The 53211-nt window shown below is 50.5% G+C and overlaps 2 protein-coding genes across 3 annotated transcripts; both read left to right on the forward strand.

Moving 5' to 3' along the window:
* Positions 1 to 260: 260 nt before the first annotated feature.
* Positions 261 to 36116, forward strand: BAHD1 (bromo adjacent homology domain containing 1). 2 transcript variants are annotated; one of them, XM_069016651.1, is made up of 7 exons: positions 261 to 463; positions 20290 to 21933; positions 25030 to 25391; positions 26989 to 27148; positions 28520 to 28596; positions 30653 to 30744; positions 32977 to 36116. In XM_069016651.1, the coding sequence occupies exons 2-7, from the start codon at positions 20307 to 20309 to the stop codon at positions 33164 to 33166; spliced, it is 2508 nt and encodes an 835-aa protein (XP_068872752.1). In that variant the 5' UTR covers positions 261 to 463; positions 20290 to 20306; the 3' UTR covers positions 33167 to 36116. The 2 variants fall into 2 exon arrangements, with proteins under 2 accessions (XP_068872752.1, XP_068872753.1); XM_069016652.1 differs by having other exon boundaries at positions 25033 to 25391.
* An 11182-nt stretch (positions 36117 to 47298) lies between these two features.
* CHST14 (carbohydrate sulfotransferase 14) lies at positions 47299 to 48534 on the forward strand. The gene has a single exon (XM_069015909.1). The coding sequence runs from the start codon at positions 47299 to 47301 to the stop codon at positions 48373 to 48375; it is 1077 nt and encodes a 358-aa protein (XP_068872010.1). The 3' UTR covers positions 48376 to 48534.
* The last annotated feature ends 4677 nt before the right edge of the window (positions 48535 to 53211 follow it).

Below are 53211 nucleotides of genomic sequence, written 5' to 3' on the forward strand. Positions count from 1 at the left end.
GGGGGGGGCGCCGGGGGGGGCTCGGGCCGGGGGCGGGCGCGGCGGCGATTGGCCGGCGGCGGCGGGGAGAGGCGGCCGTGATTGGCCGGCGCGGCGGGGCGAGCGGCGGGCGGCGCGCGGCGATTGGCTACGGACGAGGAAGCAGGAAGGAGGCCGGAGGCGCTCGCGGCTTGCGGGGAGTTCGCGGCAGCGGCGGCGGCGGCGCCCCCGGTCCCTCCTCCGGTCCCTCCTCCGCCCCCTCCTCCGCCCCTCCCGGCCCCTCCGCCGCCCGCTCCGGCCTCCGCCCGCCCGCCCGCTCCGCGACGCCCCGCGGCCAGGGGCGGGCGGCGGCGGTGGTGGCGCCTCGTCCCCATCCCGCAGCCGAGGAGGCGGTGGCGCTGACGCAGCAGCAGCGCGGAGCTCGGGACTCGCGGCGCTCCCGCCGCTGGATTTCTCCCCCCCCGGGGCCTGCGGCAGCCTCCCGGTGAGTCCACACGCGGTCCCCACGGCGCCGGCTCGTCCCTCCGCCCTCGGGAATTCCGCCGGGCCGGGAGCAGGTGCCGCCGCCCCGGGATTTGGGGGGGCGGGGGTACTCGGGGCCACCGGGAACTTCCCGCGGCGGCGGGGGAGCGCCGGGAGGGCACGGCGGACTCGGCTGCGGGTGGGCCGGGCCGGGCCGGGCCGTCGTTACCCCGCGCGGTCCCACCGGTGCGAGGCCGGATCGGCCCCGCCGAACCCCCTCGGGCTCCTCCGCCCCGGCCGCTCGGGCAGCACAAAGGCGGCGGGGCCGGGCCGGGGGGCCCGGGGGAGTTGCGGGGCTCGTGGCCCCGGGGGGCTCCTTGCCCCAGGGGCTGCTCGCCTCGGCATCGCCGGATCGCGGGCGATTCCCAGGGAAAGCCGCCGCTGTCCTCGGCCGCTCCGGATCTCGGAGCTGAACCGGCGCTGCCCGGCCGGGAGTTGGCACAGGACGGGCTGGCGGGGGGTTGGTGTTTTGGGGCTCCCCACGCCCGAACGGGGCGATGAGCCCCTCCTCTGAGGGTAGAGCGGGCGAGTCCGTCGAGTTCCTGATGGTTTGCAGGATGTGATGCCGGGCGGGCTTTGAGCCCTGTGTCCCTGTCAGGCAGGTGCCACCGAGCCTCTTTGGGGGACAGCACCGCAGTTTTCATTTCCATCGTGATTTTCCCCACTTGCCGTGCGCTCCCCGTGGCTCTGGACATCTCTTCTTTCCTGCCGGCTGCTCCGGTGGCCGACGGCTTGTTTCCTCTTCTCCTTTTGTGTAGCGGTGGCTCCTAATGGAGGCAGCTCCGCTGGCTCCCTCTTTTCCAGCTGCTTCTACGAGGCGCAGGAGCCAGCACATGTGACTGGGCAGATCTCGGGAAGACTAGCAAGTGCTCCCCGGGCTCCTGCTCGACAGCCAGCCCCAACACGGGGATACCCACACCCCGATGTCCCTTTCCCTGCCCCGGCACACGGAGACACAGGAACCTCCTCTCTTTCACAAGAGCAGCCGTGAAAACTTAAAAAATACGAGCATTTGGGATCTATTCTGTTTGCCTCTCCCCCTCCCCTCTCTCTTTCCACGAAATGCTTATCTGAAAGAGGTTCTGGTTGTGTTTTGTTTTAAAGAATCCAGCTGCCCCTCGTGCTCGCTCTCCATCTGAAGTCATCATTGTCAGAAGCAGGCGAACCTCAAAGCGAGAGGCTTTGCCGGGCTTTTGCTCGCCTGGTTAATTGATCTGTCCATCAGTTTGCCACAATTAGCGAGTGCTTGCTCCACGCTGAGGGGCTCTGCGGTGTTCTGGGGGACTCGGGGTTGTATTTTAAGGCTTCTGGTCCTTGTGGTTGTGAGAAAGAGTGACACGAGCTGCGTGATAGACTGATGCTTTTGAAATCTTAATGTGATTTAAATACCAGCACGCTGCTGATTGCTTTAGCAGAAATATCCTGCTCACATATTCATCCCGAGCCATCCTTCATGTTTGTCATGTCCTGGCTACCTGAATCGTTCCCGAGCTTCAGCTGGAACTGTCTAAATGTTTGCTGGCCATAGGAAATCTTGTGTTAGTATGATTTACCAGGACATTTTGGATTTAAACATTGATTTCAGTTTGTTTTCCTCATGAACTCAGTGCAGCATTTCCAACTGCTTTCCAGCTGCTCTTCTCAAGCAGAGCAGGAAAGTGTAGCACTACTGATAGGTGTAAAATCAGCTGGAAAATGCCAAACCTGCGGGGGAAAATAATTCCCTGAACTTTGTGTGAGTGGATCCTTTCTGGATGCTTTGTTTGCTGGGGTTGATGGTGACAGTTGCACAGAACAATAAAATGCAACTTAGAAATGTGGGGTTTGGGGGAAAAACAGTCACACCCTTGTGTCTTGAGGCAGAAGTGTTATTTTGGAGGCCACTGACGTGTTCTCATCCAACTGAATCATTCAGTTAAATGTCGGTGTTCTGTCCTTCTTGCCAGTTCATCACCTTTCTGTCACCACTCTGGAAGCCTTAGAGTTTATTTGGTTTTTTAACCAATATCACAGGACAGGTAGGGTTGGAAGGGCCTCTGGAGACCATCCCCACCTAGAGCAGGTGACACAGAAGTGCATCCAGGTGGGTTTGGAATGTCTCCAGAGAGGGAGACAGCCTGAGCAGCCTGTTCCAGTGCTCTGCTACCTTCAATGGAAAGTTCTTCCTCCTGTTGAGGTGCAACTTGTTGTGTTTTAGGTGATGCAAGTTAAATTAGTTTGCTGTGATGGTGTTAATCGCTCTTGTGTGACTTGGAGGCTCTGTGGGACACATGTGCTGGTCCAGTCTGTGCAGATCCGATTTAGGGAGCACCTGGCCATGATTTGGGGGGAAATCCACCCTTCAGCTAAAGCTTTTCTAATGCTGCTGCAGCACTGAAAATAAGCCCTTAGCAGCAAATCTGTCCAAAGTAAACAATTGAAAAATAATTAGGAATGGTAGGCAAAGGCACGCTCACTGCTTGGCATCATGTTTGTATCACAAGCAAATGAATGAATGATGAGATCTGGCTCTGCAAAAACAGGAAGGTGTGCTCAGATGTGCAAATATCGCATCCAAAAGGAGCTATGTGGGGCTTTTTTTGCCCCATCTCCCAGTTAGTTGTCCCCATTTGGACATCAGGAGGGATTTCTTCATGTAAAGGGTTGTCAGGCATCGGAAGGGGCTGCCCGGGGAGGTGGTGGAGTGTCCCTCCCTGCAGGTGTTCAAGGAAGGACTGGATGTGGCATTCAGTGCTCTGGGCTGGGTGACAAGGTGGTGGTTGGTCACAGGTTGGACTCGATGATCTTGGAGGTCTTTTCCATGCTCTCATTGATTCTGGGATCTCAGTTAACCACAGGGATACACCTTCTGGAAGCAGCAGCGGCGGAACAACCCCCACATCCCACCCAGCCAGCCGAACTAAGTCACAACTGTTGTGTTGATAATAATAAATGAAGCAACATTTCAGATGACTGGGAAATACAAAAAAAAAAAACTCGCTAAAAATAAGCAGCCCAAAGAAGTCATAAAGCTGAAAATAGCTTCAAACACAAGCTGTGAGCTGGTAGGGGCTGGGGTGGCTGGGCTGTGACAGAGAGGGATGTGCTGCAATCCCAGTGGATTTCCCCATCTAAGGGCTCCGACTCTCTGGTTTGCTCTCCTGCTTGAACTCACGATGTATTTATGTGCCTGTTTCCAGCAGCTCATAGGTGAGCTGGTTGTATTCCCAGCTGCAGATTTGGGCTGTCGTGAGCTATTCTCCAAGTGTGAAGGCTGGAAGATGTTGCAGTTTTGGTTGCAGACATTGTTTAAAGGGAAGAACAGGATGTTTTGTGGAAGATGCTCAGAAGGAATTGTTCCTTGTGCTTCAGCATGAGGACTGGAGGTTTTGGGTCCTTCAGCAATGGTCACAGCTGTCCAGCATGGCAGCTCCTCTTTTATTGGGACCAAAGACATGGATTTAATGGCAGAAAATACTCAAATTCATGGCCAGATTGTTGCTCTGAGTGAATGAGTTACCTGTAAGAAGACCATCACGATTTAACTCTCTGTGCTTTCACACTTGTACTGGCACCTGATATCCTTGAAATGGGGAAAACACACTTAAATTTAAAACTACTGGGTTTATTTCTTAAAGACAGAAAGAAACGAGATTGTCCAGTTATTGCCCAGATTTGCTACTTTAGCATGGACCTTTTTTATAAATAAAGTAGAATAAAGTAGAGTCACAGTAATTTTTCATGTGAATAAAAAAAACCCCTGCCATTAGAAGAACAAGACACTAGAAAACTTTATCATGCTCACTTTTATCAAAACTTTATCATTCAATGAAGTGAAATGAAGGACTGAAGTTACTAAAAAGAGAAACCAAGGGTACCATTAAGGAAAATAAATATAAATCTGATTTAAAATCAACTCATTTGGCCCCTGTTCTCTTGCCATGTCAATATTTGTGCCATTGGAGTTTAATTGATCTGTTCCATGTTATTTTTTTCTCTGGCCATGTGGGTGAAACCCATATAAAATTAGAGTATGGAGAGCTGGCAGGATGTAAGAAGTGCAGTCAGCTGAGGGAACTGAACCTGAACCTCTTTGTGAAATCTCTGGTCTCTCAAAATTACAATTGTATAATTTCCAAAGAATAATTTGAGCTAAATCATAGTGGAAGCCCCTCAGTGGGGATGGCAGTGATGCTCTGCTTCTGAAGAGAAGTAGTTGAAAATGAGTATGGCTGCTCTGGAGGAGCAGTTATTTTCCCTTCAATCTCCTGATTATTGATATACATTAAATTTCAGGACATCTTCCATAGAGGGTGGGTGGTTATTAACTCCACATGGGTCAAAAATAATTCAAGGGATGCTGTTGATTTTGGCCTGATTTGTGATGCTCACATTTGGCAGTGCTGGGTTCTTGCTGCTTGGTGATGGGCAAACGCATGAATGTGTCTTTCCTTAAATTAAAAAATGTGGGAATGAGCAATGTAACACCCTGCGAGCCTGGTGGCACTGGGCAGTTCCCCCTGGGGTCTGAGCTGTGCCGGTAGCGTGCAGCTAAATAAACACTATTAAATGGGGAGGGAATGTGTGTCACTCCCCGGGAGCACGGTGTGCTCAGGGCCGTGCCGTTGCGCTTTTCCCACGTGGCACGGCCGGGAATGCCGCTTTTATCACCTCTTACAGAAGCTCTGACTTAGATCTGAGGTGCATTTTCAGTAGAGGTGTCTGGCTGGACCTTGTCTGAGGGCTGCTTGGAATCCCTCGGTTTGCCATTCTTCTTCCTTTGCCGTTTAAAATTCCCAGTGCTTTTGGAGACTGGCAGCACAGGATTTTCAGGGGTGCTTGCTGTTACACGTGTAGCCAGGCACCGTGACAGGAGTCTGGTGGCATCGGCAGGGTGTCATCTTATCCCAGGGGGTGGCACAGCCGGCACGGTGGTGCTGGGAGCAGGGAGCCTTTGGGATCCATGTGCCTTGGGGCTCCCTCCTTCCGCTGCCGAGAGAAGGGGGATGCAGCCCGGATGGGATATTTCTCCTGCTGTATTCCCTGGGCACTGCCCTGTTGTGGATGGAAGCGCTCCGGGAAAAGGCACGTGGAGCGGGTGGGATTTGTGTTAAACGTGTGGTGCTCAGGAATAAGATGATGCTTGGGCTCCGAGCTGCCGGGTAGCTGCATTCCTCGTGTCCCAGTTCTCCTAAACAAAGGTATGACTAAAGAAAATGATGATTTTTAGGCTTTCCCCCTTTGTAAGGCACATCACAGGAGCGCTCACTGGCACCCATTGTTCTTCCAGCAGTTTTTGAAGGGCTTTCTCATGCTCAGCTTTGAAACTCTGCAGCTCGGCAGCCTTGATTTTTTTTTTTTTTTTTAATGAAAGATCTTGGCTTTTAGAGGCTGCCTGCATCTCAGTGTTTCAAATTATTTACGAGGCTCTGAGAAATAAAAAACAGGCGTTTTCTTTGCATTGATTTGAATAAAACTGCTTTGCTGGCAGCTGATTTTTCAGTGTCTGAATTATCATCCTTGAAATAAAATTCCAGTGCTAGGGAAGCATCGAGATCCCAGGCATTGCTTCCTACTCACACCGTGCCTGGCCTTCTATTGTTCCTTGCCTGTGGCCTGTGGGAAGCACGGAAAATCGGGAGCTTCAGCCAGCCTTCCCGCAGCACGGCATTATCCGGTGCTTGTCTTCATTGTGTCTCCGAGTGCCTGCGGAATACCTGGAATAGGCTTAAATAGACAGTGGAGGAGAGAAATGGGGAGTTCCGGGATGCGAGGAAAGGATGGCTGAGCTGAGTTTTGGAGGCAGGAGGGAGCAGGCGCCGCGGGGAGCGTGGCCAGGCGGATGCAGCTGGAGCTGGGAGCACCCTCGCACTCCCAGCCCTCGCATCCTCGCCGGGCAAGTCCGGTGAACTAAGGAGCATCTCACCTGGAAATGGATCGAGGGCCACATCCCTGAAATCCCTTCGGGAGCGCTCGTTCTGTTAGGGCACTTGGCAGGTTGAGCGTGTTGTCGCTGGCTCAGGGCTGAGAATTCTGTGAAAAAGAGCAGGATTTGAGACGGGGTGGAGAGGAGTATCGAGGTCTCTGCTGAGGGAGGATGGGGAGGCACCGGGGGGAATGCAGGCAATGAGGATTAAGCTGCAATAATCACATATTGATAAATATGGATGGTTTGGAAGGAGGAGAAAGCAGGAAAGTGCAGGCTTGTGGAGGGAACTAGTAGGCAGTAGGAGGTTTATTTTTAATTAATAAAAAACTCCTAAGAAACAGATGCAGGAGGCATGTTTGGGTTTGTTCCTTTGTTCACCTCAGCCAAAGTCAGTGGAAGGATTCAAGGTTGGAGATGGCTCAGAGTAAGGAGACAGAGCAGCTCTCTCCAAGGTGAGCAGGATAGTAAAGAAAAAGGATTTGGCAGCTATAATTACATGTAGAGAGAGGAAAAAAGAGATTTTATTTAAAATTCTGGCTAAATGCCAGGTGTCAGGATAGCTATGGAAATCCTGACTTGCACAGGTAAATCCCAGCCTGGGAATTCCTTAGGTTTCAGCAAATGGCACAAGCAACAGAAGCAAACCAGGCATTTTGGGGATTTGTTCCTTAAAAATTCCTTGGTAACCCTGACGCTGTGGCATGTCCCTAATTCCTGGAGGTGGTGATTACCTGGAGGTGGCCCTGGCAGTAGTTAAGCATGTGATGGGCAGAGCACCTGGTAAGGGGGAATATGCAATGACTGCTGGCTGCCCCCCCTTTTCCTTCCCAAGAGCTCTGTCATCTTGTCCTTCCTAGATGCTGGATTTTATCAGGGATCTCTAGGGATGTAGTTATTGGGGATTTTTACTGTCCACCTTGTGTTTTGGTTGGAAAGAGGTGAATCCTTTCTGTTAGGACAGGTGGTGTGGTTGGGAAGCACTGTTTAGCCAACCTTCAAAAAAAAGAAAAAGCCATTTTCATTTCTTCCCGGTTCTGTTTCTTCCCATATAGTGGAAGAGGACCCAGGAAATAATTCCCACTTGAGAATAAATTGCCAGCTTTGCTGAAAGTGCAGTCCTGACACCTCTGGGGCTGTAAAGAAGTGATACAAATCCTGTCCCTCTCGGTGTCTGTGGGTCAGCATCATTTACCAGGAAGAACTTCAGCCTAGGGATGAAGTTTTGGATGCAAGTGACTTAATTACAGTGTGGATGGAGCATCGCTCAGCCCACGTGTGATCTGCAGCAGTTCTCCTGCCTGAAACCACTAATGAGCTTAAGAACTCCCCTGTTTTCTCAGCGCTTAACAAAAATTAAATCCTTCCCTCCCAACAAAACGGGTCGCGTGCTCGGCCCGCTGCTTTCATCAGGAACAATGGGTGAGCGCTGACCTTCCTGAGATGCCACCTCAGAGCTCGTTACTGAATAATTAGGGGATCCTTACCCTTCCCACAAAGCTCGGGGGTTGTTTTTTGTATTGATAACGTGACATATCCCAAGGCTCGGCCTTGAATTTCAGGCGCTGGGCTGTTCCAAACTCCATCTGTCCACTAAGTGAATGTCAATCCAATTTAAGCTTGCATATGTTTCCAAGGAAACCATGGGAGGCAGTGGGGAGAAATGGATCATGGAGGGGCAGGGAGGCGAGCGCAGCAGCAGCGCTTTGACTTTTCGCTATTTAAATATAATTAAACCCCAGTTCACTGTAATAACCTTACATAGAGCAGTGTCTGGAGGCCTTGAGGGTTGGATGGTTGCTCTTGGAGCAGCCTGTGTTGTGTGTAAAACAAACACAGTGAATTTAAAAATAAAAAGGAAAGTGGCTTTAGGTGCTTCTGTGAGGCCTCAGTCCAGCTCACAGAGCTGGATCCCAGAATAATTTAGGTTGGAAAAGACCTCCAAGATCATGGAGTTCTACCTGTGGCTGATCACCACCTTGTCAACCAGACCAGAGCACTGAGTGCCACATCCAGTCATTCCTTAAACATCTCTAGGAATGGTGACTCCACCGCTGTCCTGGGCAGCCACTTCCAATGTTTGAAGTCATGGGTTTGGGTAGTGAGGTCCTAATTTTCTTGCTCTCAGGCTGGAAAGCTCATGCAGCCATGTAAACACCTATCCAGCCCTCAGCTGAACAAAGCAAGCTGTGAATGGACCCAAAGGAGTCTTCATAGGCGTATTTAGACCCCCACAAAAATATAAATGGAAACTGTTTAGATAAATTAAGATCAGTGTCCTGGTCATGTTAAAAGAGCCAGGTTGGACAAGACTTGGAGCAGCCTGGGTTAGTGGAAGGTGTCCCTGCCCATGGGGGTTTGTTAATGGGATGATTGTTAAGGTCCCTGCCAACCCAAACCATTCCAGGATAAAACATCTTAATGCTGCATGCTGGTGTACTTGTGTTTGGAGGGCAGTAACAGTGACAGGCCTTGCCTGGGGAGCAGGAAAGCCGCTGAATATTTAGATATTTGTTCCTGATCCCTCAGATCAGCTGCAGGTACTGAGGCTCCCCAAGGGCTCATCCTTCACCAGAGGTGTGAGAACTTCCAGGCACATCCCAGCTCGAGCAGAGGCGTGGAAGGAAAGCTGTGAGGTGTCACTGAGCAGGAGGCCCCAAAGGTAGTTTGGGGTCTGTTCCTTTTGCAGACCCCATGTTGACCACAGCAGAGACCTGACAGAAGTTGTGGCATCCTCTGGGAAAGCATCACTCAGCTCTGCTGGTGCTCCCACATGTGTGGGCAAAGTTGTAAGCAGGGTGGGACGCAGCAGAGCTGGAGACTCAAACACAGACTTTGTGCTTGGTTTCTGTTCAGAAGAAATGAGAGTTTCTCCCTCCCCCCCACCCCCCCCCTCATTTCCAGGAATTCATCTTGAACTGAGAATTAAAATCCTGCAGAAGCCAGGGCTGTAAGTCTGCCTGGCTTTCTGCAGCAAAGTGTGTTTCTGCCTGTTAATACAGCTGTTAAATAAAATGTTTATCTAAGTTATTGAAATGAGGAGCAAGGAGCTAGCTTTGGAGCTCTAAAATGGGATATTATCTGTCATTTTAGTTTGAAGAATGCTGCTGCCTTAAAATGTTTTACTGTGACAAATAGCTGGAGCTGAAATTCTGGTGTCTGGGGATATCCTGCATAGATACATCTCTCCTTGTGCACTGTAACTGCAGTCTGAGGCAGAAACTCCTCAGCTCTGAGCTCTTTGCAGCTGTTGTCCAGCATGAGATCCTCTTTGGATCAAACCTCCCAAGATTTGGACTGCCAACAGCAGAACTGGCCAAGGGGAGGTGTGTGCTGGGCACAGGCACTGGGTATTGTCCTTGGGCCGAGCTGTAGGATAGCAGGGGAGTTCTGGCTGCTTGGGGGGGCTTTGCAGCACATTCCTCCTTATCAGCTGTTTACCCTTCCATGCTGGGCACAGCCTGGGAAAGCAGAGCTTGCTGCAGCTTGCTTGGATCTTCCAGCAGCTCCTGGAAACTTCCTACCAGTTCTCCCGACATTCGACCGGTAGCTGCGAGCGTCTCCCGCTGCCACTTTGGCTCTGCTTCAGCTGGCAGCTCGTGCAGCTCAGGAATCCCTCTGGGATCGCCTCTCCAGTTGCATTTCCCGTGGTCTGGCTTCCCACGTTGTCTCCTTGTACCCCACTCCTTGGAGCCTGTCACTTCTGAACCATGTGCATCTTTTACCCTTGTGCTCCTGTGCTGGTGACTGGGATGAATGAGGGTGGTTTTCCCTTCCCCATCCCTCTGATCCACGTGTTGAACACCTCAATGTGCAGTCAGTGTTCTCAAATCCTATTGCTGATAATGAAGGGGTTAATTCTGATTATTTTTTTGTTTCTTCACTTGTCAATGCTAGGAGTTCCTCAAAAGTTTTGCTGTTTTCTTCCCTATTACAAATATTCTCCTCAAGGTTGGAGGAAGCACGGGGGGGGGGGGGTGGGGGGGGTGGTGGTTTGCAGTACCGGAGCATCCTTTGGCAGAACAGCTTCTGTAGCACTCTTCTCCCCACTACTCAGCACACCTGGATGTTTTGAAGCCACAGCCTGACTTCAAGGGACCTTCCTGAAAATCAGTCGGAGGCACCTGTGGCATTTCCATAAAACTAGGCTGCACTGCTTAAAAAGCTTTGTGGGTCCCCAGAGGAAGTTATAATTAGGCTCTTTTGCCAGAGAGCTGATGGTTTATCCTCTGGAGTTCCCACTGGCTCCATGGTGACCTGCCCTGGTGGAAGAACAGAAGTGTTCAACATCCCCTGAGAATTCAACCTGGAACTCTTGGGACCAAGGGTGTAACTTAGTCATTGTTCTTGACCGTTCCTGATGTTCTTTAGTCTGTTTTCCCTCCTGGCTGTGCAAGGGGCAGTGCAATCCAAGTAATATTTTGGTGTGATGGAGTTTATACGGCCCCCCTTATTGAAAAAGTCTCATCCTAGCCCTGGCTTGGAGAGCTGGGTGTGTTTAATTGCTGTCTTTCCGAACGGCCAAGAGGCGTCACGCACGTGTGGGTCGATAAATGCACCTTAAATGAGTGCATATAAACCAGGTCACTCCCAGCACGGGCTGCAAACCCTGTCCAGTCTATTTAAAGGTGGTATTTGTTGCCTTGACTGATCAAACCTGGGACACAAGCAAAGGTGTGTGTTTAAATACACCTCTAATGATGTGGGTAAGGGATGAAAGAGCTGGGGCAGCTCTTAATGGGAGTTAAATAGGCTCTCACGGAAGCAGTGTTCCAGTGAGCTGGGCTTCTCCTTGTCTAAAGTGGCTGAATTGCCTGTGTTTGCCTTGTGGTTCCTGGGATTTTAACATGTTACAGCATCCAGCTCCTGCTTGAGTTTTCTCTCACCAGATTTCTGATCTGTGCCAGCTGCTGTTTCCTAGAAATGCTCCTCTGGCTGTTCTCGGGACCTTTGTCAACACAGAGTCCCTCTGCTTCCTGGGCTTAAATGATACAATTTGATATAAATTTAAATGATTCCTCTGCTAACACCCTAGGAATTAAGGAACTTGTTCTCCTTGGAGGTGTCAGGTGTTGCAGCACCATTCAGCAGCGCTGCATTTCCTCAGACTGACCTAATATATGAAACCAGTTGAGTTGTGAAATTTTAAGTGGAACTTCTTCTCTTACCTTGTGGGTTACTGATTTGTAAATACTGTCTCAGGCACTAATGGGAGGGAGGAAAGGTTTAAAGCTGGTTTAGGTAGGCTTGGCAGTTCTGCCTTGGCTAAAACCATCTCACCAGAAGATGTGTCAATATACACCTGTATTTGTGGTGATGATTGGTCCTGTATTTTGTGAGGGAAAAAAAAAATTGTGTATTTTAAAGCCACATCTGGACTTTTATTCCAGAAGTTCCCAAACTGTTCTGGGATTCATGGGATGCCAGAATCGTTTGGGTGGGAAGGGACTTTAAAGCTCATCCATTTCCACCCCCTGCCATGGGCAGGGACACCTTCCGCCAACCTGTGCAAGGGCCTCACCACCCTCACGGGGAAGAATTAGATTCTCTGATTCTAGTTCAAATCCAGCAAAGTTGGCTCCAGATTTAAGCTCTGCTCAGCATTCAGTGCAGCACTGTGGTTTACAAGACTTCAGAGAAGGAAAGGGTTTGGTTCCAAGGATTGCAGTGGGAATGCAAAAGTTCTGTAAAGTCTTTCTTTGACTTGTGTTTTGGGTTGGGACTGAAATTCTCAAATGGAAAAGTGCTCAGCATAACTCATCCTCTGTCACCTTTGTCCTCAGCTGGGAACGTGTGGGGTTAATGCTGGTGTTTCAAGTGATGATCAGAAAGTGAGAATAAAGAAGTAGAAAGTCTGTTTTCTTTTGAAATGTCTGTTAAACTGTGAATAGAAAGAGGAATTAAAACCTTTGATGGAGGAAATCCCAGAGAGCTGTTCTGCTGTATGGACAACTTGCAGCCCAGCTGAGGGTGAAGTGGCGTGCTACTACTTTTTAAACCATATAGAAACTAAAAAGGTGTTTCCAAATGCAAGATGATACTGTCTGAAGTACTTATTCTAGAACTGAAAATAATTCAGGTAGCAGTTTTAGTCTGAAGAGGTAGTTCTGGTCAGTGTATTTCAACTGGAGATGAGTCAGAAGACAATCCTCGAAAATACTACATGAACTTGTTCCTTAACAGAGCTTTGTTTTGCCTGCTTGGGTTTAAAGCTTCTGTAAATTTAAGTCGAGGTTATAAACATGCGTGTCTGTTAAATTTTCAAATTCAGGCTGTCTTCTGCACTCTCAGAGATTATAACTCCTAGAGTCCATACCTGGAGCCACAGAGCCAAGGATTTGGACACTGAGGTGGGGCACAGGCAGTTTTGAGGGCCACTGAAGTGAGGAAAAGAAGATGAAGATTATTTAAAGGAAAAAAAATGTTTAAATAAAACGTTTAGTTAAATGTCACATTGAAGGAATACCTTGCCCTTCCCTGAATTCCCTGCATTGCTTTTTTCTCCCCTAAAGCCAATTTTGAGCTTGTTGAGTAGGAACGTGTTGTCTTTGGATCCTGAGGGTGCTGTGCTGACAGTTCCCAGTCAGGAGAGAGTGAATGGAGATCTTTGTGGGAGAGATGTACCGGAGGGAGGAGAAGGGAAATCCGGATCCAGAGATAGGATGGCAGTGACAGCTCCGTGACATGGAGAGGAGCTGGCAGGGATGCACCTGCCCTTGAAATTCCCACAGGCAGCACAGTTTGCAGCCACACGTGTAGAACACGGAATCACGGCGCAGCTTGAATTGTTTAAGCTCAGCAGCTTGAAGGAAGCTCCTAAAGCAGTCGTGGAAGGGTGTGATTATAATATATAGAAGAGCTTTAATATTTACTGTAGAAAAACCTTACACCTTGTTCTTCAAAATAAAGCCTTGGGAATAATTTGTTATTCCATTTTGTCCGTGGAACAGGAAGGGTGCCAGAGCTATCTGAGCAAAGTGACATATGATTGATATTTTACCAGACTCAGCCTTCTGCCACGAAGGAATCGAGTTTGCATTTTGCATATATGAAAAATCAGATGAGCAGGGCTTGTGTGGGTTATTTTTTTTTTTTAAACCTTGATTGGCAAAGCTTGTGCTCCTTCTATAAACATGACTGTGAAAGCTGTCCTGGAATATTTTTGACTTGGTTTTTCAAACTACTTATAGGCATGTTTTAGGGTGTTGTTGGCATAGCTGTCACATGGCAGCTTTGTACAGAACCTATTTAAAGTTGTAACAGGCAATTCTGTGTAAATGGGTGATATTTAATAGATCTGGTATTTTATAGAGTCACAGAATCCCAGAATGATTTGGGTTGGAAGAGACCTTAAGGATCATCTCGTTCCACACCCTGCTACAGGCAGAGACGCCTTCCACTAGCCCAGGTTGCTCCAAGCTCTGTCCAGCCTGGCTTTGGACACTTCCAGGGATGGGGCAGCCACAGCTTCGCTGGGCAACCTGTGCTGGGGCCTCACCACCCCAACAGAAGAATTTCCTCCTGATATCCCATCTAACCCTGCTCTCTGTCAGGGTGGAGCCATTCCCCCTTATCTTGACACTACCTGCTCTTTTTAAAATTCCCTTTCCTTCTTGCTGCTGCTGTTCCCTGGGATATTTCAGGATTGCAATATCTGTGTAAGCTTCAGCCTTCCCGTTTTTTCCAGGTGGTCTAGTGTGCACCTCCCATCCTTTCCTGTGTTCCTCTTGCCTAATCTCTGGACTCTGAATGCCATCATCAAAAGGAAACCTTAGAAACTAGTTCACTGGGGAGTGATGGCAGCAAAAGCCAACTGTCAAAGCATCTCTTTCCATCAAATTGTCAGCCTGGAGACAAGCTCAGCCTCATTTCCACCCCCACATCCTTGGATTCACCTGCAAATGCCAGGGAATTCCTTTGCCCTACCTGGGCTTTCCTTGCAGCAGCATGCTTGAGGCTGCTTATCCATGGTTCTCCATGGGTTGCTGCTGCTGCTACAGCTGGGAGGGTCCTATGGGAAGCACAAGTGATGGATGCTGTTTGGGAATTGCCATATGCTCCATCACACTCTAGAAACCATTAATTCCAAGTTGCCTTCTCATCCTGGTGCATCCCTCCCTAAATTGTTGAGAGGCAAAGAAAATACGTTCCCTCTGAGATAAGGAAGGTATTCGTGTTATCCATCTCTGAGCAAACTAAGGGGACAGAAACAAATCCTGGTCTCTGCTTCCAGTTTTTCCTGGCTTTGGAGTGGGTTTGGAGTTTTGGGGAGTCAAGGGTGGCTTTGCCTGTGGTTAAGCACAGGGTTTGCATCTCTTCTGCAGGGAATGAGTATGAAACTGTGGCTGTGCCATTGCCTCTCAAGCTCTGACCCCACTTGTGCCTATTTCAGTGGGGTTTGGAAGGCTGTGAAGAGCAGCAGAGGCACCAGAGCTTCCTACAGACACACAGAACAACGCTGCTTTATGTTGGAGTCACAAGCAAAAGGCTTGTGACAACTCTTGGGGTAGAAATCTGCAGGTCTTCAAGGCCGTAGGAAGTGGTTTTGCCGGTGTTGATCACGAGTGTGCAGTGAAGGCTTTGCTTTCAGAAACTTGGGGTTTGCTTTAATGCAAATATGTACCAGACCCCAAAGGTTTGGGGCTCCAAACTTGATCAGGGTTTGGTGCCTGATGTTGGAGTCGCTGAGGTCACTTATCAGTCCCCACATTTGTTTTTCACTTCATCATTTCCTGTCTATTCTGCTCGGTGGCAGCCTGTCACTGGCAACGTGACACAGTGTTACAGCTTCTTACCATCGGTAAAGGGGGAAGGAAAGCCGGTGCTTAACGCAAAGGAATGTGCTTTTCCAGGTGTCACATTAATTATCCAAACAACCTGCCTTGTTGTTGATTTTGAGGAAATATCCTCTGACTCTCCTCCATGCTTGCACATTGTTCACTTCCACTGGTGTTTTCCATCTTGTCCCCTTTTTTCCTCCCCTCTTTTCCCCCCCCCATTTCCCCCTCCTTTCTTCCCTTCCCCCCACTTTTTCCCTTTTTCCCCTACTTTTTCACTGTCCTTTCCCCTCCTTTTCTTTTTCCCCTCCTTTTCCTTTTCCCCTTTTTTTCCCCCTTTCCTCTTCCCTGAGAATGCTGCTTGCTGAGGCTGCAGAGAGTGTGAGAACAGCCAGCGAAACGTAATTTTGGCTTCCCCAGACAGAGCACTGCCACTAGGCAAGATCTGAAACCAGATAAGGAAGGCTGAGCCAGACCTTCCCAAGGAATCAGCCGGGGAGCTCCTCGGGGGTGTTCCCAGCTCTGGCTCCGGGTAGTGCAGGTCGGGCCTGCGCCCGGCCGGATTCGCTCCCTGTGCCGCTGCTTTTGGACGCATTCGGCACTCGGGGTGTGAAGCCCCGGGCTCTCATTGCAGTTGTCTGTGATTTATCACGGCCACACACAGGCTGCAAAACTCCCAGCTGGGTGGCTGGAGCACACACAGGCTTTCGCAATGGGAGGGGGGGGCGACGATAATTACGGGTGTTGGAGCAGGGAGTGGAGCAGAGCCCAGTCCAGGACAGCTCCCAGAGATCCTCCTGGCTGTGCCAGAGTTGCCCCACATCCCTTTTTACAAGCCTGTTGGAAGCTGTGGAGGCTGTGTGTCCACATGGCTTTCAGAAGCTGCTGGCAGTGAATCATAGAATGCTGGAATGGTTTGACTTGGAAGGGATCTTAAAGATCCATCCCCCTGCCATGGGCAGGGACACCTTCCACTATTCCAGGTTGCTCCAAGCCTCATGCAGCCTGGCCTTGGACACTTGCAGGGATGGGGCAGCCACAGCTTCTCTGGGCACCCTGTGCCAGTGCCTGGATACCCTCACAGGGAAGAATTTCTTCCCAAAATCCCATCTAACCCTGCTGTGGTGCAATGGTCAGAGCTGTGCTGATGAGTGGGAGAAACCAGCCCTTTCTGCAGCCTGATGAGCTCTGTATAAACAGTTCTCTCCAGAGCTTGTGGATGATGGAGCTTTCAATGGGTCTCTGGAGAAAAATCAGGACTGGACCCTGGGAAGACAAATGCAGCCTCCTACAGCTACAGATTTTCTGAATGTTTGAGAGGGAGGCAATGTTTCCACTCATGGGACGTGCATGACATTCAAGGAACTCAGCCTGGGATACCTGATGCTGCTGCAATTTATCTGGATTTCCCAGAGCTCCTGCAAGCCTTCTTCCATGCAACATGTTCCTTAGAGCACCGGGAATTACTTGTCTGCAAAAGCAACAGGGAGAAAGGAGCCAATCCTCCAGATACTCACAGTTGTAGGGCTGTTGTCACAGCATAAGCTGTTGCAATGGAAATGGATAGACAGGATTCAAGTAGATGGGGCTGAGAGTCATCAGAGTGGTGCCGTGCATGGAGAGGAGGATTGGTGTTGTCGTAACTCTTTGTGTGTTATTGAAGTGCCAAATGGATCAGGAGCTTTAAAAGCTTTAATTTCTGTGCTTTTGGCATCGTCTCTTGGAACGTGTGCATCTCTGTAGTGAAGCTCTGGAGAGGAAATGGGGCTTGAAGGGGTAGTCCCAGACTAGTTTCTTCTAATTTCACTTGCAATCAAGTGCTGGAGAGGGAGAGACAGATGCTGCAGCTGCGTGATTACAGAACATGCAGCTGTTATCACACTTGCTTCTTTTCCTGCTAATGAGGCATCAACTCTCTCCTGAGTTTGCTGTTTGGGTAATGGTTTTATTCTGGCACGAAACTAGAAGTGGTTTTAATTTTTCTTTATTCTGATCTGGTTTGGGTTCAGCAGCTGGCAAGATGGTTTTTCAGAACTAGTCTGGTTTGAGGAAGGAGTTGCCCCAGGGGTGTTGCCTGGAGAAGCTGTGGGTGCCTCATTCCTGGAAGTGTCCAAGGCCAGGTTGGACGGGGCTTGGAACAACTTGGGTTAGTGGAAGGTGTCCCTGACCATGGCAGGGGGTTGGAATGGAATCAGCTTTAAGGTCCCTTCCAACCCAAACCATTCTGTGATTATATGATAAGGAGGCAGCAATTCCAACTAGCTTTAAAATGCTTGGTGGGCTCTGGATGCAGCTGGATAGACTGAGCTGCTTGGAACTTTTATTTCCAACACCTCAATGTCTTCTCGCCATTAATCCATTTCCTCAGCCACAGGCAGTACACGGGTGGTTCTGGTTTAAGTATCTTCACTTTCAGTTCTTCACATTTTTTTGCACTTTCTTGGAGACTTCTGGGCACAGGCGGCTTTTCTCTGCTTTGTGAAGCAATACAAAGGTGGAAAGAGGATGAAGAGCTCTGCCACTCTCCCCTCCCAGCTGGCAAGAGCACAATACTCTCTGGAAGGAAGCTCAGCAGGACTCTGATTTTGAGGAATGATGCATTTGCCTGTCAGAGGGCTGAGTTTTAGCATTGTTCAAAAGCTCTATCTCTCTGTTGTGCTGGGGGACGAGGAAGGATTGCTGGATCCCAGGTGAGCTGGGAGCAGGAGCATCCCCCTCACAAAACAATCCATGCAGTGCAGGTGATTGCGGAGGTGTGGAAAAACCTCTGGGTAGTTCAGCATACTAAGGATGGGTTTTGTTCCATAGGTGCTAGCAGTGAATCATAGAATCCTGGAATGGTTTGGGTTGGAAGGGATTTTAAAGCTCAAACAGTCCCACCCCCTGCCATGGGCAGAAACACCTTCCACTATCCCAGGTTGCTCCAAGCCCCACCCAACCTGGCCTTGGACACTGCCAGAGATGAGACAGCCACAGCTTCTCTTGGCAACCTGTGCCAGTGCCTGAGCACCCTCACAGGGTTATTTCTAATATCCCATCTATCCCTGCCCTCTGTCAGGGTGGAGCCATTCCCCCTTGTTCAAAACCCCTCTCCAACTTTCCTGTAGGCCCCTTCAGCCACTGGAAGGGGCAATTAAGTCACCTCAAAGTTTCTCCAGGCTGAACAATCCAAATTCTCATACATCCCTTTCCCTCAGTTTCTTCCAGCCTTTTCCTAACTTTAGAGCAGCTATGGCATGAACAGTCACACCTACAGCACCCAGTTTTTAGCAGATATTCCAACTCATTGGAGCACGAACCCTCCAGGATATGTGGTGCCAGGCCCGGTCAGGCTTCTGCCTGTGGAAACCTGAGGAGAAGAAGATGCCTGGTGCTGGGGTTAAGGCAAACCATGGCTGTTTTTTTTGGGATTTTCACTTCTGCCAGAGGCTCAGTCTCTCAGGAGGGACAGTAGAAAATAGGATAAAAGTTGCAAGGAAACCACTGGTCCATATAGCCTGGGAAGAGTTGTCCTCCCCAGGGCATGTTCTGCAGGATACCTCCTCTGCCAAATCCTGCTCTGCCTGATCAGTTTTTAAAAATTATAGTCCTCTCCCATACTCCAGAGTTTGCATTGTGGTCAGTTTGTGCAAGAAGAATTCGATTTTGGAGGAAATTCTGTCTGACTTGATCCTCCTGATTCCCAGAGCCTGATTTTCTGATAAGAAAAATGTGGACATATATAAATGCTTGTTCCCCACTGAGCTCTCCTGTTGGGGCACCAGCCATGGGATATATCCTATTTAATGGGATGTAGGGACTCAGTCACCCCAAAACACATTGCCAAGAGCATGACATCTAGAAAAGCACCGTGCAAACCCCAGTGGGTTTCGATTCCTGAATTTCCCTTAGTTAATGCATATATAAGTAAGGCAATTAAAACACATCAGGCTTATTTCAAATAGATAATCTAATTATCAGCTTGATTAAACCATATCAAATGAACAGTTCTTGTAATTCGGGAGCTTTGTTCTAATCACTGCCAAAGCAGTAGGAGCTTTAATTAAAAGCCTCAAAAGTGGCAGACCAGTGTCAATTGAGGGGAATTCCAGCTCGAATCCTGATTGCAGGGAAGAGCAAACCCCTCCTAGGTGGATGCTGATACAAAGATCTTTTCTACCAATAAATGGAATTTGACTATTTTGTAAATACCATTAAATGCAAGTAATTGTCCTTTGCTGCTGTTTCTGATGCTCAGAGACAGACTTAATTAAATCTATTTCACTATCACTCATTTACACTGACATTTTTAATGTCTATAGGTTGCTATCACCCAGCCATATCCTTTCTCAGCCTTGGACCTACAGCTTCTTATGCAAAAGTGTGCTCCTTCAGACTGCAGAATTCCTTAATTAAAAATTGGGTGCTGGATAACTCGGGAAGCCCAGGCTTCTTTTTCCTGCCATGAGGGTATTTTTAGGGCCTCTCTGCCCATCGTGATTTGGTGTTCAATGCCCACAACTTTTATAAAACACAACTACAGGGAATGACAAGAGCAGTGGGCAGCCAGGTTTCAACCTGCACAGGGATTTGCATATATTTAATTTATTAATGTTGGCATGTCTCTGCTTAGTAGCCCAAGTTTTCTTTTCACCTGAGTAGGTGGACTTCTTGTTTTTCTTTTGCCTAATTGTCTCAGAAAATGACACTGGAACAGCCTGCTTGTATCAACATGCAGGCAGTCACAGACTGGGGGTTATTTCTGCTCTGTGCCCTGAACCAGCCTTCAGATTTTGGAGATTTGATGGGAATTTGTGAGGTGTTAACAGCATCAGGGTAAGAGGGAGCTGGGTGAACAGCTCTCTGTCTGGACCTAGCTTTTCCCAGCTGCTGTGACATTTGCCATCACCACCTTGCTTTTAATTACTGTTGTGTTCCATGGCTTAATATTAAACCACATCTAATTCCATCCTGTCTCTTAATTGGCTTAACTGGCCATCACCCAAATAGGCTCTGCTGTATAGAAACAAGCTTCTCCAAATATTTCCTAATTGGCACTTGGTGCTTTGTGAGGAGATGGGACCCTCACAGCGATATTAATAGATGTTTTCTCCCGTTCGTTCCCAGGATTGGACATTGATCCTATGACGCATGCCCGGAAAAAACAACTTTTCCTTCTGAAACACCCAGCTGGTTCTGCTGGCCAGGCCTCGTCGCCAACAGGCAGCAGGAGGATGGACAGGGCCAACGCAGAGCAGCGGGACGGAGATGCCTCGGAGGCTCCGAACTGTCCCAGTGGGTTTGTAGGGAACAACAAAAGCAAGAGTTTGCGTGAAGTGCGAAAGACGTACCCGCTGCGGAGGCGGCTGCTCCCCTCAGTGAGCAAAAAGACCTGCAAGGTGCTCCTCACCAGGCTGGAGGATGTGGCCGGCTCTCTGTCCAAACAGACCCCGAGCTGTAAAAAAAAGCACCTTCCCAGCTGGGTGGAGGGTTTGGGATCTGCTTTGTTCTCGGAAAAGGTTCAGCCTGTGGGAGCAGGCAAGAGTGAGTCATCCGGGGAGAAGTGCACAGTAACTTATCCTGGGTCGGAGCAGGACCTTGATCCTGCTCCCTCGGAGCCCAGGAAGCGCCGGCTGGCCTCGCTGAACGCAGAGGCGGTGAACAACCTGCTGTTTGAACGGGACGATGGCTTGTTATCCGGCAGGCGCTTCCGCAGGGACTCCGGGAAGGCTGCTGGGGACTGTACCCTCAAGGGCTTGCAGTGCAAAGCCAGTGACAACTGGTCTGCCCTGGAAAAACCGGCTGTGAAAACAGGGAAAGGAAAGAACCGGCATGAGCCCAGTCAGAAATGCAATAGCTGTGAGCATTCTCTGGATGAGGTCTTTGATGATGGGGCAAAGAGAGAGGATGGTGCCATCTCCTACCATCCCACCCCAAAGAGACTGGCCAGCCTGAACGCTGTGGCCTTCCTGAAGCTGACCCACGAGAAAGACCAACCCCTGAAGCAGAGGAGTAAATCAGATGGAGAGGGCAAGTCTGAGAACCACTGTTTGAAATCTACCCTCAAATGGGCCAAAGCCGGTCGGAAGAACTGTGTCAAATCCAAGAAAGAAGTGGCTGGCTTAAAAATGGATGGGCAGCACGGCTGGCAAGGCCAGACCCTGGGCACCTTTGGGAAGGGGGAGCAACGGGACTCTTCCAGGCTCTACGGGACGACAGAACCTGTCCCCTACGAGTCGCTGTCTGGCTCCTATGCTAGCACAGAGGGCTTCTACCACAGACTGCCTTTGCTCATGGGAGGACAAGCTTCCATGAAGCCAGAGTATGGAAGACCTGGAGAGAAATCCCCAACCCCCAAACAGGAATTTCATCAGCCTTCCTTTCCCGTGCAGCAGTTCCCTCCTTTGCCTGTGCCCGGGAATCACACGGATTGTGGATGTCTCTATGAATCCGCTGATCTGACTCCGTTGAACGGGTTTTATGTTTATTATGGCCAAAGTGGATACAGTGGCTACTCCCCTTGCTCCATTTATCCCAAGGACGAGCTGTCACAGGCTGCGACCTGCGAGGGTCTCCTGGTATCTCCGGGTTCCTTGCCATCAGGTGCTCATTTCCAGCCCCTGCACTGGTGCAGCTCTCCGTACTGCTGCGGAGAGGGAGCGGCCGTGAGCAGCTACAGCGTCTGCGGCGTGGTGCACGTGCCGGAGGGCAGGATCGGCAGCGTGCACGCGGGACGGAACAGCTACCCCTACAAAATGCCTTTTGCAGCAGGTAAGGTGCAAAGTGCACGCAAATCCTGGCCGGCGTTCCTGGGAGAAAAGGGTGACTCGGTGCGGTGCCTGCTTTCTGGGAGGCAGGTTCCCTTTGCAAGCAGTTCTCAGCTCCACAGCCAAGCTGCGGCTCGGAAGGAATCTGCCTCCCACCTCCCCTTCCCCCGTTTTTAGCCCGGAGGGTTTTTCCCACTGAAAGGTCTTGTTGGTGTGGAAGGCAGAGAATCGGTGAAAGGATTTGGGCAGTGAGAAGGTGACTCACGGCTTGTCGTGCTGGAGCTAAGACTGAGCTTTGATCTGTGTAAAATGAGCAGGGTTCAGTTCCTGCACGCCATCCCGCTGTGCCGATCTGAGCGGAGGGTCGGTAGCACACCAGGATGAGTTACTTCTTCCATCCCAAAACCTCGCTCTGGGGGCTGAGGCATCCTCGGAGAGCCTGTGGAGAAGCAGGCATTGCCTCTGCTGTTAGGATCTTGTGGTGCCAGCTGGGGAGTGCAGGCTTTTTGGATTCCATGGATCAGAGCTGGCAGGGCTGCATAGGGAGTTTCACCATGGTGGTCTAAGTGCCAGGCGCACTGTTAGTTTGAGAACTCTTGGTCCCATCTTTGCGCTCCGTGTCTGACAATGAAGCCCTGGAATGAGGAGGGGTGAGGGGGTGTGGAAACATCATTACCTGCCTGGCTCTCGTCTGTCCCCGCCTGCTTTTCAGACTTCCTGCTTTGTCTTGGAGCTTTGCCTCTGCCATTGAAAAATACCTTTTTAAATATTTAAAAGTGGAGCTTTGTGTGGGGGTTATCAGACACCAGCACTGTGTGTAAAGCCATTGGGCTGGACAGTGCAGCAAACAGTCGGTCTGTAGAGGAGGCTGCTCTCCAGCTGCTGGGAGTGCCAACGTGGGATCTTTCCGCTAACCACGTGTTCCAGCCAAGAGCTGGCATGACTTACCCACTGAAAACAGATTTTCAGGTAGGTGGATGGAGTTTTGGTTCAAGCGAGGCTTTGTCATCTTCCGTTATAGGAAGCTGCTGAAACTCGGGAGCGTTTGGTTGAAGTGTAATTTCTGTTTTCCCGAAATATCCCTGCTGTCATGGTGCTGCTTCCTACGGCAGCAGCCAGACAGGGCTTGCTGGTGGCTTCAGAGCTCTTGAAAGTGGAATGCTCACAAGACAACCAGCTCAGCAGTGTGTTCTTGCCTGACAGTTTCTGTGTAGTGCCCCAAGGTCATACCAGTCTGCTTTGTTCCTCAGCTTTTGCACGCTGGTGCCTCTGATTTGTGCAGCCGGAAGGATGCAGGCAGTGCAGATGGAGTATTTTCCAGAGCTCAGCCCTCCCTGTGGATTCAGTGGTTCCTTCTGGTGCTGGCAAGGGCAGCAGCAGTTCCAGGAGTGGGTATTTGCTAGTGTGTCACCCCACTACTGAGATCTCCCTTGCTGTGATTTCCTTCCTGGGAGCAACTTGGATTTAAAATCTATAACACTGCAATCATTGAGATTTTGGTTTGTGGATTGAAGCATATAAGGAGGTCTCAGAGAATATTAGCAGGGCCTTAGGCTTAGGGATTGATTTTTTTAGAATTATGCACCTCTGAAATATTTTCCTTCCCTAGGGTGGGGCATTTGAGTGAACTAAAGGAGCACTTTGGCTGCAAGCAGCAGGCTCTCATCAGAGGGGGATCCAGCTTGACATGCCAAATGCTGTGTGTTACGTCTGTCTGATTTGGTGTCTTCCAAGTGTTCATAGGGGAGTATCAGTGTCTGTGTGGTACAAATCCAGGGACTGGGCTGTGATCTTGGGCGATGGTTGTGGGCAGTGTGGAAGCACAGTGGTTGGGAAGGAGCTGGGACAGGTTGTGAGAGCTACTTTAGTGCCAGTGCCATCGGAGAGGCTGGGAATGTGTGTGACCAAGTGTGTGCCAGCAAGAGCAGCTCTGCACCAGGGCCCTGACGTTCAGTAGAGATTTTTGTGAAGCTTTATCCTGCTGTAGCTCAAGCTTAAAAGCTGCTTTTGTAAGCAAAATACTTGAGAGGTGATTCCTTGCTCCATGTGTCCTGTGCCTGCCAGTGCCTGCATCCTGATGTCCAGGCACTCCAGGGGTTCCTGTGGCATTTGCTACTCAGGGTTGATTTTGATTTAAATGATTGATGATGATGATGGTCTGTGGCATCCCTTGTACTCACAGCTCCACAGTGGCTTGGTTGCAGCCCCTTAGGGAGGGTAAGGTGAGAGGCAGGAGTGAATAACTTCCCATCTCTGCAAGGGGTCCCAGCAGTTTTTTGGCTGGAGCTGAGTGACTTCAGGTGGAATTTTCCCTTCAGATTTGTAAGCTCTGGTCTGAGATATCTCCTGGAGCCTGACTGGAGCTGCCCTTTGGTCACCCCAAAAAGCACACTCTCAGGTTTGGGGAACAGGGATGCATCATGTATTGGTCCAGGAGCTCTTTTCCTGGTGATAGGGGGTAATTGCAACTGCTTCTTCCCTTGACCTGGGTTGAGGCTTGTTTGTGACTCTGAGCAGAGCGAGGTATTTCTGGGATACTCTGAGGCAGCGTCAGCCAAATTCCAGCCTGCTGAGGTTCCTGTGTCTGCTGCAGAGACACGGTTTTGCTGAGGGTGCAGCATCTTGTGGTTGTGTTCCACCTTGTTTCATCTTTCTTGACATAATTTGGAGAATCTTCTCAATTTTCCCTGATTAGTAGAATTTGGCTTTTTGAAAGAAGCTGGCTGGTTTTGGCAGTGTGATTTAATCCTTCCCATTGTTTCGATAAGCCTTTTATTTTTTATACATATTGACAGGCTGGAACTGCTTTGGATACTGGCCAGCCTTGTGTGTATTCCTGGCTGGCATTACTTGGGATTCAGATGGGTTTGTTGTGGTGCAGTGTCATCGGCAGAGCACTGGAACACGCAGGCTCGGAAATGGCTTTGCTTTTACAATCCAGTGACAGTGCAAAATGAAGTTACAACCCGGAGAGTCTTTACTGCTATAATACAATAAAGGGGATTTCAGGGAAAAGCGGCCGTGGTGTGGGACAGTCCCGGCTGTGTAGTTGCTTTAGGTTCCAGATGAGATCCGTGACTCATTTCTTCCCTTCCCTCAGAAGGCTGCAAGTCTCTGGACCAGCTGAACCTCACAATCCCGGTGGCAGGACACCCCGCGTCACCTGTCCACCCGCTCTCAGGATGTCCTGTGCCCAGCGTGCCGCCAGCTGCAGAGCCCGTTCCTCACCTGCAGACCCCCAACTCTGACCCTCAGACCATGGCCCGAGAATGTCCTCAGAGCTCCAAGCCTCCCAGCGGCTCCAAGTCTGGGCTGCGGAATACTCCAGGCTGCCTGCACGCCTCCAACAGCAAAGCGACAGGGGGCCATTCCCACCCCAAGCAGCAGCGGATCAGCCGGCGCAGAGCCACCAATGGCTGGATCCCCGTGGGCACGGCCTGCGAGAAGGCTGTCTATGTCGTGGTAGGTGTCTGAGTGCTGGGGCTGGCCAGGGGCAGCTGCCTGTGCACCTCCAGGCATGAGGGCTTGGGAGGTCTGGGGCTCGCTTCCAGCCAGAGGTGGTCACTAGGTGCTGTCTAGAACCTCTCGGTGAAATTCCGATGGGAGCAGAGGCGCTGCTGGCTCTGTTCCCTGTGTGCCCTGGTGTTACCTTGCACGACGTGGTTTGGGAGGGGAGGAGAACCTGCTACTCCTGTGCTGACCTCAGCTGAAAGGTGACAGATCCTCCCGGCTCTGGCATGTACAAGGGTGGCACCTGAGGCACATGGGAGTTCATCCTTCAGGGATCATCCTCCAGCTGCTTTCTCCTGGGTAGGGCAAACCTGTCTGAGAAGGTGAGGGTTGTTGTAGCCTCAATTATAAGGGGCAGGTCTAGAGGCAGCTCTCATAAGGTGGCTGTCATTGACGGTGTCTGTAGCCCCACAGGGATCTCCCAGAGCACAGAGGACTAAGACAGTATGCTGGCTCCCAAATGGAATTTTTCTAGCACCCAAAATCCCCTTTCTTGTAACTTACATGGTGGCATGGCCAGTTGCTCCTCCAGGGATTTCCTGTCTGTACTTTCCCATTTGTTGCGTTCAGGGGCAGAGACTGGTTCCTGTAAGATGGGAGATTTCCTGCCAGGGAATTCAATTAGCTCCAATCAAGTCCACTTCAATTGTGAGAGAAGGCAATATCCTTCATCTTATTAAAGCATAAGAGCTTGAAATGGGCCGCACGTGGTGTCTGGGAGGGTGGGACAAGGCACTGATGTGCAGTAGATGTCAGGAGGAAGGAGGGCCGTGGTCCAGGCAGGATCTGTGCCGCTGCTTGGTGTGGTGCCACAACCTCGGGCTGCTGAGAACAGCAGCCAGGGCAGGTTTTGGAGCTTTAGCCTTTGGGACTGTGTTCAGGTGCCTAGGGCTGTGCCAGAATGAAGCCTGTCAAGGCCAGGGACTGGCCTTGTGCATCCATCCCTCAGGCTGTCACACCCCAAAGGAGCAGTGAGGCGTTAATCTCCTTACAATGCTTCCAGTCCTGCCTGGGAGATCTGGGGGTTAAACCATCCTGCTCAGGCATTCTGAAATTAAACTTGGAGCAAAAGCAGACTAAAAACCCCCGTTCATAGTCCCCAAAGCGATCATTTTGTACTGTCAGAGGGTACAAAGGAATCACTGGCAGTCCTGCTAAGGAAGGCTTTGTGCCACAGCCTCCCTGCCACTCCCTGCCCTGCTCATGTCAAATATTTCATGTTTTATTGGTTTTCTTACAATGTTTGTATCAGAGAAACACATTGCATTCAAAACACACCTAGTTTTCGGTGCCTTTGAATAGAAAGGAAAAGCAGGCCTCCAGGTAGGCAGGTGGAAAGGTGATTTTCCTGAAGATTGTGGTTTTGCATGCAGAATGGAAGGAGCAAGTGTGTTTTAATTTGAAATAAGAGTATTAATTTCAGCAGGTAGGGCTTTTGTGAGATGTGCTGTCCCCGGTGAGCTGCTCCTCACTATGGTCACTATGGAGGAGAACCATGAAGTCGCCCTTTGCCTGTTCACGGGGGTTGTTTTGGTTCCTGTGTGTGCAGAACGAGCCAGAGCCGGCTGTGCGTAAGAGCTACCAGGCTGTGGAGAGGGACGGGGAGATCATCCGGGTGCGGGACACCGTGCTCCTCAAATCGGGGCCCCGCAAGAAATCCATGCCCTACGTCGCCAAGATCTCCGCACTCTGGGAGGACCCCAAGACAGGTACTGTGCCAGGAGAGTGTGTGTGTGCTCAACAGAGCAAGCTGGAAGCAGGGAAGGGATGCATCTCAGGAGAGCTGCAGGCTGGTTAGGGTGCCAGGGTGATGGAGAGGAGATTAGCAGGGAAGGGATGCATCTCAGGAGAGCTGCAGGCTGGTTAGGGTACCAGGGTGATGGAGAGGAGATTAGCAGGGAAGGGATGCATCTCAGGAGAGCTGCAGGCTGGTTAGGGTGCCAGGGTGATGGAGAGGAGATTAGCAGGGAAGGGATGCATCTCAGGAGAGCTGCAGGCTGGTTAGGGTACCAGGGTGATGGAGAGGAGATTAGCAGGGAAGGGATGCATCTCAGGAGAGCTGCAGGCTGGTTAGGGTGCCAGGGTGATGGAGAGGAGATTAGCAGGGAAGGGATGCATCTCAGGAGAGCTGCAGGCTGGTTAGGGTGCCAGGGTGATGGAGAGGAGATTAGCAGGGAAGGGATGCATCTCAGGAGAGCTGCAGGCTGGTTAGGGTACCAGGGTGATGGAGAGGAGATTAGCGCCATGGCTGCCAGTTGGATTGTTCCAGGAACTGAAATGCTCCTTAATCACTCGTCTGGGGCTGATAATGGAAATCTTTCTGGATGTGAAAGCACATAATATTTGCCAAGAGCCTGTCTTAGCAGCCCTCTCCCGTATTATTTCATTGCTCAAACATCGGGGGAGCTGCTGTTTGCTCCAATCTAACATCTGGGCTGGGAGGTGGTGGGAACAGGGCTCTTCTGCAGCAGCTCTGATGGACCCCAGTAGAGCTGGGGATGGGAGTTATGGGGACTTATGATGAGGTCTGGTGTCTGACTGGCACTCCCTGAGCCAAGGAGGCTGAGCCAAATGCTTTAAAGTAGAGGATGTGCATAAAAAGGGGGGGGGGGAACCCCAAAATTCTGTGTAAAAGCCATAAATCAAGGTGTGGTGAAGCCCATTGTGGTTGTGTCAGTGCAGCAGCAATTCTGCCCTGAACCTGGGAATCAATGCTGCAAGTTCCCACCTTAGAACGAGCATATTTTCCAGCTTGTGTGCTGAATGGATTCTTTTTTCAGGTGGAAATGTTTGATTTTTGAATCTTTGGGGAGTTTTTTGTGCCTGACTTCCTTGGGATGTTGTAACCTGAGTAGAAGGAGGCAAAGGTGTAGTGGAAAAGCAACATGACTGACTCCATGCAGCTTCTTGCTGTGACAAAGGGACACCTAGTTCAGCATGAAATATTCATCAGCCACAGCTGCCTCTCCGTGAGCGCTCTGGGAATGAAGGAGATGGAGCAGCAGGAGGAAGCTGGGAACGAGTGGGAAAACACTCAGAGCAAACTGAGGCTTGACTTGTTTTAATCCGTGTTGTTGCAGGGGAGCTGATGATGAGCCTCCTGTGGTATTACAGACCAGAGCACACTCAGGGAGGCCGCAACCCCAGCATGCACCAGGTGAGTCCGGAGCCGGGCCAGGGCATCCCGGGCTCTCTGTGCTCCTGCAGGAAGAGGAGACTGCCCCGAGCATCTCCCTGCATTCCTGGGTGGCCTCAAGCTGAGTACAGCAGAGCTCTCTTGGCTGTGATGCAGCTGTTGCCAGATGTGTTGAGTGGTGGTGTCCTATAGATGGGCTTTTTCCCCAGATTTATTGTCCTGTGGAGAAACTCTGGGCTCTTACAAAAGCTGCTGAGTTGCTTACACGGAGGCTCTAACAGAAATTGCTGAGTGTTGATGTTTCTCCCTTTAATCTGAGAAAATTCCACGTATTAAGTAAAAAGTAATTTTGACTGTTACCTTAAGAATAAGGAAGAATAAGTTTATACTGAATCAAGATCAGACACCTTTCCAAAAGCGTATTCTAATTCCTACAGGACTGGAGAGCCTGAAAAGCTCCTGCTGCCATTTTGCAGGAAACTGGAGTGCCTGTGTTATGTGCTGCCTTTTAATAAATCCCTTAATCTGCTTCTTAAACTCCAAAAACGTGTTAGTTTTGTACAGAAACGTGGATGCATCATCCTTGCCCTGCATAGATTTAGGATGAGAACGAAAGTCTGACTTGTGGATGCTGTGCCAGGATAATGGGAGTTGCTTTTTAAAGAAGAAACATGTGAATCACTGTGACTTCACACCTTGCTCTGCTTCGCATGGGCTTGTGTTGGGTGACAGAACAAGCTGGTTTTAACTGGGAATGAAGAATTCACTGCTGTGTTCAACCCAATTTTAAACACTTGGTGCTTTCTTAATTTCTATTACTTTTTTAAATAAAAAGGGAGGGGAGGGCTTAAGAGCAGGACTTGGGAGCAGCCAGGGAATTGTACCTGCCTGGCTTGCAGGGCACAGGTGAGTTTCTCAACCAAAATGTGTCACTTTATAAATGAAAGGTGAGTGTATCCAGTTGCATTTCAGTCCAGAGAGAATGCCAGGAGGCATTAAGCCAGGTTTTTGCAAACCCGCTTAATTACACAGGTCTTCAAACAAGAGAGAGCTTGGGCTGAGGGCTGGGTTGGGCTTGCCAGGGTGACTCAGGTAGTTTGGACTCAAGGAGTAAACCAAAACCCCAAGGTGCAGAAGGCAGGTGTAGCATTCCCAGTGTCCCTGATCAACCCTGTCCCCTAATGTTCACCCTTTTGTGAGTCTTCCCTTCCAGCAAAGCAGAAATGGAGCCTGCAGGAAATGCTTCCAGACTTGTGCAGGGCATCTGTGTTCCCAGAGATCATCTCTGCTGATCTAACCATACCTGAAATTCTTCTCAGTGGCTCTGTCCAGGTTATTCAGTGTCTAACCAATCCTGCCTGCTGCAGAGCCAAATTCCCTAAATTACTCTGGGAAAAATTGTAGAGAAGTTTGCCAATAGAGGCTGTGGCTGCTCCCCCTTGGATGTGTTCAAGGCCAGGTTGAATGGGGCTTGAAGTAACCTGGTCTAGTGAAAGGTGTCCCTGCCCATGGCAGGGGGTGGAACGAGATAATCCTTAAGGTCCCTACCTAACCAAACCAAACCATTCCAGGACTCTATTCCATGATTCTGAAAAAGGCTGTTGCTACTTCTCTCACTAAACCAGCCTTTTAATTGAATTGAGGAAGTGGTTGGACAAGAAGGGTTTCCCTAAGTTTTGATATAAAGATGGATTAGAGAATCCAGGAGGAAAAGGGAGACCAAGGGGTGCAGCCAGCCATGGCCTTGCTCTGAAGATTTTTGTGACATTGGAAATTCATGTGAGATTGGGGCACTTGGTCTCACAAAGTGTGCTGGGCAGGGTGAAATGGTGGGAGAGCCAGTGTTGCTCACTGTTGCTGGATAAAATTGTGGTGCAGAGCACTTGGCAGGTGCCTGGGTTATGTGGGACACTGGCTCTGAAGAGCATGGGCATGCTTCAGTGACTCCACATTTAAGTGATGGGTGAAGGTGAGAAGCTGGCCCTTCCCTCTCTGGGTGGGTGAGGGTGTGGAGCCGGCCCTGCCTCCTGGGGCTCCAGACCAGCTGAGTGACCTGTCCCCTCCCCTCCTCGCACAGAATGAGATCTTTGCATCGCGGCACCAGGACGAGAACAGCGTTGCCTGCATCGAGGAGAAGTGCTACGTGCTGACCTTCGCAGAGTACTGCAGGTAGGTGGAGCTCTGAACCTGCTGCACTTCCCAAACCTCCCCCTGCCTCCAGCCTCTCTCACTCTGCCCATTTCCAGCCATCCCGGCTGTCCCAGCCCTGTGGGCTGTGGTCTGCCTCAGACACTTGCCCTGCTGCAGGCTGGGGGCTTCTCCCACTCCAGATCCATTACCTGTCTGGTTTGTATAGAATCATGGAATCGTTTGGGTTGGAAAAGACCCTTATGATCATTGAGTCCAGCTGTTCCCCCAGCACTACCAAGGCCACCACTGACCCATGTCCCCAAGTGCCACATCCACACAGCTTTTAAATCCCTCCAGGGATGGCAACTCCACCACTGCCTTGGACAGCCTGTTCCAAGGCCTGACCAGCCTTTCCCTGGATGAATTTTCCCAATATCCAATCCAAACCTTCTCTGGTGCAACTTGAGGTTGTTTACTCTCGTCCTGTCCTTGTTGCCTGGGAGCAGAGCCCAGCCCCCTCTGGCTGCACCCTCCTGTCAGGGAGTTGTGGAGAGCTAGAAGGTCCCCCTGAGCCTCCTTTTCTCCAGGCTGAGCCATCCCAGCTCCCTCAGCTGCTCTTGGTGCTCCAAACCCTTCCGCAGCCTCTTGCGCTCCTCTCAAGAGACTCCCAAATACTGATGCTTGTATGACCTTGGTACCACTGCCTGTGGTTTCAAGGAAGACAGGAACAAGTGTGCAGGAAAACATGGAATTGGAGCTAAAAACTAAGCGAGCTAGGAAGAGATCCTATGTATCCATCCCTTGTGGGAGACAGGTGCCAGACTACCCAAAAACCTGCTGATACACATGCCATGTTTGTGGCATGGACACCAGATCCTGGGATTTTGGCAGCAGCACCCCTTGGAGCAGTGACTCAGGCTGTTACAGTTGAGCTCTTGTTGACTGAATTGCAGCTTTGTCAGTAAGAACTTCCCAGTATCCATATTCCAGTCTGGCATCCTGTGATGGATGCACAGGGCTCAAGGAAGACAGGGATTGAATGGACACAAACCCATAATGCAAACCAGTGCTTTAAATCTCTTCAGTTCTGCTGGGTGCATCCTGTGGTCTGTGCAGCCCTGCCACGGAGGAGAGGCCTGAGGCCTCCTCCTCAGCCTGCTCCTGGCCCAGGGCTCTGGTCTTGGAATTTCTAAAACCAAACTGGTGTACAAACTCTTTAGAAGCTGAATTTTGATCTTTCTTTTGAAGACACTAAAACAAAAGCCCCTAACAAAACAAAAAAATATCCAACCTAACCCCAACAACAAGAAGCCAAACAAAGCCAACCAAATTAAGCCCACCATCCCCAAGCTTTGGATCAAAGCAGTTCCTTTTGTTTCTAACACCCAAGTCTTCTGGAACAGCTACTGGCAGGAATTTTTTCATGCTCTTGTGGGTCAGGTCACCTTTGAGTGATGTTCCCTAAAGGCGTCCTGAATTCTTTGTTTTCCTAAACATTGGTGCACAAGCATTTGTTAGGGGCTAATTAATAAAAATGAGGCCAAAGCAGTAAAAAACAAGGTGGTTAATTGCTGTCATCTTTGGTGCTGTACAATATCCACCAGTATGGAAATATAAACTTGTGTTGCTTCCTGCAGGAGTTCTCTTTGAAAAAGCTTTGTCCACATTCCTCCCCTTCCCCTTATCCTCCAGCAGCTCCAGGGACACAGGCAGCAGGAGAGGGAATGAGTTCATGGTCCCCAGCACAGGAAGGACATGGACCTGTTGGAGCGAGTCCAGAGGAGGCCGTCAGGTTGATCAGAGGGCTGGAGCACATCTCCTATGAGGAAAGGCTGAGAGAATAGGGATTGTTCATCCTGAAAAAGTGAAGGCTTCGGAGTGACCTAATTGCCCCTTCCAGTACCACAAGGGAGTCTACAGGAAAAATGGAGAAAGACTGTTTACAAGGGTCTGGAGTGCCAGGGCAAGGGGAAATGGCTTCACACTGCCAAAGGGCAGGGGTAGATGGGATATTAGGAATGAATTTTTCCCTATAAGGGTGGTGAGGCCCTGGTACACGTTGCCCAGAGAAGCTGTGGCTGTCGCATCTCTGGCAGTGTCCAAGGCCAGGTTGGGTGGGGCTTGGAGCAACCTGGGCTAGTGGAGGGTGGAATCTAGTGGAAGGTGTCCGTTCCCATGGCAGGGGGTGGGACTGGATGAGCCTTAATGTCCCTTCCAACGCAAACTATTCCAGGATTCTCTGATAACTGTTCCGATGTGATTGCCCTGCAGATTTTGTGCCTTGGCAAAGCGTCGAGTCGAAGGGATCCCAGGCAGGAAAACCATCATGGTTCCTCCCTCAGAGGAGTATTCCACCCCTCTGCACCGCAAGGTGCCTGAGGACACGGACCCCGAGCTGGTTTTCCTCTGTCGTCACGTCTACGACTTCAGGCACGGGCGCATCCTGAAGAACCCGCAGTAGCACAGCCCTTCCTTCGGAGCGCGGCGGGAGCAGGCAGCACTGGAGCACCCGTGGCCCGGGACTCCTGTGCACTCTCACCCACCTCGTGCTGCTGCAGGTGGGAGCGCCCAGCGCTCCGTCCTGGGACTCGGGAGCGTGCGAGGAGCGGAGCCTGTGGAGGGAGGCAGCAGTTGAAAGCACAGCACTTCGTTAAAAGCATAAATGAAAATATATACGTAAAAAATAAATATATGTATATAGATATAGGGATTTGCATAAGTAAATCTATATCTATATATGTACGTAGAGCTGCATCTATTGGGAGGGTTTGCAGGGGATAAAAGCTAGGAAGCAATGCAGAGCCATGGCTGGGGAGCGGCAGGAAGGTGGAGGAGGGATGTGTCGGTGCAGCGTTGGTTGAGTCTGGCTGGGACAGTCTGTGGTTTTCAGGCCCTGAACTGAGCCCAGTTCCTTGGCAGAGCACAGGACAGTCTCCCTGGTCCCGCAGGACAGACTCTGAGGATTCCCACAGTGAGAGCTTCTTCAAAATACAGCTTTGGGAGCTGCCTGGGTGCAGAGTGGCCTTGTGTCATGTTTGGATAGGTTGCTCCATCAGGGGAAGAGGTGACCCCTGTTCTCCCTCGTCTTTTCCCTCCCCTCACCTCACTGCTCCCTGATTCCCCACCTAGATTGGGGCTTGGAGCCTGCTCCATGGTGGAGCAGAGGGAGCTGGCAAGGTGGAAGGTGTTACACCCCAGTGTAGGGTTAGAGCTGGGCCTGTCCAGGGTGTCCTGACTGAGCCCACGTGATCCCTATGCCCCATCCCAAGGCCCAGCATTCACCGGCATGCGCCGCTCAGAAGCTTGGAGCTCACAAAGTGGGCTCTGCTGGGGAGAACCATGTTTCCTCTTCTCTTCGAGTGTTGCTCTTCCTCTGATGGCTCAAGGGGCCCTAGATTTTCTCTTTCTTCCCAGTTTGTTTCCTGTAATGTCGTTTACAGTCCCTGCTTATCTGTGTGTCTGCAGTGGGAAGAAGCCAGACGGGAAAGTGGCAAACTCTTTTCTTGCGTGTTTTTGGCTTTTTTAAATTCCTTCCCCATGTGACTGTCCTGATACTGGGAGTGCTGTTGAAGCTATCAGCAGCCTCTCCCCCTCCAAACTCATCCCGGTGTCTGAGCAAGCTCACCAAAGTGGCTTTGTGGCTCCTGAAAGGACCTGAGCATCGGGAAAGGTTCGCATGGACCATGCGAGCCCTGCAGGTCCTGCTTCTTGCCTTACCTGTACAGATCCCAGACAGACCTTAGCTTATCTCAACGCTAATTTGGAGTTAATCCCAAAGCAAACCAAAGGACAGTGTCACATCCTGGGGAGTCACTGCACCAAGCTGGGAGCCCAGCCCGAGATTGCACTAACGTACAGCAGAACGGACCCCGTGCCACCCACATTCCTGCTGGCTGGAGCCGCTCACTGAAACGAGGGATCTGCGTTTTCCCGGTCTTTCGGGGCTTCTGAACTTGTGTTCCATGGTGGAAGTGTCCGTTCTGCTTTAATGTCCTATCGTTGGAAGCAGCATTCCCTGTACTCCCTGGGGATGCAGGGCTTGTCACCTTGCGCCGGTGGCCACACACCTGCCCAGCCTGGAGAGAAAACCCACGGCATCCAATACCTTACATGGAATAGTTCAGGCACGCAGGAGTTCTCCAGAGATTTGCTCTACATACCAAAGAGGGGAACGTGTCTGGAGGCAATGGCTTGAGGGCTTGACAAGATCTGGCACCTGCCACAGTGGGCGGGCATCTCCTTGCAGCTGGTGGATGATTCCTGCTGGAAAATTCCTGTTTATTCCCACCTACGTAACCCAGGGAGAACATCCAGCTCCAAGAAGGGAGATCCCAGGTGTGCAAGCAAGAATTGTCAGGTGAAGCATCTTCTCTCACTTATACCTCAAGATACTGTTGGTGTCAAAGGGATTGCCCAGATCTCTCCTGAACAATTCGCTTGGCACTGGGGGTCTCTTGGAATCATGTGGTGGGGTGGGAAGTGGTTGGCACATTGGGAACACTCGGATGAAGGGGTGCAAGGAGGCATTGGAGAACATGGTCTGTGATCCTTCTTGGGAAGGATATGAAGTAGTTTTCCCCCGTAGCAGGGAGGGAGGATGCTGGAGAAGTGGAGCTGCTCCTGCCTGTGACACAGAGGGAATGGCAGCCGCCTGGCCATGGCAGGACAGAGCAGCTGCACCTGACAGTGAGTGGCAGGTGATGGGAAGCCCTAAATCTACATGTGTGGCTCCTTGGTGACTCCTTTGCCCCTGAACCTGAAGCAGGAGAGCTGCTGGGGCCAATTCCCCCTGGCAGTGCCTCGGACACAGAATGCTGCAAGACCCACCGGCCGGGTGAGCCTGAGCACTGCTGCAGCTGGGGCCAGGTGTGAGACCCAGCCTTGGAACCACAGTAACTCACCGAAATTCCTCCTTCTGCCCCATCTCCCCCTGCTCCCACCTTATCCTGGCTCCTCTCCAGGTAGCAGGGAAATTGTCCTTGCCCTGGGTCCATAACGGGCTCCAGTCCAGCTCCAGAGAGGACAAACCTGACTCTTCTCATGTTGAATCTGCTTCAGGCCATGAACATTGAGGTTCACGTGGTTGCTGATGCTGTTGTGCAAACAGCATGTAAATGAACTGAAATGTCTTATCCCTAATGAAAAGATTTCCTGCTTTTTTAATCTATTAGATATGGAAATATTTTTTGAAACTGAAAAATGCAGTCGGTAGAATTTAAATTGAAGCGTAATACATGTAAAATATATTTTAGTTGATAATTTTGTAAAATGCACTTTTTTGTGTCTCTTCCCTGGTTTCCCAGATCTGTATTTCATTGTTTACAGATGGAATGAGAACATTCCCTATTCCCTCCTTCTGTGAGAAAGATATATTAGAAGTAATTCTTAAAAAATAAATTTGAAAAATCGTATTGATTTAGAAAACAAACCAGTGCTGGACTGTTCTTCCCTTTCCTGCCTGAAGTTCCCACCTGGACCTGGTGGTTGCAGGAGTTAGGAGTGCTTGGGAGCAGATGTGGGTGCTCAGGTTTGTGGGATGAGCGATTTGTTGTGTTTTCCATGGAAATAGAGCAAGGATTGACTGACTTTTTTCCAGCTGCTCTTGACAGCTGCTGTCAGTGGCATATTTGAGTCTGCTGTTCAGGCAGGGCAGGTGGTGGTGGCAGATCGTGTCTCAGCTAGGGTTTAGGAACCCTGAAAGAAGCATTTGGGAGTGTTGCTTTGGAAAAGCATCTTGCTTGGAGCGCTGTCTGCCATCAGCGCATCTTGCTTGGAGCGCTGTCTGCCAGCAACTTCTGCCATCGGAGTGTCCTGGCCCCGTGGCACCAAGTGCCACACACACCCTGAGGACAGGTCCAATAGCTGAGCCGTCTACACAGACATCCTAAGTGGCCAGGAGGATTCCAAGTGGGAGAAGAGCAGACAAGAGTCAAATAACCTGCTTGAGGAGCAGCGAGGAGCAGGATAATGGGATCGGGAGTACCTGATGGGAATGTCTGCAGCCACGCGCAGGTGAGAGCTGTCCAGGGGTGCTCCCAGCCGGTGACAGGGCCTGGGGGGTGAGGCTGAAGGCACAGGCAGCTGCAGGGTCACTGCAGGGGCTCCTGCACACTCATCCTCAGGGGAAACAGCTCCCGTGGCCCTGGGTGGTGACACAGCCATTCCCACACAGTCCTGAGCCGTGGCTCCTCTGGAGCTGTCCCATGGTCTCCGCCTTGGCTTTCATGATTTCCACTCCCTGTTGAGATGTTCTGCTGCTTCCTGGGGCTGTGGCCCTTGCACACCTGGGGAGGGAGGGGATGAGTTCTGGGAATAAAATGGGCAGAAGGAAAGAGTAGTGTCTAACGTGGAATTGTCTCCTAATTACAGAGAAGGGAGCGAGGGGCATGTGTGGTTTGTGGGGTGAGTGCAGATGAGGTGGGCATAGTGGAACTGCATCCATAACCCACTTTGGACCCTGGCTGCATCCAGAATTTGCAGCATTTTTCACTTCCAGGTCACCTTGAGCAGGAGATTCTGAGATGGTCCCATTGGATGAGCTGGGGCTGCTCAGTCCCTGTCCCCTTGCAGCCCTGCCAGCATCACACTTATTCTTAAATTCCTGATAAGATTTCTTCCTAGGATTAGGGATTTTCCTAGAGGATCTTTGCATTTTGCTTCCTGCTCCCAACGTTGTCAGCACAGCTCCTCGCAGGGAGCTGCCAGAAGCACAGACCTGGAGAAGCAGATCAAACCAAGAGAATTCCTGAAAAAGGAAACCACAGTGATGAAGTGAATGCAACTGGGAATTTTCCTCCCAAGGGGAGGAAGGAGCTCATCCAGGGAGCATGTACATTTATGAGCTGGTGTGCGGTCACTGAGCATGATACTCCTGGCCCCCTGGCCTGGGATTTCTGCTGAAGAACTAATTTGACATTTTCCAGTTGGATTTAATGCGACTTGGTTACTTGGAGCCATCGGTGATGTGGGTGCCAGAAATGCAACAGAAACTTGCCCCCTGTGCGTGACCCACAGCCAGCTCCAGTGCTCATCTGGGTGTGGATGCTCCCTCAGAGAGGTCCCTTGGAAAGACAACCAAGCATCCCTGCTCTTCCTGCATGGCGAGCATCACCAAAAGGATAATCTGTGGCACGCTGAAAAGTTGGGATTAATGTCAAACAAAATTGGATTTACTGTTGAAATCTGCTACCCGAGGGAGGCGTGTGGAGCTGTATCCGGCTCTCCTGGATCTGACATTCAGCAAACTGCTCTTGTACCATGACTGATGCTGCCAGGAATGTTCTGTTGCCACCCTGGCAGAGTCCTTTTGGCCACAGGTTGTCCTTGGAGTCCCCCATGTGTCAAGAAGGTGTGGGCTCACCAGCTGGGAAGTATGAGGTGTGTGGCCACTGGAATCCTGCCTGGCTTCAGCCAGATGGGCATCCCCTGGCAGGTCTTGATGACCAGCAGTGATCCAGGTATCTGGCAGAGCCAACCTTCTGTATCCCATTTCCCTCAGTTCCATGTGCGCTGTCTGAAGGTGAGAGAGTCTTGTGGCAACTGCAGGGAGAAAGAGGCACTTGGGGCGCTAGGAAGGAGCTCTTGGGGCTGTGGGCACTTCCAGAGGCTTTGGATAAGATTTGGGCACCAGGATGAGCACGCTGAGAGGGTGGGAGATGTTGAAAAGTGCATCCTGACCTTTGGGAATTAACCCTTTGGGAGGCACAGTACTGTCCTGCAGATTCAGGGATGCTGGTGTGGCTCTTTGTTCCACTTGGGAGCAGCTCTTTTTTCCAGGGAAAGTGCTAGCTGGTCTCCTGGTGCTGCTGTAGGAGCCTTCTTGGGGCTTCCCCACCTCACTCCCCACATGTCCCAGCCAAGCAGATCCACAGAAGCATCCAGGACTGGCTGAAGTGTCTTCCCACCTGGAGTGAAAGGCACGATCTCCTGCTTGCATTTAACTGCTGCTTTAATGCCACTAATTATAATTGGCTGTACTTGTGCCAAACTCCCTGTGAGCCCAGAGACGGGAGAAGTTGGGACTGTCACATGAACGTGACGGAGCGCTCCAGCACCCGCCCAGCTCCATCCCTGCTGATGGAGGAGCCGTGCAGGGGCTGGGGGTGGGGGTGGTGGTCCCATCGCTGGTGGCAGGACCAGCCCTCGCAGGGTTGGTGCTGCACAGGGAGAAGGGATACACGTCCCCTTAACCTGGTGGCTCCAGGGACCTGAGCGTGGGCAATTCCCTGTTTCACTGTGCCCTTCTCACCCCATCCATATGGGAATAACACTTGGCTCACCAGGCTGGGGGCTTGAGGGGAGATAATGGATAACTGCTCGCTAATCCCTGTGTGCCAACGTTGGCTCTGCTGCTCCGTGCTGCTCCAAGTGCTGCAGTGGCAGCACAGGGAGCCCTCAGCTCCATTGGCATAGGCTCCATCCATGGGAAAGCAGCCACAGCCTTGCAGAGCCACTCTTGGAATGGCTCCTGCACTGCCTGTGTCACTTGAAGCTGAATAAAAATGAAGTTGAGCTTTTCATGTTCTTCTCCAGCTGCTGCTTCTGCTGTGGCTGCATCCCTGTGCCCAAAACCTCAGGGTCCTGGAGCAGCAGTGCATGGGGCTGTTTTTCTGGAAACATCAAGCTGGACATTCCTGGAGGCTCTTTTCTGCAGTAAAGCCCTTGGCAAAAAGGTAATTCCCATCTGGCCCTCGGGAAGGGAGCTGTGCTGAGGGGCCACATGGGGACCAGCCAGGACTGTACTGCTCCAGCCTCCTGCAAAACCCCAAAATCCAGCTAAATTACCCCTTTATACATGAATTTTCCTTAAATTCCAAGCACCAGCCTGGAATATGTTGAGAGCTCTGCAGGGCCACTGGGAGCGGCGCAGGGCAGTGTGAGAGACTGAGGCCAAAAGTAGGAAAAGAAGAAAAATAATGAGCCCAAAAATCAGGGAAACAGAGGAGGAATCAGGTGAGCACTGCCAGGTGAGCTGGGAAAGGCATCTGGCCTCTATCCATGCATTCCATATGGGATGGGACTCACTGGAGCGCTGTGAAGTTGCAGCACAGTGCTCAGTGCTGGCCTTGGGGTTGTAATTATTAGTGGGAGATGGTGATTAATAATTGGAGGTGGTATAAAGGGGATACCTGAACTGGGATGAAGCTGAGGAGCTGGCATGGAGCGAGGGGTCTCTTGGAGTGCAGCGTTGCCATAGGGATCCGACAGCTTCTCCGTCAGAGCCTCCGGCGAGAGCAGTTAATCCATTTTTAAGAGGAAAGGATATTTAATAAAGGGAACCATTTAAACTGGATTTACAAGGCACACTGAATGGAGGCCCCATTTATTCCGTGACTTCATATTTAATTTTAATATCTCTATAAACCTCTCCAGAGTGTTCTGCACAAACAAGCCGGAGCCGGAGCGGTTCGACCGCCCAGTGGTTCTTAAAAGCAAATCAATTTAACAGGGCTGGAAAAAACCTGCCTCTCCAGGAATATTCTTCCGCTCTCAGAAGGAGCACCAGAATAGCTGTATTAGAAAACAACAAGCAAGCTGTTCTGATGGAGAGGGATTTTTGAAAGAATATGGTGCAAAGCAGGGTTGGGAGCCTCCACAGCGAGCCAGGTTGTTGGGAATTTGTTTTGTTGCTCTGTTTTCTCTGCACTCATAAATAATGTAATTAATAATCATGTAACTACATCAATAATCCAGCTTTTTTTGTAGCCATGCTCACTGCTGTTCCCGTGCTGCTGCCTGAGCAGGGATGCGGTGACTGTACAAAGTCCGTAGGAAAGCTGGGATACAGACGATGGCACCTGGCAGCATTTAGCACTCCGTAAATGAGAAAAGCAAAGCAAGGCAGCCAGATTTCCCACGAGGAAGCAGTTTATGACTGTTCCCAGAGCATTTCTGCTTCCCGCACTGGGAATGTCGTGGTTTTGGAAGAATTAAGTTCTCTAGGAAGAGCTGGTGAGAAAACTCCCTTCTTCCTCTGCAGCAGGTAAACTCTCCTGCTCCTCAGTGCCTGGCTCAGGGCACAGAGCAAATTCCTTTGGGTTTCCTTTGTTCCTGGAACATCTCATTTTTATTTCTTTTTAATACGTAGAGATTGTGCCGCACGAAGCTGGCTCCAGTTTCTCCTCCATCTTTTAGGTGGTCCCTGAACCCAGATTTAAGGAGCAGAGCAGGTGCCCCTGGCCAGTCAGCCCATGCAGTGGTTTGTGCTCTCAGATCACAAAATGTTCCCTCACGTCCACTTAATCCCTTTCTCCTCTCTTTTTCCTTCTGCACAAATGATCCCCCTAGCAGGAAACAGCATTCTCTGCTGTCCTGGGCCATGGAGATGGATTTCTCAAGGAGCGGACTCTGGACTGCTCAGAAGCTCAGAGGGTGACTTAGCAATCAGCTGTTTCTCCCTGTCCCAGGCTGGGGGATGTTTCTCCCTATCACAGCCAAAGATCCACGAGTGGGATTGGATTCGTAGCACATCAGATAATTAGTTTTTAAAAAGGGAATTATATGGCATGTTAACAAGCACAGCTGGGTTTTGTTCTCACCTCCCCATGAGATGAAAGCTGGGACTCCCTGTGAGAATTTATTTCCCCATGGGATCTCCATCTCAGGAACATGATGTCCCAAAAGCAGCCCCAGAGATGCGTGTGGGTGTGGAAACTTGGATCCAGGCAGGCAGCAGCCCTCCATTTCCAAGGGCAGACCCCTTGCTCCCAACACATATTTTTCCTAATATTTGAGCAAATTTTCTTGTAATTTAACTTTCTTAATTAGTTTTCTTCTAAAATCTGTAAATAATGCAACTTTTTTTTTATGGATTGGGGGGGGGGACCCTTTTCATCACTCTTTAACAGAAAGCCTCAGTCTTCCATGGTCTAGAGCAAGAGGAGGCACAAACTGACTGATTTGTTTCTTTCTTCCTGATGTTTATTTTAAATTAATCCTGTTGGGACAGATGTCGGACCAGAATTCTTGCTGGAGTCGCTTCTGTTCTTTGATCTAATTAACAATGGCTCGTGTTTTATAATAACTCATTTTTCTAATAATTAATTTTTCATGAGGGATGGGATTCACTTACTCTTTGCGTTTCCCTAGATCCTGAGTTTCCTCCCTCATTTTTCTTCCCTTCAATGCTCATTTTCCAAACCACCTTGATGCTGATATATTTCAGGCTTGAAAACACTGGAAACAACTTTCCAAATATGCTGCATTTAGAGAAAATTTCAGATTAATTGTACATGTTTATTCATTAAAAGAACCAGTGGGATCCTGCTGTGCACACAGGGAATTTAACATGGAAAAACAAATGGAGTGTGTGTATCAGTAATAATAAAATAGGAATGATGCTGCCATGATTCATTGACCCAGGATTTCCTACTGGAATTTACAGTGGGCTTGGTGATAAACTCTCAGACTTTCCTTGGGAAGTGCCTCTGGAATACTCTGGAAAATGCTTTTAGGGATTACACAGCAATTTAAATAACATGATGCCTAGGATGGCCTGAAGGCGCAAAACTTCCCATTCCTATAAAATCCAGGTTATGAATGGAAAACCATATCTAGAAGAACAAGAAAAAGATCGGAATATTGAGAAGTTTTCCCCAGTACCACAGCTGAAGATTGGACCTGATGATCTTGGAGGCCTTTTCCAAACTAAATGCTTCTAGGATTCTGCGAGTCAGCCAGCCTGGACTCCACACAGATGGCACCATTCCTCCGACGTCTGACTGTCCCCCCCAGGATAAATTTGTCCCTCTTTCCAGCCAGATCCCCTCTCGTTCGACTTATCCTCAAAACTTGCCAGCACCCATCCACCACCACTCTCCAATATTCCCGTCAAATTTTCCTGGGGCAAAGCATGTCCTTCACGGGCCATTATCACTCCTGGCACACGGAACGATGTTACAAACCTAAACAGGGTACAGTCAAATGGGTCCTTATCTGTCCCTTTCTGGGTTTTTTTGCCTTGGTGTCAGGGGTGAGATGCTGCAGGTTTTGGAGGTGTTGGAGCAGATTCAGTCCTCGTCCTGCTGCCTGTGAAACCACAAAAACATTAATTGCCTACAAATTCCAGCAGGAACTTCACGCACACAGTCACGACTTCATTACAGCCCCGCAGGAGCCGCCTGGGAGCCTCGGGAAACTCCGTGTAAAGAGCAGTGGATAGACCTGGAATGAGTTAAGAGACTTGGAGACTCTCCTGCGACACAGGTTTGGGAACTGTGTTGGATTTAATGTGTGTTTGTACAGAGCGCTGGTGGTAAAACCCCGGCTGGCTGCGACTCCGAGAATGTCTGTGTGTGCATCCAGCAGCCCTGGGCTCGGAGGGATCAGAGGGATCAGAGATGGGTCAGCGGGAGGATAAAGGGTACAACAAGGGAGTTGTGGTTGTTACTGACTTAAAATTGGATGCGCCCAGCCTGGCAATGGGCTTTGCATGTCAACCTGATTTTTGGGGGTGGAAGATCTGGGAGTTCTTCTCCTGAATAACCGGGAGAGCTCTGCCTGAGCCGCAGTCCCCGAGCGCTGTCCCCGTTGCGCTGGCGCCTGCGGTATTCCTGACCTCGCTCCGACCTCCGGCCCAGCTGGAGCGTGTGGAGTGTGTGACAGCTCTGCGCTGCTCGGGAGCGTGTAGCCCGGGGGGATGTGTATCCATACAGTGTCTGCCAGCCCTGCTGGCTGCCTGCCCCGCAGCCTCCGCTCCCGGCCCGCTGTCTGTGCCATCCCCGGGGACCGGGATGCGCTCCGGCTCTCTCCCTGCGTCCGCACCCCAGATCCAAGGGGGAAGAGCTGGCACGGCCTCTGCTGAGCAAGCGGTGCCTGGTGGTTCTCCTGGCATTAAGGAGCTGAACCTCCCGGGATGGCTTCATTCAGGAGCGATCCCACAATCGTGCCCAGCAGAGCAGAGAGAGCAGAACGGAGCTCGGAATTAAGGCACTGAGCTCAGAGCAAAATCTTTGCAAGTCCAGCCAACTGCATATCAATGAATTTATAACCAGATCCTTCAGCACAAAGTTTTCCTTGAAAACAGTGATTTTTGTGTTTGACCATCTCCTCAGAATTACTTTGTGTATTCATCCAGAGTGTTTGACTTTGTTTAAAAAGGCTTTTTTCCCCAGAGATAAGAAACTCCGCCTCAGTAGTGAGCTGATTGTGGAGCGGCTTCTGTGCTTATCCCCTTGGATAAGAGGCTTTATTATACCAAATTACGGGATAATCTCTGGACACGCAGCCACAGCATCGGATCTCTCCTCCTTTGCTTGTTTCACTTTTTGATCTAGAGCTGCTCAAACCAATTCAGGGGGTCTCCTCTGATTGGAATCACCGTCCTGTTTCTTGTCTAGGAAGCTGGCATCGGCCCAAACTGATGTTTTTTCAAGAAACGTTCTTTTTCTTGCCCAGCTTTTCCAGAGGCCTCCCCCATTTGTCCTTTTTGCAGTTTTTCAGACCAAAATAAATATCTGATCTCACCCGAAAGGCCAGCAGAGCCTTGGCAGGGCATTTGTGATGACATCAGTGCCCAGCCTCACTCCGAGCTGGAAGGACAGGAGCGTCCCTCAGTCTTTCTCTCCATCCCCTCTGGGACCTGGCCTTTTCCTTGTCACACTGATACATATTCCTGATTTCTGACAGCCAAGGTGAGTTCTGCAGCCTTCCTTAAACTTGTGTGTGCATAAATGCTGCTGGGAGACTGGCTCAGTGTAATGCAGTTGATATTATAATGTAATATTTTATTAATAATGTTTTAATGTTTTTCTGCTCATGTGAGTAAACTTTGAGGAAAAGGCATAGAGATTTACTGCTCCACCCAGGGTGGAGACTGTGGTGTTCTTAATCTGAATATTGGGGTTTGGAGGCACCTTGAAGAGGGTGTTACAAAAATCTTTTTATACCTGGAAATGGGAATTTTAGGGATGAGGCTGCTGCACCAGCCCCTGGTAATAGATCACGCTGAGGCCTGGCAGGGCATTTCCCTGGGAAGGGCTGTGTGGGTTTCCCTTCTCCCACAGAAGAGAGAACCAAACCCTTCCATCATTGCAGTGTGTTGTATAAACTCGTAGGCAAACCACAGCAGCCTGAAGTTTGGTTTCCTCAGTGACATTTTATTTGCTAAATGTGCTCTTTCTGAAGAGATGGATCTGTCTGGGAAATATATTCCCATAATTTTGCACATTCTGAACGTGAGGCGGCTTTTAACTGCTTTGGAAATCAAATCACTGCTCAGTCTGGGTGTTAATTAGGCATATTGAGTGTAACCACAATTAACTTTCCTTGGTGACACAGGGTTTAGCCCTGCAAACCAGCCCCTGAATCCTGTATTTGCTTGGCTGTGCTGTTCCTATAGAGACTCTGCATCCTACCCCATACCTGTGCTCTTCAGACCAGTCCTTAAATCCAAGTTTCCTTTGAAAAATAGCCCCACTGACCTCGTGGGCAGTTTCCTGCTTCTCTGTATTTCCACTGGGCTATCCTATGTAACTGCTCCTGACCTAGAGATATTAGTGGGGAATAGGAACACAAAGGGATGAGCGGTGCCAGGCTAACACACCTTCGAAGAAATAAAAATTCTTCTTGGCCGCTTTGGAATTTGCTGCAATCAGGCTTTTTCTCCAGGAGGAGGGATTGATTTTTGTCTCGGTGACACAGATTATATATGTTGGCACGGCTTCAGTTTGGGCTGGTGTTGAGATCAGATCAGGACCTGCCCTCTGAAATGAGAGCAGGAATCTGATAACACCTCGTGTGTGCAGCTTTGCTGGTGGCAGGGTCGGATATCGGTCTCTTCCGAGAGTTAATGCTGTATTTACATCCAAATAAAACCGGGAAATGTGCAATAATCTAGCTGCAGGCTCTCGCGCTGTGCTCCAAGTGCTTTGTCTGCCTTGGCTGACAAAACGCTCTTGGCTCCTGATCAAAGGAAAGTAAGTGGAAGCTGGTTTTCTCTTGATGTTAAGAAAGCTCCTGACAGAGAGTCCCTGCAAGGCTGTTAAGAGACCAGGCCCCGTGGTAGGCTAAGAAAATTCATTGAAGGAAAATGCGAAGAACAATGGCAGCGTGGAATGATTTCGGAAAGGGCTGTGTGAGCAAATGGCATCCTGATGGCTGGGTGAGTGCCGCAGGCATCGAAGGGATGGCCTGAAGCAGCAAGTCAGCAGCTGGGGTCATTCACAGAGGTGGTATTGGGGAAATGCCTGCGAAGTTTTGGCAAATCCCGCCCTCTGGCTCTCTTTGGCAAATCCCGCCCTCCTCGGCTCAGCAGGTAGCCGGTGCCTGCTCCTCCTCCAGGTGCTAAACCTGTGCTGGAATGATAGAATTATAGAATTATATAAAGTGGGGCACAATGCCTAATTATGGGTAGTTTGGCCTGGTATTGCAAAAACTATCTGTTACCACTGCACAAGGCCATGGAAGTGCTGGGATGTGAACTGTGCTGCCAGCAGTGCCCAGAATCTCGGAGCAAACCTGGTGGGCTGTTTGAAATCATATTTAAATGTATTTTGGGATGAGGGCAGTGTGAAGTGTTGCTCAGGCCTATGCCTGACTGACATCCTGATGTGCCAGGGTGCTGGTGGCGATCATGGATGGCTCTGGACTCACTCCAGAGGGATGATCACTGGGAGTAAGTCCTATGAGGAGTGACCGAGGGAGCTGGGGGGCTCAGCATGGAGAAGAGGAAGCTGAGGGGGACAGTCTTGCTCTCCACAACTCCCTGACAGGAAGGTGTGGCCAAGTCGGTGTCGGGCTCTGCTCCCAGGGAACGAGGGACAGGAGAGGAAATGACCTCAAGTTGCACCAGGGGAGGGTCAGGTTGGACATCAAGAGGAAGTTTTTCCTGTAAAGGGTTGTCAGGCATCAGAAGGGGCTGCCCGGGGAGGTGGTGGAGTGCCCCTCCCTGCAGGTGCTCAAGGAAGGGCTGGATGTGGCACTCAGTGCTCTGGGCTGGGTGAGAACACAGGAATCAGTCACAGGTTGGACTCGATGGTCTGGGGGGTCTTTTCTAACCTGAATGATTCTGTGACTAGAGGGCTGGAACAGCTTTGCTCTGGAGACAGGCTGGGAGAGCAGGGGGTTTTCAGCCTGGAGAAAATTCCAGGGTAACCTTAGAGCTATTTCTAGTGCCTAAAGGGGCTTCAAGAGAGCTGGAGAGGGACTTCGGACAAGGGATGGAGGGACAGGACAAGGGGGAACGGCTTCCCACTGGCAGAGGGCAGGGTTAGATAGGAGATTGGGAAAAAATTCTTCCCTGCGAGGGTGGTGAGGCCCTGGCACAGGATGCCCAGAGAAATTGTGGCTGCCCCATCACTGGAAGGGTTTAAAGCCCTGTTGGACGGGGCTTGGAGCAACCTGGGCTGGTGGAAGGTGTCGCTGCCCATGGCAAGGGCTGGCACTGGATGGGCCCTGAGGTGCCCTCCACCCCCGCTACTCGGTTCCCCCGTGACTCCGCTGTCCCCGCCGCAGGGCCCCGGGCGGGGCGGGCTCAGTGCGGGGCGGTCCCGCCGCCTCTTCCGCCCCGCGCCGTCACCGCGCCCGCCCCGCCCCGCCGAGCCCGGACCCCCCCGCAGCCCCGGCCGAGCCGGCCCGGCCCGGGAGCCCCCGGCCATGCAGCCCCGCGGCCCCGGCCCCGCCGAGCCCCGCCGGGCGGTCCCTCCGGGCCGCAGCCGGGCGCGCTCCCGGGGCGCGGCGGGCGCGGCGCTCCTGCCCTCCATGCTGATGTTCGGCGTCATTCTGGCCTCCAGCGGGCTCCTCCTCATGATCGAGCGCGGCATCCTCGCCCAGGTCGGGCCGCCGCCGCCGCACCCGCCCGCGGGGCCGTCCCGGCGGGACGGGCGGGACTCGCCGGCGGAACTGGAGCTGGAGGTGCTGCGGGACACGCGGAACCGCACGATCCGCGCCCTGTGCGGGCAGCGCTCGATGCCCCGCAGCGTCTGGGAGCTGCCGCCCGGGCAGCGCCGCACGGTGCTCCGGCACCTCCTGGTCAGCGACAAGTACCGCTTCCTCTACTGCTACGTGCCCAAGGTGGCCTGCTCCAACTGGAAGCGCATCCTCAAGGTGCTGGACGGGGCGCTGGAGAGCGTGGACGTGCAGGGGAAGATGGACCACAAGAGCGACCTGGTGTTCCTGGGTGACATGAAGCCGGAGGAGATCAGCTACCGCCTGAAGCACTACTACAAGTTCATCTTCGTGCGGAACCCGATGGAGAGGCTGCTCTCGGCCTACCGGAATAAATTCGGGGAGATCAAGGAGTACCAGCAGAAGTACGGCGTGGAGATCGTCCGGCGGTACCGGAAGAACGGGGGGAACTCGGCGGGCGACGACGTGACCTTCTCCGAGTTCCTGCGGTACCTGCTGGACGAGGACGTGGAGCGCATGAACGAGCACTGGATGCCCATCTACAACCTGTGCCAGCCCTGCGCCGTCAGGTACGACTTCATCGGCTCCTATGAGCGGCTGCACGCCGACGCCAACCACGTCCTGGAGCACATCCAGTCGCCCTCCTTCGTCCGCTTCCCGGAGCGCCAGGCCTGGTACAAGCCCGTCACGGCCGAGACGCTGCACTACTACCTGTGCAACACCCAGCGCCGGCTGATCAAAGAGCTCCTCCCGAAATACATCCTGGACTTCTCCCTCTTCGCCTACCCCCTGCCCAACATCACCAGCGAGTTCTGCAGGCAGTGAGCTGCTCCTGTCGGGAGCCGGTGGGAATTCTCCCTTGGCTACAAGGATTTGCTCACACAGCCCTTGCTGCTGTGTGAAGCACGCTCCTCTATGCATTTTTTCCTAAATTTATACTTTGCAAGCACTGTTTATATAAAATACTCTCTACTGCCTTTGCTACTTAGGATCCTTTTTGTACTGCTCTGACTTTCCCGTTTACTTATGCTGCTGGCTCAAGCACAGTAGCTTTTGTATCTCTGTTTTGCTCTAAATCCCTTTTTTATGGCACGACATGGAAAACTCCTGTAGGGAGTCTGAGAAATTTATATATTTTAAGTATTTTTCTTCCTTTTTTGGATTTTTTACTAGACTTTGGTTGAATTGAGATCATAACATGGCAGTTGATGCACTAAAAATTAGTGCTGTTAAACTGGTCCTGGGTGGGTTTTGGACATAAGTAGAAAAAAAAAGGATTTTGTAAAACCAGGCCACATTTATCTTTTGTTTTCTCATTGTAGATGGTGCTTAAATGAGGCTGGTCATTTTTTTCTGTGTCAGTAGTACCTCTGTTTTTTATTTTTATTACTATTTTTATTATATTATTGTTATTGTTGTTATTATTATTATTATTTACCATTGAAATATAATTAGGGATAGGATAATATGCCTTTTTTTTGGGGGGGTGATTTTGAAAGTACAACTATTTACCCAACATCATGTATCAGATGCAATATCAAGCCATCACATTCTGCTCTTTTCTCTGAATTGAAGCAATACAGACTTGGGATAAGATCAAAGCCCATCCTGGTCTTTAGGATGGAAAACAAATCCCACAGGCCACGTGCCAGCTCACAGCCTCGTGGGTCCCTGCATGGAAACCACTGTGGAAAACCCCCTTCTCCAGCCATGTTTGAAACAGTGGCAGTTTGGGGGTTGATTCTTCCTCCTTTAGTAGCTGTGCACACCCTTTTTGTAGCTCCTGTATTTAATTATGGCTCTGAAATCGTAAAAGTTTGGGAGATAACGCAGGATGTTGTTCCTAGGAGGCTGTGTCCTCATTTCTAATAAAGTTTTTATATGAATGAGCCTGTTAGTGCTTTTCCTTGGGATTATTTGTGTCCTTGGAGAGGCCGCTGCCCCTCATGCTGAGCTGCAACACAAAGATGGGATGAATTGGTTGTTCATGTCATGATTAATTAATGTTTTAATTGCCAGAGCAGCACCAACACATGGAGAAGGGACACTTCAGAGCCAAACGCATAACAGGACACAGGGAAATGGGATGAAAAGCAGCAAAATGGGCTCCTAATTGCTGTGCAGTTGGTACAAAGTGGTAGGGATGGGTTATGGAGCTGGCAGCTTCCTGGGATTCCTCTCTTAATTTTCCTTCCCCCTTTTTAAGGTGTTTTCTTCAGGATTTTAACGTTTTCTGAAAGAAGGGCATGGAGCTGCATCCAAGCCCACTGTTGGGGTAAGTGGCCAAGGACAGTTTGGGCTGAGGGATTTTTACCTTTGCTAAGGCAATCATGGCTGGGTATGAGGGCAGTGACTGGAACATCCATGGATTTGAGCTCCTGGCTGTGTCCTGAATCTGCAGGCACCGATCCCAGGCCAAAAATGGGTCATAAATTAGCTTTGCTCCCCTCATGCCCCCTCTGGAATCAGCAGCATTCCTGTCTGTCCCCAGGGGTTTTGGTGCCCGGTGCTGGAAGAGCTGGAGATCTGTCCTCCAGCCAAAGGCACCAGATCCGGCTGGGAATCAGATTTTGTTTTGTAAAACAGATGCTGCTGGGGGGAGGTGGGGGGGTGGTGAGCTGAGCTGTAATTAAACCTGACCTCCAGGTCTCCCTAACTAGGAATAAGTTGGTGAGACTTTCCTATCTTTGCTTTTGGGAACATTTCCCGCTTGTTTGGTGACTTGGTTTTTAATTAAGTGTTTATTTCTCAGTAGTTTTAAAGGTTTATGCTGCTTGTTTGTTTATCTGCTGCAGCTTCTGTTCTCTATATTAAATTTCTGTCTCTTGTCCCCTTAATCTAATTTACTATGCACAGGATTTTGCTTTTCTCTGACTCTCTCACTCCTTTTCTGGGCATCACTGATCACCCTTTTCTCTTTTAAATAAAGCAAACAGGCTCCCATCTCCTTGTATCTTCCCGTCAGGAGGATTTTAATTCAGGTAGAGCCTTGTAGTTTGGGAAGAAGTTTGTCTGCAGGTCAGCAAAAATGAGAAATTCATCAGGTTTCCATTATTTGGGTTTCATTTTATCTGTGGACAATGGTACAATTCTCCATGGCAGCTTTGGACAAGTAGAGTGAAAAAAAAGTCAGCTCCCTCTGCAGCTGTGTCATTTCTTTCCTTTGTCAGGTGTTTCTCCAGGGTGGAATAAATCAGGAGGAGATTCCAGAGCTGACAGCAGGCGCTGGAGGTGAGAGGTGCTGAGCAGGATCCAGCCGTCCCCTGGAGCACAGGGAAAGGGGTGATGGCTGCAGGAGCAGGGAGGAAGGGAACTCAGGTACAAACAAGGAGGAAAACATGAAGTTATGAACTGGTTTGGATGTGTTCTGGTCTGGCAGCTCCTTTTCCCACCTTTCCATCCCTACACGTGCAGTTATCCCACAGAATCAAAAGGGAATGTTTCCTCTTTTGAATTCTATTTTGTTAATTCTCAGTTCTGCACTGAATGCCCCAAACTTCCCCAAGTGAACAGCCCAAGGTTTTGGCATTGAGGTTTGTCCCTGCTATTCCCTCCCTTGCTTATTCCAATTTTGTGCTGATAAATCCCATTCCTGACCCCACTGCTCTCATGTTCTCCCTGTAGAACCCTGTCCAGGGATGTGGAGACACCCCAATAGTTCAATTCCACCTTGTGACACAGAAACCTGATTCCCTCTAAAGTACCACAATGTTACTGTATTTTGTCATTAGTCACTACTTCTGCTCAGTTTTTGGAGTTTGGAGCTGATTTGGTATTCCCCTGTGGACTGGGGAGCAAGGCAAGTGAGATTTTGCTGTTCCAAAAATCTCACTTCACTTGTCATCTTCTTTACTAATTCCAACATTACACCTGCAAAGCCTCGTTCCAGCCTTTCCAAACCCCAAGCTGGTGGCTTTTGTCAATGTGACTCTGGGAAGGGGTTTGGAACGTGTTCCCTCTGGTCCCCATGCTCAGCTCGGGGTGTATGTCAGGTTTCTCCTCTTCCCTGTGGGTCTTCTCCTGTGGATTTCACAGAAATAACCAAGTTCCTGGCTAGGCACTGGGGCTGAAATAAATGCATTAAGGCTGCCAGTCGCCATGCTGGCTGGTAGCCATGACCCCGGATCTAGCGGGAATAAAGCTTTGGGAAAGGCGGCGGGAGCAAGCGGTGCCAGGGACAGCTGCTCTGATGCCTGCAGACGGCATCACACCAGCCTGGCTTCTGCTCCTCCTGGCTCCCAGCCTCCCTCCTGAGTCACCATGGGCTGTGGATCTTGCTTTAAGCATGAACATCCTTGGGATGTTCCTTCCCTCGCAGGCAGGATTTTGAAAGAGCCAAAAGAAAGCGTCTCCAATGGGTCTATTGTGTGTAGAGATATTTTGATATTCACAGAATCCCGGAATGGTTTGGATTGGAAGGGACCTTAAAGATCGTCAAGTTCCAACCCCCTGCCATGGGTAGGTTTGAGAGGGTGTCAGGCGCATCCCTGGATGAGGCTCTTTGCCACAGTAAACCAAGGAAATGAGGAAAGCTGGGATGAAAAGCGCTGTGCCCAAGCGCTGCCCCCACCCTGCACCCCTCGGCTTTTATCGCAGCTATTTTGCATGTGAATGAGAACTTTCCCACTTCCTTCTGGGGCTTGAATTGGCAAACGGGGAGTTGTTAAAAAATCTCCAGTCTTCATCCTCGACAAAGGATGGTTGCCATGGAAATAATGGAAGTTGCATCGTGAGCAAAATATGTCCAGGCCCGGCGCCAGCGGGAGGGAGGAGGGAACACCTTGTCGGTCACGCACCTTCTGCCAGGGCCCATGTGCCTCCGCGTGGTTTTCCTTATCCTTGGCAGTTTGTCCTTTGGGTTAAAAGAGGAGAAATCAGAAGTGTAATGATTGGATGGGAAAGGCTTGTAGAACTTCACCTGCTCTTTCCACAGTGCTGGTGCCACCAAATTCAGCAGAGCTGCCCCACATTTAGGATCCCAAAGGATGTCAGTAGCGGGATTGGAACCAAACCTGGTATCTCAGGTAACGGGCAGGAGTCTCCTGTCTCAGTTATATCCAGCCTCTTCTTTGTGTCAGGGAATCCTCCAGGTCTGTTTTCCACTTGACTATAAAGACAGACAAGGTGGCTTTCTTTTCTTCTGGGAAAAAAGCATCTTTGGATCTTAAACTCCCCAACAGCCTTTTCCTTTGCAGACCCACAATTATAAGCTGCATCTTCCGTTGCTTTCAGCAAATCTTAACATGATTTCAAGCCAAGAAGCTTGAGGAATTTGCTGTATACCTTCCCAAAGTGCTAAGGAGAGCCACAGAATCCTTGCTGAGCTATGAGAGGGACTGAAATAAATCTCCATCAGGGTTTATCCATGAGCTGCAGAGCTCTTTGGCGAGGCCCAGGATCGGTGTGGAAACTACACCTTTCAGTGACTCTGGTGAGTGGTATTTGCTGGTGGGAGCTTGGAATGGGGAACAACAGGGCACTTTGGGGCCTAAACACATCCTTCTGCTCTCCTGAAAGCACCAGGGGCTCGGGAGGAAGCTCAAAGCAACCAGCAAAATCCCGTTTATTGCTGTTGGGGAGCATCAGGTGAGGAGGGAAACCGGGATGTGGGAACCAGTGGCAACACACAGGGGCCTGAGGAAACCCCTGTTGAAGCTGCCA

The sequence above is a fragment of the Aphelocoma coerulescens genome, chromosome 5, assembly GCF_041296385.1.
Source record: "Aphelocoma coerulescens isolate FSJ_1873_10779 chromosome 5, UR_Acoe_1.0, whole genome shotgun sequence".
Classification (NCBI taxonomy): domain Eukaryota; kingdom Metazoa; phylum Chordata; class Aves; order Passeriformes; family Corvidae; genus Aphelocoma; species Aphelocoma coerulescens.

What these genes read in the sequence shown, in the direction of transcription:
- BAHD1 (XM_069016651.1), top strand. Translation starts at nt 20,307, where the DNA reads ATGACGCATGCCCGGAAAAAACAACTTTTCCTTCTGAAACACCCAGCT. An exon ending in AGAAGGCTGTCTATGTCGTG is followed by an intron (nt 25,392 to 26,988) that starts GTAGGTGTCTGA and finishes CTGTGTGTGCAG; the next exon opens with AACGAGCCAGAGCCGGCTGT. An exon ending in GCAACCCCAGCATGCACCAG is followed by an intron (nt 28,597 to 30,652) that starts GTGAGTCCGGAG and finishes CTCCTCGCACAG; the next exon opens with AATGAGATCTTTGCATCGCG.
- CHST14 (XM_069015909.1), top strand. Translation starts at nt 47,299, where the DNA reads ATGCAGCCCCGCGGCCCCGGCCCCGCCGAGCCCCGCCGGGCGGTCCCT.